We start from the raw sequence: 69883 nt of genomic DNA, 5'->3' as shown, positions 1-69883 counted from the left end.
CTCTCTCTCTCTCTCTCTCTCTCTCTCTCTCTCTCTCTCTCTCTCTCCATTATTGTTCTGGAAACTGACTATGTAGACCAGGTTGGCTTCAAACACACAGAAATTCATCTGCCTCTGCCTCCTGAATTCTGGGGTTCTGGGATTAAAGGTGGGCACCACTATGTCTGGCTACTGTGCACTTTTACTGGAGCACAAATGTGCTGGAGGAAATAGGAGACAAACAGGATTACAGAGCTGAGCAGGCATAGAACTCTAGCTAGCAGGGTTAGCAGGGTTCCTCCCTTAGCTGAGTCTGAGTAACCCATAGCTCATTACCACGTGCAAGTCCCAAGTACCTCTGCTGTACCAGACAGGGTGACTCTGCAAAGACTAGTCCAGCAGCAAAAACAAACTTTTCCACAGCAAATGCAGTTTTCTATGAATGTCTTCTAAAGATAAACTCTGGAGTTAGGTATGCCAGAAGGCATTTATAGAAGGAGCTGTCTGTGTACGTGTACTGTAGATGCTATCATGGAACATTTCCGATGATTTAATGCCTCCATCTGGAAGGCAAAGTAGTATCTGTCAGCTGCTGTTCTTTTGTGCCAACTTTTGAGCATTTCACTTTCTGCTTCCTCCATGCTCTGTCAGGATATATCTGGAAGATGACTAAAGCATGCTTCCCTATGTGTCTGTGAGGATTTACTAAGTGGGGAAGACCTGACCTGAATGTAGGCACCACTGTCTGATCGGCTGAAAGCTACAGAGGAAAAAAAAACCAAAAACCAAAAAACAGGAGAAAGAGAAAGAGAGAGAGGGAGAGAGAGAGAGAGAGAGAGAGCGCTTATGTGGGTACCCTGCACACCCGAGCTTCCTGGCTGTCACAATGTGAACAGCTATCCCATGTGCTCTCTACCATGATGATTGTTAAGCACTAACACTGTGAGCAACATAAATTCTTCTCTCCTTAAACTGTTTAACTTGTCATAGAAACACTGGGCACTGGTAGTACACACCTTTAATCTCAGCACTTCGGAAGTAGGGGCAGGCAGATCTCCGTGAGTTTGAGGCCAGCCTCTCTACAGAGTGAGTTCCAGAAAGCCAGGGAACAGGATACTACAGAAACAGACAGGCTTCACAGAAAAACCCTGTCTTTAAAAAAACAAACAAACACAATTATGGTAAATTGTCAAAGCCATGAAAAGTCTAACTTGTGCAAGATTTGGTGGCTTGAACGAGACTATCACCCATAGTTCAGATGTTTGAGTACTTGGTCCCCTGTGGGTGGTGCTGTTTGGGGGCCTTAGGAGATGTGGCCTTGTTGGGGGAAGTGTGTCACTGGGGAACAGCTTTGAGGATGTAAAGGCTCCTGCTATTTGAGTTTGCTCTCCCTGCTTTCCCCTTGCACAGTTCAAGGTGTGAGCGCTCATCTTGTTTTCTATTTCCTTGCATGAGGCTCACCTCTGGAACTATAAACCTAGATAAACCTTTGTTCTCTAAGCTGCCTTGGTCACAGTATTTATCACAACAACAGAATAGCCACTAACACCTATAAGTAAAATGACAAGCCAATTTAATTTATGGACATAATACAAAATACATAATATCAGTGGATAAAATGTACAATGTATTTTTTATTAAGACTCATCAACACCAAGTAAATTTTACTCCAGAAGTTTTAAGATAGTATATTAGAGTTCTCTCAATATAGCTTATTTCATTAGAAGGTTAAATAAGTAACCTCAACCCACCAACCTGACACCTCCTCTTCGACCCAGATTCTTCCTAGAATCCTGGGCCTTGGTGTCTAGGGGTTGCCTCTCAGCCATCTGTTTTTCTGACTTCTAGTTTCTCTGGATTACAATTAAGACATATATTTGCAGTAAAAGCTTTCCTCTTGCATGTTTGAGGTTTCTTCCTTCATGAAAGGTGCATGATTACTCTTGGCAAATGGACAAGGGAAGGAGACGGCTCTCTGCTTAGAGTGTAACATAACACAGCAAATCCTTCATCATCAGCGTCTACCCGTGACATGCCACAGCACTGGGCAGGTAGATGGGATTACAGAGGCATTCCCAAGAGACAGAGTCTTAAGACCATTCGAAGGAGAACCCAGACTTTATTTCCAGGAGTAGTCCCATTCAAACACTCTACAGATTCTGTTTTTTTCCTGGTCTACCAACTCTGCTGGATAGTCATGTATTACTTCATGACAAGGACAAATTCTGAGAAATGCATTATTCAACCATTTTGCCATTGTGTGGACATTGCAGGGTATATTATAGAAACATAGACTGAATAATCTCTGGCCCACCCAGACTATATTATAATCTTATGAGAGATTATTGGTGTTTACATGGTTGGGTGGCCAAAATGTGGACCCATCATCAGTGTGATTTCTGGGATGTGGCTGGTTCCTTTTGGCCAAAGCCGTGAGAGCAGCTGTGATATTTGCTCATGTTGGGCAAAGGCTTCACAAACTAGTGAGTGACTGTGGATAAAAGGAGTGTAGATGAAAGGTGAGTGTAGATGGCGTGTGCTGATCACAGATTTGGGGCTCCTCTTGTTCGCACTCTATTTGCCTTCTTAGAGGCTGGGCCCAGATAGGGTTTCAGCCCATGTCCCCATGGAATATTTGGAATGAAGACCACAATAGAATTTGAATGTGGAAGATGGGTGCAGTGACACATTGACCTGGGCCCTTATTTTCAGAATTGATAAATTAAAATGCAGTGTGTCTGTGTGTGCCCGTGTCCTTTTAGATTCAGGCTTGTGACCCAGATGTGAACTAGGCCTGACACAGTGATGCCAGGGCAATTTCTCCCATGAGAACAGCAGAGTGGGGCTATAACCATGGAGCCCTGGTTGCAGCCACCTTTTCTCTTCTCTGGCTGGGGTGTCCTCGGAGCCTTTTTAGTAGTGGACACAGTAGAGATGGACACTTCCACTGATCCTGAGCTCCCGAAGCTGCTCCAGGGCTTTCTGGTCCAGGCTGGTGGCCCCCAGCCCCTGCCCATTGAGTGCCAGCTTCAGCCCTCCCTCTTGGCACAGAAGCAGTACCTGGGAAGAATAGCTTGATTGGCTTCCAGACAGACCTTTCCTGGTGTACTACTGTAGGGTTCCTCCTTCACTGAGGGGACATGATTATCAGAAACAGACAGGTCTAGGAGTTAAAGTTCACCATCTGCAACATTGCTTTCCACCTGGAAATAGTCTCAACCATAGGTACATACTAGAGCCATAAAGAGAGCTTGAGACTGGGTCTCATGTAGCTCAGGCTGGCCTCAAGCTTCCTATATAGCTGAGACTAGCCTTGAACTCCTGATCCTTCTGCCTCTATTTTCCAAGGGCTAGATTATAGGTGTACATAGTAATGGTGTACATCACTCCCGGCCTTTAGAAACTTAGGAGAGCATATACAGACAATGCCTCACCTGCATTCATTATGCCTGTGTTTCTGGGCACAGGATCTCTGGCATGAGCATAGAGGACTGAAGGCCAGTATCAGAACATTATCTCTGCAGAGCTGGTTCTAATTTCCTAGCCCCAGAGTATTGGCCTGCTCACTCTTCCCAGAATCCAGCCCATAGTCTCCCAGATCATTACGGAAATGGGCTCAAGGAGAGCTGTGAGTACTCAGCTCAGACTTACCTCGAAGAATCGCTGGGGGTGAAAGAGGAAAGGGGCTGAGATCAGCTTCTTTCGGCCCCAGGAGGAGACCCAGGCCAGTGTTCTGTCTGTGAAGGAAGCCCTGAGTGTCACAGGAACATGGGTGGCCCCATCTCTCAGGCTCAGGGTGAAACTACAGGAAGCAGGCAGAGAGGTGGATCAGCCTCTGTCACTTTCAGGCCATTGTATCTCTGAAGCGAAAGGGTTGAGGCAGGAGAGCCACTGTTAAGACTGGCTAACTTCTAACAATTAAGGTTGTTTGTCAGGCTCTGGGCAGAACACTTAGACATATAACAGTGTAGAGGTATAGACAGCACCTGACTATCATACTTGGATCCATGACTATATGCAGGTGGAATAATTGCCTACCCTAAGCCTCAGTTTATTCCCCTGGAAATGGAAATGGCTGTGACCATGGCAGCAGTTAACATTTATTGGTATGTGTCAGATTGTGGCTTTTGCAAAGAGCTAGTGGTAAGGGTCAGGCTGCAGGGGCTTGTGCTCTGTGGCTTTCTAGTCCCATGGACTTGGGCAAGTCACTGAATCTCTGTGTGCTTCCTCAACTGTAAATTAGGGAGGATGAGTGCTGTTCTCATCTCATGGGGCTGCTAGAATGAAATGAAAGAACAGGTAAAGTGTGCAGTAAATGAATATGAAGACGGTACTCTGCTTAGACAGTATTATTACAGGACATAGCATCTATGTCTTTTTAATTACCTGTGTGGGTGTGATATTAGGGAACACTGGAGCATCTAGTCTAAACAGATTTAAGCTGCAGGTCTTTGTTTGAGTGACCACTGGAGGAGAAGCGAGATGCTGGTGCCCAAACACCTCTTTTCTAGATAGCTTGGCTGTTTACTGAACCTAGCACTGTGACAGAGTAGGAGGCCATGATTACCTTTTTGGGTCTTAGCTGTAAAAGCTCTTTTCTAGGACTTGTGATGTGAAGCTAATTTACCTGACAGGAAAGCAGCTCTGCCACAGGGGCTGCTGTGCCCGACCCCAACCCTATTCATAAGCTCTGCAACCTGGGCTAACTTACTTCTCTTTGCTCTGCTGCAAGAGTGGGTAAATGGTGGGACTGCCCCCCCTTTAATTAAATACTTACTCTTTTGGCTCTTTCAAGACCAGTCCTCGAACTACAATGACTTGCCCAGGCCAGAGACCCCGAGGAAGAGCTCGTGAGCAGGGCACCTCCTGACAGAAATAGGAGAGGACTGAGATGGTGACTATTAGGGTGTCAGGGTCCCTCATCAGCAGGATACCCCCAGGGACCTAGGTACACCAGGTGAGTTCTCTGTAGGCTTGCAGCCAGGAGACTCAGCCCTGCCCATGTATTAAGCACAAGCTATAGGCCTGCTGAGAGCATCTTCAGGCCCCTCCAGGCTGTTCACCGTTCCTTAGGCCTTATTCCACAAAAGTGGTCTAAACTGTATGTAGCAGGTATACATGGTTTGTCATCCTGACACCTATGAGCAATAGGTCTGGGGCTGCATGGTTTCCCTAGCCTGATGATTGGTACTGGGCAGTCATGGAGTGGCAAGTGAAGAGGGTGAGATGAAACTGTAGTTCAGCCAGGAGCGGCTTCTTCCTCCCACTGCTGCAGTTTTCCACAAAGGAAGGGAAATGGAAGTGAGATAGAACTTGACCTTCAGGAGAGACCTGGATCGAGGGTTACTTACCAGCCTGGGGCTATACAGCAGGAAGGGCTGCAGGAGAGAAAGAAGCAGGGGAGGGTGTTGGTGTTTGCCTGGGAAAAGGAAAGGTCTTGCTACTTTGCCTGCATCTGGGGAACATAAGGAGTTTGTGCCTCTCCCAGCAGTAGGTGAGCATTGGGCTCCCAGTGGGGGATTCTTTGAGTCCTAAGATATCCCTCATCTCAGAGTAGTAGGGAGGAGATGGAGGACAGTGGTGCTGTCATCCTATACCTCCAGCAAGGTCATGGGCCTCAGCTTCCCGTGTTGTCCTGTGGCATCAACCATAGCCATCCTGCAGGGTTGATCTGAGGACCTAAAGCTCAGCAGACATGATCTCCCAGTGGGAACCATGGGTCCTTCCGGGTAGTCAGTTACCTCCACCCGTCTTCCCAAGCATGCCTTGGAGATAGGAGGGGAAAGGCAAAGCCAGGCTCCTCATGTGGCTCAAGGGAGCCAAAGCATATTCCTGGCAACTGCGGCAGTGAGGGAGGGGTCAGCTGAGCCTTGTGCAAGCATATGCGGGAAGGAGAGAGGGCCAGCTGGCTTCTATGTGTCCAGCCTTGCTCCCAAGAGATTCAGATATCTGGGCTAAGGAGCCATCAAACTTGATGACTGAGTCCAACCCTAGACTCACACAGTGGAAGGAAACTCCTGCAGATTGTTCTCTGACCTCCAGACGTGCATGCTTCCCCCACTGTGCACACACAGACACACTATGCATTTACATACACAAAATAAATAAATAAATAAATAAATAAATGTAATAAAAAAAATCAAAGAAAGAAACTCACATATCCAACTGGATACTCTCGGCTACCCTCCACAAATGGCTGTTAAGAAAGAAAGAAAGAAAAAGATCTGGAGAGATGTTTCAGTGGTTGCTCCTCTAAAGGACCCAGGTTTGGTTCTCAGCACCCACAGTTTCAGTGAATTGGATGCCTTCCTCTGGCTTCCATGAACACCAGACACACACACATGGTGCACATATATACACACAGGCAAAACCACTCATACACATAACATAAAGATAAAGAAAAAAAGAAAGAAAGTGAGCTGCCAGCTTTGGAACCGCTGCAAGCCCCTGACTGCTTCCCACACAACCTTTTAAAGCTGCTGTGTTGAACATTCCTACTCTTGACCCCAGCTCAAGTTCACTGAGTCAATCCAGGACTGTACTTGCAGTACTGGGGATTGGACCGAGGCCCTGTGTTCGCCAGGGCATTGCGCTACCTCTGACCCTCGTATTTAGCTGTATTTTGAATAAGTTAATCAGATTGATAAGATTCATCTATCAAAGTGCAGCTTGCATAGGCAGTGATGTGCCAAGTCCTTTGCCCCCCAGTGCCCAGCAGACTCTGCCACCAGGAAAGATTCCTGTCCATGGCTCCTGGGCTCCTTACTGTGGTCACCTTCTCTTCTTCCTCATCCCACTCACTTCTGACATGCTTTTGCATTTCTTTCTCTTGTTTATTCCAGGTATACAGGACCTTCCTACATCTCTATCTAGGGTAAGTGACTGAGCCCCAGACCTGCGAAGACCAGGGGCTGTCAGAGGACACTGCTGACCCAGTTTTCCCTCCAAGGGAACTTACATTTACGTTCAGGAATCCAACAGCCTTTACCAAGATGTCACCAGATATAGCCAGTGTATCTACCCGTGACAGTGGGAGCCGGTAGCGGTAGTGAAGAAAGTGCTGTCCATTTACACTCACCTGAGGAAGCAAACACCACAGCTGAAGAGCAGTACGCTATACACTGTATGCACAATCCATCCCAGGCACTGGCAAGCATGCCTCCTAAGATCTTACTTATTCTTTTTCCAAGCTTTGTAAGGCAGGTGCATTGTACAGATAAACTTATATAATCTGCCCAGTGTGGTGGAGCTGATAGGTGGTAAAGCTGATCCTGGGACCAGAGCACTGTCCATGTCCACTTCACCTATGACAAAGCTTTTCTTAGCCAGTCTGAGTTGTTGCCATTGTCATTGCTACTACCACTGACAGCACCACCAATACCATCATCACTATCATTATCATCATTATCATTCCTATCATCATCATCACCATCATCATCATCATCATCACCAGCATCCTTCCCCTCCTCCTATCCATAGCAAGGAAATCAAGGCTCAGGAAGTTGGGGGATAATTTTTGTCCATTAGGGGGCTTCCTTCCACCAGCTGCCTTGTCCTGCAGAGCCATCTGAAGGTCTCATTATCTTTCTGTTAGGATCATATCAGGGGGCAAGACCTGAGCATTAAGTTCTCACTCCCTGTCTCCTGCTGCCCTGGCTGTAAGGGAATTGTGACAATATCTACCTCAGGCCTTGTGGGGAAGAAGATTTAATGGGCATTTCACAAATAGGGTTTAGCATAGCGCCTGCTACCAAGCATGGAACTTCTAAGTGCTTGTTCTGACCACACACTGGATCCCTCTCCCTACTAGATCGAGGGACTTTTGCATTTTCTTATTGCTACACAGGCCCAGAGCAGTCCTGTCCCCCTCTCCACAGGGCCGTTTATCACAGTGCCATGGAAAATTGGACAAGGAGGAGTGGAGTAGGGTGCCAGCTCCAGACTGCCTGACACACAACCTTTCCACTCACCTTCACCTCTTCATTATCGAAGAGAAAGAGGATGAGGAAGCTAGCCCCTCTCTGCAGGGCGATGCCTGGCCACCGGACCTCTTTTTGCCAGAGTCCACTTTGGAGGGTGTTGCAGATGACATGGGGCTTGACAGTGTAGAAGCGAGGGTTGAAGTGGAAGGCAATATCTGGCCGGGGATGCAGGCAGCACCCACACTGGAAGTCCACCTGAAACCTGGTAGGGGTGGTGTGAGGTTTTGAGTGCCCACGGAAATCCTAAAGGTAGAGAGGAACTCCAGATTGATGTCCCTAAATTTGGGCTCTACTGAGAGTCCTAGACAGTCCCGCCTTACCTCTGTGCACGTAGAGGGACCACACCCTGCAGCATGACCATCTTGCCTGCATACAGGCCACCGAAAATTGTTGTGCCATAAGGAATCACCTGAGCAAGGAAGAGGAGTCGGGTATGCCAACTGGACGTGGGACCGGGACTTATGGGTAGGAGTGGGTGTGGGTAGAGATGAAAGACCAGCAAAACAGCGTCCCCACAAGTTGATCTTGATGGTTGGCTTGGTGAAAATTACAAATATCATGGGAACATGTTTTGGAGAACATCTGTGAAGGATTTTTAGAAGTTAGTTGAAGCTGAACACCCATCCTAAACGTGGGCAGGCAGTACCTTTTTATAGGCTGGATCCCAGACTGAATAAAAAGACGATGTGTAAACATTCATGTCCCCTCCTCACCCCACCAAAGAGACAGGATGTCTCTTTGTAGCCAAGGCTATCCTGTAACTCACTCTGTAGACCAGGCTGGCCCCGAACTCAGAGACCTGACTGCCTCTGTCTGCTTCTGGGCCGTGATTAAGAGTGTGTGCCATCACCTCTGGCAGGTCTTTGATTCGTGACTGTGGAGTTGTGACAGTAGTCACCTCCTACCATCTTCCCTGCCATGGTGGACGACGGATTTTTTATAGCTGTGAGCCAAAATAAATGTTTCTTAAGTTGCTTTTGCTAAGTAATATATTTTTTTCTGCAGCAATAAGAAAAAGTAACTAATACACCCTCAAGAGAAAATGTCCTTGTAGGGAAGGACCAGTTTTCTCTCCAGTATTCCTGGATGAGTTACTTGTCTTATTGGTGTAACAAGATACTGAAGGAAGGAAGGAAGGGAGGGTTTGTTCTGCCTCATGGTTCCAGGGTCCAGTCCACCATGGCAGAAGGCATGGCAGCTGGCGCTTGAGGCAGCTGGTCACATCGTATCCAGCCAGGAAGCAGGCTGCAATGAGAGCTAATGCTTAGCCAGATGCACGCCTTTTATTCAGACCAGGATTCAGCCCATGGAGTGGGGCCACCCCACACTCAGGGTGACTCTCATTACCTTGATTAATGGGGTCTAGACAATATCTCACAGACTTGCCCAGAGACTTGTTTCCATGGCAATCCTACATCCCATCAAGTTGTTACTCCAGTGAGCTAGCACAATTCTTTCTAAAGCTCTCCTTTATTGGGCAGACATGCCAAAGCTATATGGCCCAGGAATCCTAATCCAGTTCCACTGCCCTGTCAGAGCACCAACGAGCTGAGGCACAACAGGTTGCTGTGTCCCCCACTGAGGTTTGTTGCCCCACAGGATGCCACCTGGGAAGGATGCTGCTGAGGACTGGTTTAGGACTTTAGGAGCTAAGAGGAAAAAGAATGGAGAAGTTGGGAGCCAGCTGACCCTGATGTGGACTCTCTTCAGAGATACCTAACGGTGACTAAGGACGCAGGACCGTCTCCTAGGGCCCATCTTTCCTCACACAGAGGAAAGAGTCTGGCCTTCCTAAAGTTTGCTCACACTTTCAACTCTACTTTTGCTGCCTCTGCTCCCTTCCACTTTTCCCAGTTCCTCCATCCTGACACCTTTGCTTTCCCTCTTCTGAGTTCTCAGAGCCTTAGCTCACAGTGCTGGCTTGGCCCTTGGCCCCGCGTGTAGAGGAGCTGGCTGGCTGGTTTTCTGTTAAGACTACTGTTGTAAGATAACTTATCTTTCCCATCAGCAGGCTCGGCACCTATCTGAGCACAGTAGGAGCTCCACAGAGGGCATGCCACAAGCTGGCAGGTGAAACTGGGGCACTGTCACAGGGTCAGCCTTTACATGTTGCTTGTCAACTCCCAGTGGCAATCAGAGAGCCCAGACCACTCCAAGGAACTCTCCAGGTGGTGGTTCTTAGCTCGTGAAGCAACAGGCTGTGGGGACCCAGGTTTCAGGTGCTTCAGCCCCATTACTCAGGCACCCGGGAGGTGCCAGAGGCCAGGATCTCTACATGCCATGGCAGCTTGGCAGGCAGCCCTATGGCTTCCAGTTCCCAGGCTCTTGGCAGAATGTGTTAATTAACTGAGCTGATGGAGGCCTCTAAGGAGGAGAGGATCAAGCAGGGGAAAATAGTAATTAGTGCTCATTAGTGGTAGTGCCTGCTGGGAGTTTGGCCTTCTGTAGAGCAGGGCGGGGCTTCAGAAAGTCTCCTGGGCTTTGGACAGGGGGAGGGAGAGAGGAATCCACACTATCCCTGACTGGGAGGGTTTCTCACCCTTCCCTCAGGCTTGGAGAAGGGCCTTTAGTCATTAGCGTCCCTCACAGCAATCCACCTCCGTTCTTCTAGCCATCTATCCCAGAAGAGGCGAATCGAATAGGCAAGAACCCTGGAAGCCCGACTTGCAAGTTGGAATTTTGCTGATTAGTCATTTTTTTTGGTAAGCTTACTTACTGGGTGGAAGACCGGTGGCTGCAGGATGAAGCTGTCAGGAATTGGGTCCAGGTGTTCGTCAATTGACATGGGGGAGGGGCAACTCCAACTGGGCCGCTGATCCTGATTCCAGCAGCGCGATTCCCTGCTGAATTGACTCACCTTTCCCAGTTAGGGTCTTCAGCGTCTGCAACAGCTGTCCAAGCTGTTAGTCTCACTTGTTCCCTATGGAGTCCTAATGCTTCCGGAAGCCGACCTGGGAAGGGCACTAGCCCGCCTCTAGGACCCACATCAATCCCCGCTCTGGCTGTACGCAGCAGTATGCTGGACTGGCCTGCTAGCAGAAACTCCCGCGTCCAGGGGCGGGCAGCTGGCACTCACTCACGGACCTGCTAACCAACCCATCTGTGTCTGAAGCACTTGGCCATTTCAAAGGGAAGAAGACTGGGGCCCGCTCGTTTCAGCGAGGGCTTTTGTTTCTTGGGGCTCACCTGGGCCTTCAGCCGATAGTAGGAAGGGAAGGTGCTGCTGCTGCGGGTGGTACACGGTACCCGCGTGCAGGTTCCTGGAGAGGCCCCGCCCCCAGGTTCCTGGCTCCTCCTGCCTCGGTTCCCTGGTCTCTTTCCCCTCATTTCCCCTTCCCCCACCCCCCCAAGCTGTACAGTCTCTTGAGACAACTTCATCATTAGCTGCAAATGCCAGGGACCAGCTGGAGTCACAAGAAAGTGGAGTGAGTAAAGGTCAGGGAGAAGAGGGTTCCCTTGTGCTCAGACAAAGCAGCACGGGGGACCGCAGCCTTTGCTCTTATGTGCTGTGTCCTTCCATAAATCACTTCTCCCTGAGCCTTCTTTTGTTCACCTGTGTGTCAAAAGCACAGGTGACTACAGCAGGACCTTGTGTTTGAGCCTGGGCCCATATTGCTGTGTTTTACGAGAGGCCTCTAGGCCTAGCTCAGACTTCAGTACAAAGTTCCCCTTTCAAAATGGCATAACTTCTCAACTTTAATCTAAGTTGGGAGGTTTCCTGATCTACCCATGGGGTCAGACTTGGCAGCAGGGAATTCCTGGCAGGACCAGGACTGTCAACTACACAGGGTGTTGGTACATGAGGGGCCTGGCTGAGGGATGTGGCAGGACTGCCTCACCTGATCTCCCCACCTACAAGTTTGCCAGAAAGGTGAACTGTGGGATCTCCACCCCGGGGCCTAGTGAAGAAAGCTCTTTGGGAGTGAAGTCCAGGAAATGACCTTGCAGTGAGCATAAATGTTTGAGAAAGCCTGAACTGGGTCATAACTGAAAGCACATTGGGTATGAAGCCAAGGAAGTTTGTTCAGCTGCTGCAGGGTAGGTGGAGCAGGGGAGCTGAAGGTGTTTCTGTGGGAAATCCAGTCCTGGGTGTGTTCAGAAGGAGAAATGTTACCCACAGTGGGGAGGAGATTGGGCAGGTGGAGAGACCAGTTGAGCCAGGATATAGTCAGATCTGGGTCCCCAAGGCCAGTGGCGCCCTTCCCCCGCTCCACACTCAGTCTTGCTGGGAAATCAGGAGGGAGGAGGGTGTACACATTTACTTGGGTTGCCACAACAGACTAGGTTGGGGGTGTAAACAACAGAACTCTATTTTGTCTCTGTTTTGGAAATTTAAGATCAAAGTGTTGTCTGGTTTGGTTTATCCTGGGGCCTCTGTTCTGGCTGGCAGCCAGCCTCGTCCTCATACAGTCGTCTCTGCTGGGAGGGTCTTGGATGATCTCAAACCATCCAAGAATCCATTACCCAGAACAAGAAGGGGCCCTTCTTCACCTGGGAGTCAGTTCATAACATCTGGAAACTTGATGAAATAATTAGTGGGTGTGAACATTAGGAGAAAAACTAGTCAGGGAAAATGGACAAAACTTGGCAGCTGGCAAACCACCACTGAGCTTAGCTGGAATTGTTTTTATGTATGTGGGAATTGGGTAGTCCAGTTTCAGTTTTCTCAATATGAATGGTAATTTCTCACATTATCATATAAGGACATTCTTTCCCTTTCCAGTGATGAACAAGGCCATCCATGTCTTGCGTTGGGTTTTCATGAGTGAACAAGAGCATTACCATCTACGTTCCACCCCACTGTTCTTGTGGTATCCTTTTACTTATTATTTTTGTTTATGTGTAGTGTATACTGTGTATGCTGCTTGAGTGCAGATACCTACAAAGGCCAGAGGAGATCATCAGATTCCCTGGAACTGGTATATTGGCAATTGTGAGATGCCAAGTGTGGGTGCTGGGAATCAGATCTGGGTCCCTTCTAAGAGCAGGAGGTACTCTTAATAGCTGAGCCACCTTTCCAGCCCCTTAGTAAAATACCTTAACAAAATATTTTATAGCCTATTATCTAGAAACATAAACTGTGAAAGTATTAACCGCCCATGAAAACATAAATCAATAAGATCTCTAACATTGTTGGTAGAAATGAAATTGATATTGTCAGTTAAAAAAGGTCCTAGTTTTTTATATTAAAGCTGAACATTATATGCACCCCTGGGTATTAAGCCTCATGGGCTCTCATGAATGAACATTCCAAGACACAGTTCAGGTTCCTTTCCCATTGCTTCAATCAAGGGAAGAAAAGCATACAACCAAACCTATCCGCAAAGTGTCTTTATCACTGGATCAATAAATTATGGAATGAAAATAGTTTACAGTCTCTACAGTAATATTAGGGTATATATGAGCCTTTGTAACCACCACAGCCAGCTGAATAATGATCCTTAGGAGGAAGGCAGTTTGGTTGAACACTACTAAGTAGTTGGTGTTGGTTCAAACTTTACTCAGAGTCTGACTCTGAGTAGTTTATTTTAGGCAAATTTAAATAAAAGGCAAATTTAAATTTAAAGTTTTGGCAAAAATTTTCCTGGTGATAATGAACTCAATCCTGCATGCATAATAAAATACAAAGTAAGCTAAATAAAGATTGGATATGACCACAACGAAAGTCTTTGTAGGGTACATGTGATACCATGATGCATTCTATAGCTTGATTGAGAAAAACAAGCTCATTGGATAAGGATCTGGGGGAAAGATCTGATGTGGTCCCAGCCACACATCGCAAAGGTCGCCAGGCTATTAACCATGGTGGATAACAGGTTATAAGTCTCTTCCTTTGAAGGAACAATCCTAATGTGTGTCTAACATTAAAGGTCCCCTAGTATTTATCTGATGGCACAAGGACCTCCTTGCTTCCTACATATGAGCATGTCACAGAAAATGCTGGAAGAAAATTATAGTGGCATTTGTCTCGGTGCATTTGCTAAGTGTATTAGTTGCTTTTATTTATTTTTTCTGTTGCTGTGACAAAAACCAATAGCATGGCAATTTATAGAGGTCACGCCTTCTTTGGCCTTATGTTATAGACAGATAAGAGTTCTTGATGCTGAGAAAGCATAGAGTCAGGCAGCAAGTGTGGAGGCAGGAGCTGGACACAGAGAGCTTGTACCCCACCTGTGAGACTGCGTAAGGGTATCCTGGGTCATGGTGGAGCAGGTGCCTAGAACCCCGAGACTCTGGGTGGGATTCTGCGTGAGAACCGGCAGGAGTTTGGCGCCCCCCAGAACCCAGGATCCTGAAAAGCAGTCACGGTCTCCATAGAGTCACATAGGCCAGGCTATAGGCCTCAGGCCCTAGGGATTTACATACTAATGAAGGCCAGAGAGCAGAGCAAATTAAACATGCCTCCCCCAGATCCTCCCCCAACCCTCCCCCTTTCTCCCTCCCTATATAGCTCAGGACTGCCCTGAGTTTGGGGGGGGTACGCCTAGATCCATCTATCATCCGCCATGACAATAAACCTTTTTGGAACCAAGGACTTCCTCGTGTTATGGGGGCCTGCCGCTGCCAAGGCCTCCAGGCCGCTGGAACCATAGGATTCCTCCTGAATGTGGGACCCGCCACAGTGGTGGAAACCCACCACCGCTGTGGCGGGCTCTAAATTTTCACCACACCCCACTCACGCTCACAAAGCAGAACACACACTGGAAGTGACACAAGGCTTTTCTCCCTCAAAGTTCACCACGACAAGGCCGCACATCCTAAATCTCCCTGTATTAGTCAAGGTTCTCTAAAGGAACAGAACTGAGTGAATGAATGGATAAATCCCGTGGGTAGTTCTATAATGGCTGTCTCATGATGGAAAGGCCAAAACTCGAGTAGTCGGTTAATTCTCCAGAGTAGATATTTCTGCAGTCCTGATCTGGTGCTGGAGTCTGGAAGGAGCCCCGAGGAGCTGCTGGTTTTTAGTCTATGTTGGAATCTTGAAGAATCAGGTTCTAATACTATCAAAGGAATGCTGCAGCAGTAGAATAGATGAACTTGCCAGCGAGAGTAAGGGCAAGTAGGCAAAAAGCAGAAGAAGCTCCCTTCTTCTACGTTTTGTAGTGTGTGTGTGTGTGTTACCAGAAAGTCTTCCAGAGTTAGGGTGAAACTTCAAAAATAAATCCCTCACAGATGAGCCAGCTGCCTGAGTTTTAGCTGATTTCAGATACAGTCAAGTTGGCAACCAAGATCAGCTATCACACTCCCCAAGCAGAGCCACGAACCAGGGGCTAAGTGTTCATATATCTGACCCCATGGAGCATTCATTCAAGCAATTATAGCATGCTATAACAAAGACCCGTGAAGATAACAAAAATGTCTTAAAGTTCTCCAGGCTGGGATGTTCAGGACCTGTGCCAACAGGTTCAGTGTCTGATGAGAGCTGTTTTCAGGGTCATAGATGGCAATGCCTAGATACCTACATGGTGGTGGTGTGGTTCTAGCTCTGTAGGGAAGAACTTTAGAAAGACACTGGTGCCATTCATGAGGAGTTTGCCCTTAGGCTCTAAGTTCTCAAAGCCTTTCACCTAGTTTATCTACTTAGGGTTAGGATTTCACTCTATGAATTTTGAAAGGACACAGATATCCAGGCCAGACATCGTTTTAGAAATAAAGCTTCAAGCATGAAAACAAAACAAGGTATTAGGTATCCAAAAGGGGTTTGGAAAAAATAGTTAAGAAGCAAGAAGAAATCAGTGGATAAGGAAACTATTTTATTCAACCTCAAAGAATGAGTTTGCAGAAACATGGAAGGAATGGAGGATCAAGTTAAACAAATTAAGCCAGACTCAGAAAGGTAAGAGACATGCATGTTCCCGTGCGTGGACTTTAGGAATAATAATAGTAAGGTCTTGAATGTCTGAGGGGGACTGTGAAAGATGTAGAGAGAAATTGAGGTGAGGTGATAGTGAGGGAAGGAGACTTGAATAATTAGTTTGACCAAAGCACATCAAACACATGTATGAAAATATCACATGACTGTGTAGAGGACAAGTCTGAGTGGGTTGAGTCACTCACTCTATGTATGTATTCCTGAGGCTGAAAAAGAGGATCGTTTGAGCTCAAGAATTCAGCAAAAGACAAAGGACACCTTAGACTTGGAATTCAAGGTAGAGGGCGAAGAGGGATGGAAAGCAGGGGATGTGGGTGGAGCTTGAGTACTGGGTGTGTTCTGAGGGTCCACCTTCGTATAAACATTATATATTTATTTAGCTTTAATTTTAAAAAGATTTATTTGATGTGTATATGTGTTGTGCACATATGTCTGTGAACCATGTGCATGCCTAATGCTAGTGGAGGCCGGAAGAGGGCATCCGATTCTCTGGAACTGGGGTTATTGACCGTTGAGTTGCCAGGTGAGCGCTGGAAGTCTCTGCAAGAGCAACAGGTGCTCCTAACCTTCGCCATCGCTCCAGCTCCCATATTTAGCTTTTGTATCTCATTGCTAGTGCAGACTTGCCTGGATTCCACTGAGTGGAGAAACTGAAGTGTGCTCCTCAACCTTTATAGTCCGGTCTCAAAGCCCTCAGTGTGTCTGGTTAGTAACTCTGGACTTCTCCAGCGGCCTCAGGTGCTGCCTCTGAGACTTTGGGACCACGTCTTTCTTTGCGTGACTCATGAATGCCCTAACTCTTGCGTGGAGCGCCTGCCTTTCCGCTGAGTTGCTGGGGCGCCTTCCTTCGCGACAGTGTCCACTCATTTGCTTACCGCACAGGAGCAGCGGCCCACACCCTACCTGCTTCCCCGAACCCACGCGCTCTCGCCGCCGTTTGACGCGCGCTCCCTGGAGGCGGTGCCCCACCTCGCTCACTTCCAGTTCTAGCCCTGCTGGCCCCTGCGCCTATGATCCCGGGGCTCCGCGGACCCCGGTCCGCGCCTCTCTGTAGGCACGTTGTCCCCGCTGGCCACAGCGGGATGGGCCTGAGCCCAGCAGCCAGCGGGGAGTACGGGATCCGCCTTTCTAGGGTCCCATGGCCACGGCCCAAGCAGATCTCGAGGACCACAAGTACCGAGTCAAGTGACACCGAATCTACAACTGGACAGTCAACTGTACCCCACTCAGGTCTGCCCCAGGAGTGGGGTGTCTCCCTCGAAGACTTTTGGGGTGGTTCCTAGCGATTGGCCCCTGCCAGAAATGGCTTAGCAGTTGCTTTCATCTAGATAGCCCTCATACAAATTTTATGGAGGGCAAAGCAGGAACCGACACAGTTCTAATTCTTATTTAACACACGCGCGCGCGCGCACACACACACACATTTATTTATTTATTTATTTATTTATTTATTTATTTATTTATTTATTTGAGGCAGGGTTTTGCTATGTTGCCCTCGCTGGCCTCAAACTCTAATATGTAGATCAGGTTGGCCTGGAACTCACAGAAATGCGTCTGCCTCTACGCCTTCAGAATGGTGGGATTAGAGTCATTCACCACCACACCTGGCTTTAGACACCATTCTAAATCAGAACATGCGGTTCACTTTTGGCTCGAGTTGGTCTTTCATGGAGCTCATTCCTTTCCTCATAGAAGGCAGTTGTGTATTAAATCACACCCCTTCCCTCTTGAATTAGACTCAGCAAGTTCTCAAGCGCTGTTGGTCCAGTTCTTGCCGAAGCAACTCCTGCAAGACCGCCGAGTAGAACAGGCCCGAAGCTTGCGGCAGGGGTAAGATCCTTACTATGAGGACTGGGGCTTTTGGTGCCAGAAGTCTTTTTGAAGATCTGACTTAGATACTAGTTCTGCAGAACACCGTCCCAGTGCCCCTAACCCGCCGCCTCCAGGTGGTTTCTGAGTGAGTAGCACCTCCTGGGTAAGATTGAAGTAGGCTGCAGACCTGATGGCCGTTGGCATATCTTGGTTTTACCCATAAGACCACTCTCCACACCCATGAAAGTTGAATGAGGTTTGTAGGAGTACAAACCAACGAAAAATTTAGGAGGCTTGTGCCTGGACATGAGGTTGGGGCAAGGAGAGGAGGAGGTTTGAGGCTTTTTGCATTTTATTATAATCTATTATGTACTGTCTTCTCTCCTTTTAAAATCAGTGTGTATCAAGAGATTTGAAAAGAATAATGTGCAAATTAGAAAATAATCAGAAAGCTCTGACCAGAGCGGGCAGGGAGAATGAACAATAGCATTTATTTGGGAATAAGTTCACAGTGCAGTGCAAAATGCACACACCTTGTGCTACACTCAGTTTTAAGCAATTGGGGAAAACCAGGGGGAAGCAGTTGTACTGGGTGAAGTCGAATGTCTTCATGGAATCAAGTTTGCATGCGTGAGAGTGATATCTCTTTCAATGACAAAACTGAAAAGTGTCTTACAAGCACAGATCTGATCGGTCACACAGACTTTCCAACAGCTGTGGAATGATGTTTATAATGTGATTGCAAAATCATTTTATAGAGAGAAGCCAGAAATTAATTTGGAGCTCACACTCAGCAAGAAGAGGACAGAGCTGGTTCCAACATCAAATTCAGAGATCGAAGGCACACAAAAAAGTCAAGCAGCTGAGGTGCGTCTCCCAGGAACTGATAGGATAAGTGTTGTAGTTTCCTGGTCATTGCTCACTGCATTGTATTCCACTCTGTGTGTAATAAATCTCTGCACCGACATGAGATATTGGTTCTGTGGTTTTCAAGTAGCTTTTCCTGAGGCACATTTAGCATACATTTAAGTTAGACACATTTTAAAATTGTTAGAACTGAAAAGAAAAGAGAAAAATGACACGAGATTACCCTGCCCCTCCTCAAGACCTTTATTAGGAGGAGGGAGAGCCTCTTCAACATGGGGAAGGGGTAGCATCAGGCCTTGGAGTGGGAGAGGCTTCAGATGCTGTCTGACAACAGTCTCAGCATTTGGATGGGTAGAAGCTAGTTCTGTGAAGAGTCCGCTGTAAGGTTTTGATAGCTACAAGGACCTTAGGTCAGACACTGGCTGGGTTTCCAAAGGGACTAAAAGCATCCCAAGATAATTTGGCTCTGGTTTGCATTTTAATTCCCTGTAACCATGAAATTTCCTCATTTGCCTTGAAGAATCTTTAGTACAGATGCCCCTCCCCTCCTCCCCCATCTCTGTTTCTCTTTTGGAAGCTTCTTCTCACATTCCTAAGTGATGATCTCTCGCTCCCAGCTCCCCATGACTATTCTGATGTCTGGTCACATACGAGCTAAAGAGTTAATGTGCTTTATTAATGGACCTAGCATCTTGGGTTTGTTCTCCTAGAGGAAAGTGACACTCTTGCTGTAGCCTTGTTCTCGCCACCTGCCACATGCCCAAGGCAAGAACAAAACTTTCTTCCCACTTCCTTGCTCTATGCCCACTTGTTTCTGGGAGAAGGCCCAGAGCTGAGTTACCAGCTTGTGCCAAGGAAATAAGCAGCAGAAGCCTGAAGGGGTTTGAAATAACAGTGTATTTCAGAGCGGGGTGGAATCAGACAGAGTCAGGGTAAACTACTCAGAAATCGAACACTGGAGTGTTGGTTGGGGTTGGAGGCCACTTGGGAGGGTAGATACAAGTTCCTGCTGTGCACAAAAATTTGGGGAATGAGAGAGCTTAAGGAAAGGGACCTTGAATTTACCGTGAATAATTCCACTTTACTAGACTTTACTTTCCACTCTACTAAACTGTCTTAGTGACAAAGTTGCAAATGAAAACACAAAACTCCCCCAAACACAATAAAACTATCTGTTTAATGAGCATAGGGGTTTTATCTGCATGTATATATGTGTACCACATGCTTGTAGTGCCCATAGAGGCCAGAAGAGGGCATTGTATACCCCAAACTGGAGTTACCATGTGAGCTGCCATGTGAATGCTGGGAACTGAACCTGGGTCCTCTGGGAGACTGGGGAATGCTCTTAGCCATTAACTTTTCTCTCCAACAATTCAAGACAATGCCTTAAAGTTCTCAGGTTTTTTTCTTCTCCTTCTTGACTTTGTTTCCTGGGACACAAGACTTGTTCAGCATCCTTGGTACTTGAAGTGGGATTCCGTTAGCTCGTCTTCTGGTGTAGACTTGGTCAGTGTGCACTGTGCTGGTCCCATCCAGGCATCTGTTCCAGGACAGGTCAACCAGGATCCTTATTGCTCATGGCCATGGTGTTTGTTGTGCCACCAGTGGGAATGAAACAGCTAGGTTGTCCCAGAAATCACGATGTTTTTGCTGGTAGGGAAGAAGGTTCCTAAAGAGAGCATTTCTTGACACTTAGTGGCTCAACAGTCTGGATGGAGGGGAGTATCACAGGGCAGGACTCTCAGGTCCTCAAGTTTGTGCTTGGGTTCAGTGACATAGTTAGTGGTTGGTTCAGAGGTGACATAGTAGCTTACCTGGAGAAGCCCTGCTGACAGACTCAGTAAAACTTGCCACATACCACTGTTGCCAGCCTTCCCACACCGGTCAGGGCCAGAAACAGCAGAGGTCAATTACATAGACTTTCTGTGTCTGTCTTCATACATGTGCTCATTCTTCATCCCCTGGCGACAACAGAGGCCTCTTTCCTCCCTGCTTTTATTGCTCCCTACTCTTCCCTGCCCTCCCCAACATCCTTCTATATGATCTCCTACCTCTTCCTTATCTTCTTCCTCCCTTCCTTCCTCTTCCTGCCCAGTGTCAAGACTTAGATTATTAATGGCTTTTAGGCTGCAGTGTCAATGACAGTAGGCCAAAATGCTTCTGTATGTCACATATATAGAACAACAGAAATGACCTCAGCTTGGTGTATATACATCCACTCAAGTACATTACATCCAATAAATTCTCTTATGTGTGTGCAAAGGGAAAAATAGAAAATCTACGATTCAACAGCCTATATAGAACTAAAAGCAATTCAAATCTTCACCTGCATCAGTATATGAAAGTTTTGAACTTGTGTTGATTTTTAAAAGACAAACATAAAAATATCAGAAATATAGACTTCCTTATAGATATTTAAAAATACTCTTGTGGGGGCTGGAAAAATGTCTCAGTGGTTAAGAGCACTTGTTACCCTTGCAGATGATCCAGGTTCAGTTCCTAGAATCCATACTATGTGTCTCATAACTGCCTGTTCCTATTCCAGGAGACTCAGCTCCCTCTTTGGCTGCTGCAGGCACTGCATGCACATGGTGCACATACAGTCCAGTAGGTACACATAAACTCACAAGTGTAAAGGAAATACTGCTGCCCAATCCCTTCACCATTTATCAGTATAAAGGCATTTGGCTGAAAATGATCCTGATAATGTTAACTCACAAAGAGAATCTCTCCTCTCTCCTCTCTCCTCTCTCCTCTCTCTCTCTCTCTCTCTCTCTCTCTCTCTCTCTCTCTCTCTCTCTCTCTGACTAGGTTTCTCTGTCTAAAAGTCCTGGTTATTCTGGACTTGCTTTGTAGACCAGGATGACCTTGAACTCACAGAGTTCTGCCTCCTGAGTGCTGAGATTAAAGGCCTGTACCATCATGCACAGCTCATAAAGGAAATCTTATTAATTTGCCACTTACTCTTTTTTCAAAGTGCCCCCTCTGCTCTTGGCTTGATCTTTCCAGCACTCTGAGCTTCCCCACACTCTGGACTGTGTCTTATACGGTGTTCTCACAGCCCTCAGCTCTCATTTCCCTCATATACTATTTCCTCTTGTGCTTTAGGGAAGGGCATATCTACCTGCCTTTCTGGTCCCACAACCAAGGAAAGTAAAATCCTTGTGTGTGTGTGTATATATACATTTTAATTTTTGAGATTATAATTACATCACTTCCCCTTCTCTTTCCTCCCTCTAAGATCCCCCATATTCCCCCTCCTTCACTCTTTCAAATTCATGGCCTCATTTTCTTTAGCTATTGTTATATAGATGCAAATATATTCATTCCTAAATATATAGTACAACTTGCCTAGTCTGTGTAATGTTACTTGTATGCATATGCTTTCAAGGCTGACTATTTGGGATTGGATGATGAATTATGATACTCTTCCTTGGGGAAGACTCTTTCCTCCTGTCTCAGTATTCCTTACTTGCATGTGGTTCTTTGCCTGGGTTGAAGTCTCCTGGGCTTTTCTTTTGCACATTAGTTTGCTATTGGGGCCCTCCTTGTTCAGGTCATGTTTCAGCAGCTATGTTGGTGAGATTATGATTCTGAGCATTAGGTGCAGGACTTGTACTGTAGATGTATCTGTTGTAGATGTATCTCTACAATGCTACATTCTGATCAGTTATAGTTTTCTGTGATGGTTTCCTTGTGTTGAAAAGAGACATTTCCTTGATGATGGATGAGAACACTTGTCTGTGGGTATAATTTAAAATGTGACCAGTGATTATGCTGGTTTAGGAAAGTGACCTTTGTAGCTTTTCACTCAAGATCTGATCTGAAAGCCTCCTCCTGAAAAGGATTACTTTTCATACCAGAAGGCACTGTGCAAGCTTTTAAATGAAGTAAACCACCAACAGCCCTTTCCAGCTTGATGCCTAAGAGCCACAGTGACCTGTATGGCATGTAATTCTAAGGGTGAGGTAAAGGCACACATAATTTGGAGGTAACCAACATCTCTGTAATTGTATTTAGGGGGAGGTCATGGATCATGAAATCCATATTTTTAAACATTTTCTTTTAAAAAGTTTTTTTCCTTTTATCAAAACTAGGTTATTTCCTCTTACACTATATCCTGAATACGGTTTCCCTTCCTTGACTTCCAGTTCCTTTTCACCTCCAGTCTCCTCCCATCTGAATCCACTCTTTTTTTTTTTGTATTTCATTAAATAAAAAAACAGGCTTCTAATAGATAACAATAAAACATAACAAAATAAAATATAATAAGATAAAACAAAACACCACCCTGTCAAATCTAATGTTGCACAAGACAAGCCAGCAGAGGGGAAGAGCCCAAAAGAAGGCACAGGAATCAGAGACCTACTCTTTCACACACTCAGTAGTCCCATGAACATGCTAAACTGGAAACCACGGTATGTATGCAGAGGGTCTGGTGCGGACCTGTGTTGTTCCTGTGCTTGCTGCTGTAGTCTCTGTGAGTTCATATGACCTTCGCTCAATTGTTCTCCTGTTGTGCTCTATACCTGCTGACTCTTACACTCTTTCCTCCTCCTCCTTCATAGGGTTTCCGTAGCTCTGAGGGAAGGGATTTAATGGAATCACTGAAACCCATTTTTAATTTTACAGTAGGAATCGGCTTTCTGGATGTGAAGCCTGGTTTTGGCTGCCCTCTAGTGGCCAGTTACTTGTCACTGCATTTCTTCTTCAGGTAGAAAAGGAGAACTGGTTTTGTTGGGAAATAACTAGTTCTGTCTGGGACTTGTTAGTAAGCAAGCTTGTAAAGCTCTTTGTATCCCTCAGCTCTGGTTCCTTCAGTGAAGCACTGTGGTGTAGACTGTATGCCTTGTGCCTAGAAAAAGACATTCCTCCAGGGAACAGCGTTTGCAGAACAGATGTGTAGGTCTTAAAATATTCTCTCCCGCCAAAATCAAGATAAAGCTCGGAGAGACTGCCTAGATAGCACGTTATACGGTCTGAAAATCTGACTGAAAACATGCGAGACACTGTGGAGTACTTCCTTTTAACTGAAAAAAAAAATGATTGACTTTATGTGTATGGTTATTTTGTCTGCTCACTTGTATGTGTACCGTGCATGTGCCTGATACTCACGGAGGCCAGAAAAGGCATTGGACGCTCTGGAGCTGAAGTTATGGATAGTTACAAGGCTCTGTGTAGATTCTGGGAATTGAACCTGGGTCTACTGTAAGTGCCGAGTACTCTTAACCTCTGACCCATCTCTCTAACCCTGTGAACAAAGTATTTCTTTAAATTTTATTTTTATTTATGGATATGATTGTTTGTCTGCATTTATGCCTGTTTCTTGTGTGTGCCTAGTGCCCTTGTAAGTGCTTTAGACTCAGGGATGCCAGAAATAGGTATTGGAGTTATAGACAGTTGTGGGCTACTATGTGGATACTGTGAACAGAACCTGGGTCCTTTGAAAGAGCAGTAAGTGCTCTTAACTGCCGAGCCGTCTCTCTAGCTCCTACACAGAGAAATATTAAAGTTCAAGATGGACTCTGGATTGCAGGCTCCCTGAAAGAACTGTGGACATCTGTTGTGCTTCAAAGTGCCCTAGGTGTATGGGACTCACTAGAGGGTCTGTGGACCATGGCATCAGAGGGACTTATTTGGAGCATGGTTCTATTCCCAGTGATGTTTCTGAAGGCAATGATTATTTCAGTGGCACAGAAGCATGGCCCAAAGTTGCAGTACTGACTGGGTTAGGCAATAGCCCAACTAGCCAGTCAGGAATGTATACTAAGAGATAGCTAAAGAGGACCTTGAGAAGGCCACACATCTCAGCTGCACTGGAAGATGTGTGCAAGGATGGCATACACATTTCAGAGGTTCCCAGGGACTCTGGTACATCTCTTACTGCTGGGTGAATGGTAGGGCTTTTGAGTACAGAGAATGTGTTGACACATTCAGAGCTGAGAGTCAGCATGCTGATCACTAGCACTGACACCCCAATATTGTGACAGGGTGGGAGACATCCTGTGGTATTCTGGTGAAGAGGGTTCAGATTGGATTTCTTTTTGTCAAGTGATGGGCCACAGAGAGGGGTTCTACATATCACGGACATGTGCAGTTTATCTGTCTCTTTCTTTCTTCCCATCACAGGGCAATCCAAAACCCAGACCTGGAGACCTGATTGAGATTTTTCGAATTGGCTATGAACACTGGGCCATCTATGTGGAAGATGACTGCGTGGTCCACCTGGCTCCCCCAAGTAAGAGTGGATGGATATGCTACTGAAATAGTGATTAGAAATGAGCAGAGTAAACAGAAGGATGGGCAACCACTGCTATCCTCAGTCACCATCCTTTAGCAAGAAGACATTCCTGGACCTTTATTTGTTTATTAGAAAGTACCAGGTGTCCAGCATTTTAAGAATGACAGGAATTTAGGGTGTTCCTAAAATCCCTTTCAATCTCTGTGTTTGATGCCAATCATTTAGCATCCTTCATCACCCGGAGACACCAGGACCATTGCTCACTCCACCTGGTTCATGTTGTTCCCACATTATACTCTCCACTTCTTTATGATCTTTGTCATCTTCCTGCCCAAACTGAAAGCCGTTGTCTTCCAGGTATCCCAATGTGCTCTAGGCTGCCTTATCCTACGTCAGTGGTTCTCAGCCTTCCTAATGCTGCAACCCTTTCATACAGTTCCTCATGTTGTAGTGACCTCGACTATAAAATTATTTTTGTTGCTACTTCATAATTTTGCTACTGTTGTGATGCTCTTAGGTAACCCCCGTGAAAAGGACGTTTGAACCCCCAAAGGGATCATGACCCAGAGTTTAAGAACAGTTGCCCTAAGTGTTTTCCTGGTCTTTATTTCATTCCTTATAGTTTCAGCTGGTCTTGGGACTTATTAAAGTGAAGCGGAGATTTGCTGAGGGACCAGATGGTGAAAGTAGAGGGAGCTTATAGAGAGTTGTGAAACAATTTAAAATTGAATGTGGTCTAGAATCACTGCTCATAGTGGCCATCTCAAGAGACTGGACCCAAGAGTAGGGTGGGTAGATGGGGAAGAGGTGATCTGGTGCCTTTTGAAATTTGTGTCCTGGGCAGTTCTTGCTGGTTCAAAATGGAATCACAGAAAGGCACTGCTGAGGCCTTTGGTTTGCATCTGTGAGTCCTGCAGGCTTTCTCTTGGGCTCCATCTCCGACCTTGCTAAGACCTTTCTGCAGAGAAGGGATCCTTTCCTCTTTTCTTCTCAGCCCCATATACTTCCTGTCGCCATTTTCCCATTTAGGACCCTAATCAAAATGGTGACAGGAGGATCTGGAAGGATCTGAGGGAGGAAAAGGATATATGACCGATACATATATATATATATATATATATATATATATATATATATATATATATCTCCTCTGTCTGTCATCTATCTATCTATCTATCTATCTATCTATCTATCTATCTATCTATCTTACCTAATCCATCCATCCATCCATCCATCCATCCATCCATCCATCCATCCATCTATCCATCCCAGCCTCTTTCCTGCAGCCTGTGTCCAGAATTGCCCCTGTAGCTGTCTTTTGCTACTTTGTGGGTTCTTCTTTCTTTCAACATTCTCACACCCCCTTTCTACCATTTCAATCCCCTAACACTAGATAAGGGGGAAGGAAGGAGAGAGGAAAGAGATCCTTGAATAAAGTCAGAGATCAAAAGTGGGGAGACTTATCACTAGACTACTTCCTGCTGATTAGGGACATTGAGTTCCTTGGGGCAAGTTTCATCTTCACTATCAGGATATCTAATTTCTTCTTCCAATATCTAATATTGATATCTAATATCTTCTTTGGGAATGGTTACTTAACAAACCACAACCAACAATGATTAATAATGATCATCAACAACCAACAACAACCCACCACTCCTCTTGGGGCCCTAGAATTTATATACACTCTAAAAAGTTCCCAGAATTCCAAACATCACACAATTGCAGAAACTATCCGCAGCTGGCAAAATCACGGCCCTGCTAGAGCACAAGGCAAATCATAGCCAGCTGCTGTGGACAATCAGAAGCAGCCCTGTATCTCACGCTTGAAATTAAAATAAAAACAAATTCTTATAATAGTTATGTGGTTTTTTTAAAAAAGAAACCCAAACTCCAAAATTGTCACTACATTTCCCCCCTTCTGTTTTAAGCTTTTAACTATACTGGTTGTAGTGGGAAATTATAAACACAGAGATCTTCAATGAAGTAAGTGCTTTCAGGCCAGTGGCCAAGGTTTTCAGGAGACCTCTCCTGCTCTATTCTACTCTTTGTAGGTTTTTATGGTAGTTATAGCTTTTCATTTCCTATAAATATATAAACAAATCCATGTCCCCAATTCAAAACTTTTGCGGGTTTCCATTCTGATGTGAACACATCCTTATAGTACATAGCGTGATTTAATTCCACAGTTTTTTGTTTGTTTTTAATAACCCAGTGTCTCTCTGTTGCTGTTGCTCTGCTCTCATTAATGTTCAGAAAATTTAGTTAACAGAGTACTATTTAGTCTATTTCTGGGGTCTTTATTCTTCATTTTTGTTTAATAGGCATTTATTTTAATGTGCGATTTGATCAACTTTTGTCCTGTAGAATTTTGTGGTGTACCCATAATTTTGCTGTATATTATAATATGCAAAGAACTGCTTTATTTTACTGGAGACATATGCAGAGACAATGCCAGTCTTCATTTTACAGGTATCTGCATAATAGCTGTTACTTACAATGAATGTGAAATTACAGAGTCGGCTTTTTCAGAACTCAAAGCAATTGCCCATCAAAACTCTGAATATGTGTCAATTGTATGGTATACAAACTGTAGGTTTCCAAACTCTGCAAAACAAAACACATCCATCTGCCAGACTTCATTTCTTTTGGTGGCCCTATGGTTACTTCTGGCCGGTAATAGAGTTTGGTTATTCACAAAGAACAAGTAGGACATTTTCTTATAACTTCCTTGACTTGTTGCCAGGTGATAGAAACATTTTTTAAAAAACCTTTACTTTAAACATGATGCTTTTTATGAAAATTGGAGGATTCTAATACATTTCTTGTTACTACTTGATCAGTTTCTTTATTTCCTTGTGCTGATGGACCTGGCAAGCCTGGATGAGATGGAATATGGGTGTACATCATGGATAGTTTCTATTTCTGATTGCCTGTTGCAGATGCATGAATAACAAGGCTAATTTTGAATTATAAGGAATAAATTCAGCAGTTTCTATATGTAAAGCAACTCTTTCTGGATATTGAGAGTAATTATACTAAGAGATTAAGGAAAATCTAATAATACCATAGTGATTGTATACATCTCTGATTTTGGAACTGAAGTGTATGGGGTTATTTTAAATTAAATTTTAATGATAATATTTTTTTGTATATTTTATATTTTTATATAAATATTTTACAAATATGTACATAAAATATAAATATAAATAATATAATAAATATATCAAGCAACATAAAAGACAAAAATATAATTTTGTATATGTAATATATAAAAGATATGATATACAATGTATCTGTTAAATATAATATAAATATATTACTATGCATTAATATATCTCAGATATATTAATACATAATATTATAATATCAATACTATATATGTAATAATATATATTATATTATCATATGTATTATACTACATATATTATATACTATACCATTATATAGTATATAATATATTAAACTATAATATAGAATAGTACATATTATATATAAATATATGTGTATCATATATACACATATATACACATATGATATACATATATGTATATAATGTATATTATATAACTCTATATATGTGATAATATAATATGTAATACAGTTAATACTAGTATATACAGTTAATAATAGTGTATTTTGTATTACTTTTTAATAATATACATTAAAAAAATAACTTTGCTTATTTTTAAATTAATTACTCTCATAGGCTATCCCTTAGGTAATAAAGAAGGAAAAGAAGTTTCAGGCTATAATGGACTTGTAGCTGGACTTTTGGCTACTTTAAAGATTCCTTTTGTTACACCCTTCTCCATCCCTATTTTACCCTTCCTAACTCCAACACTAGGTTGGAGAAAAAGAAGGCTAGAGGGGGTGTCGATATTGTTAGACTACTTCCTGCTGATTAGGGCATTGAGTTCCTTGGGGCAAGTTTGATCTTCACCATCGAATTTATTCTCATCTTTTGTGCATGATCACTTGACAAAATGTGTGGGGTAATGGACTATGAGCCTGGTCCTTGGTTGCGATAAAGGCTTTGAAGCCCTGGAGACCCTGAAGGGATGGTAGGAGCTTCACCTGCTCCTAGGTACCAACCAGGCCCCTGTCACTAGCCACAGCCTCCCATAGATTTGTGGCCATCAGTCACATAAGGGCAACGCCCCAAGCCCTCCACATGTAGATGAGGCATCCCTAGCATCTCAGACCAAGATAATAGGAAAGAGATGTCACCTCTGGTCAAGGTAGGCTCAAGACAGAGATCTCCGTGCTAATGAGGCCTGGAAGGCATAGCCAATAAGCTTCCCTTTCCAGACACTCTTCCCAGCAAAAAGGTATTTAATTTCAGGTCCATCCTACACAACTGCAACAAACCAGAACAACCACAATAACAGCAGCAGCAGTAGCCCCTCTTGGGGTTCTAGCTTTTATATGCCCTTTCAAGAGTCCCCAGAATTGCCAACATCATACACTTGGAGAAACTCTCTTCATCTGAACTGCTAGTGTATCCATGAGTGTTTGTAAGTGGATCAAGCTGCCACTTCCTGCTAACCTGTGAACTGAACTGCTATTTTTCAGACAACACAGACAAGAGTTGCTCCAAAGAAACTTTCTAAACAGCTCTACTTCCCCCGTATCCATGCCCCTGCTAGAGCACGAGGCAAGTCATAACTTCTGTGGACAATCTAAAGCAGCCCCATATCCCACACCTGGGATTAAAATAAAAAACCTATTCCTATAACATTTCTGTGTTGTTTAAAGAAACCAAAATTTTCACTACACAAACCTATTAGTTGAATTACTTTCTCCATTTTCTTGATTTCTTTTCTTCCTCCTCCTCTTCCTCTTCCTCCTCTTCTTTCTTTCCTCCTCCTCCCCCCCCTCCTCCTCTTCCTCTTTCTCCTCTTCCTCTTCCTCTTCCACTTCCTCCTCCTCTTCCTTCCCAAATACAGGAGAATTCCATGGGCTGGTAGACTTTTCTGTAAGTGGAGCCTCCAGCTGCTCTTGTACCAGCTGCTCAAGTACTTGTAATTTTTCCTTAGTTAAGCGCTTTCTAAATCAACCATTTTAAGGGTAGTATCATTGGTATTTCAGTAGTGCCCCCCCTTTTAAATTTGGAAACTCAAACCCTGTGATGTCCTATTGAAGTGGACAGTTCTTTGGAAAGTTGGTTAGATGGTGTTTTGCTGGAGCAAACATGTGAAGGAACATTTCACTGAGGCAGACACAGGAGAGAGGATGTTTTGCTAAAGCACGTGAAAGGACACGTGAAAGATTCTTTGCTAATGACACGCACGTGTTGGTCTGCCTCACATTGTGTAGTTGAGCTGTATTTGTCCAGGCTCCATAGAGAGAAACCAAAAAGCTTCTGGTGGTGTGCTGCAGTTTGTTGCTGCTTCTGTGGAGGCTCTCATGCTGAGGCACAGCACGTGGAGAACACGTGATGTTCGGAGGGCATAAATAGGACTCCGTGGAGTAATGGAGACAGAGCTTGGCTGGTACAGCTAACTGTGCAATGCCTGTGGGTCGCGCTTCTTCGCTGATCTCCGTTTCCCTAAGAGAGGCACAGCTAAGAACTTCTGGTGTTCCTGTTGGTCCCTCCTGCTGACTCAGCTGAGGCCTGGCTGTCTCTGCTAGGTCACTGCTGTTGCTAGCCTGACTGTACCAAACTGGACTGATGGTGTATCTAGGAGTGTTTGCAAGTGGATCAAGCTGCCACTACCTGCTAACCTGTGAACTGAACTGCTGTTTTCCAGACAACACAGACAAGAGTTGCTCCAAAGAACCTTTCTAAATATCCCCACTTAACCTATATCCTTTCTTTTCCACTACTTCTGATGGGTGGCGGGCTACATGAGAGGTTAAAGTGTTTAAGAACTATCATTAAAAATGGAATTTGAAAAAAATTAAAGTTATATCCCTATGTTGTTTTAAAAACAAAATCCCAAATGTTCTCTTTTACCAAATGAAGTCTCAGGAGCCATACACTGTGGTGACAGACTGCTAGCTCAGAGAGGCAGAGAAAGTGTCCAGATGACCTTCCTTCTCAACCAATATTTCAGAAGGAAAAAAAAAGTTCTCTTTCTCCACTCTGTCTTAAAAGCCCTTCAGATGGAATGTCTTTTTTTTCTACTTCCTGTGCATCTTTCTACCCATCCTCCTGACTTCCTCTCACTCTCCATGAAGTTTTCCTATGTTCACTCCCTGTCAATTGATTTCTTGATCCATCTGCCTTTTGACCTATGATTGACTTTATTCAATCTTGTTTACAATAAACAGAAGCTCTTGCATTAAAGGTGTGTGCTAGGCCTGAGCTGCACCACAGAAACAGATTTTTCCAGTATACAGTCTCAGAGTTCACAGTGTAGTCGAATATTCTGTAACATTTCCCCTTTTTGTCTAAATAAAAGACTCTTTCTCCAACATCAACAGACTATATACTATCTAGTATAAGAATTGCATTCATAATGTTCAGTCCATTTGTATTTGGCAACTTTGGAGAAGGTATTCTACTGTCCTATCTTGGTGAGTCCAAAAGTTCTGTACCTAACTTTCTATTATAACTTGCATTTATCAACCTAAGAAGATATTTCTAGACCTAAAAACACTTTCTTAAATCCTAAACAATGTAAGCTTAATTGTGAGACTATAACTATCTAACCTTCAATCCCTTCAAAAACCTGAGAAGCATAAATATTACCTAAGCAAACAGGAAGTAGAGAGCAAGGTTCCAAAACTATAGAAATGAGAGAGATTGTTGCTTCCCAACAGCCACTCAAGAGTCCTCTGCAATGTTGGACAGACATCTCTTCAACCTACTGACATGGAATAGCTGACAGATTTTTCTGTGAAGCAGAAATTATAAAGGACTTGCCTATCTTATCCTGGCAGAGTTCAGCAGTTGACTTTCTTTGTGTCCTGCTTGTCTATAGCTTGGAGAGCATACTGTCAGCAGTTGAGCCAAGGGCAGTCTCCCCACACCCCACAATGGCTAGCTTTGCCACATTTGAAGAAAACTCCATATGGAGGTTCTTCAATATACGTCATCATCTTTAAAGTGGTATGGGGGTGCTGCTAGGAGTTGACATGTCTCAAAAACCTTAAATTAATACAATGTCTTTAAATGCCATATTTTGTAGATCTCTGAGGTTTTTGGAAACTGTCTATCTATAGAATATTTGAATAGGCAAACATTGTTTGTTTCAAGCTATTTACTATCGGTTCAATCTTGGTAACATATTTCTGTAATAAACTAGATTAGTATCTAACATGACCATGTTTTTTTATTGACTATTAGCTTTCATTTCTTATTTATCCTGAACAATTTGTAATAGTAGCTTTCAATAGTAAATGAGTGTGTGGGGGTCTCTGATGGAGGAGTGACAGTGGTGAGAAGGGACTGAGGGAGCTGGGGCGGTTTGCAGCCCCATGGGAGGAGCAACAGTGTCAACTGGCCAGACTCCCTGGAGCTCCTGGGGACTGGACCACCAGCCAAAGAATACACATGGAGGGACCTGTGACTCTAGCTGCATATGTGTCAGAGGATGGCCTTGTTGGACATAAGTGGGAGGAGTGGCCCTTGGGCCTGAGGGGGTTTGATGCCCCAGTGTAGGGGAATGCCAGGGTGGAAAGGCAGGAGTGGGTGGGTGGGTGGTGGAGAGGCAGGGGGAGGGAGAATGAGATAGGGGGTTCTGGAGGGGAGACCTGGAAAGGGGATAACATAATAAAAAATACTCAATGAAAGAAAAAAAAGAAAAAAATTTCATTTTTAAGAATTACATAGGTATAATACCTAAAAAAGAGTTGATACATAGTATGTTATAACTAAATATAACTTTAAATTTGTATCAATATATAAAAATCTATATCAGTATAACCAAATATAACTTCAATTTTGCATCATTCTATACCAATGTAATCAAACACAACCCCAATTCTGCATCAGTATACAAAGATCCATACCAATTTTAGATTTTTTGGCTAGTAGTAGTTTTATGACCACCCTTTATTCCTATATTATTCCTGTATTCCTTCTTTTTTTGTCTAAATAAAAAGGAAAAATTTTAACACTTAACACAGTAAACTGTTTACATCAATGAATCAATTTCTGCCAAGCGTTCCATAATATCCAGCTTGGTTGTATCTGGCAGCCCCGGAATTAAGTACTTTTGAGTTCAGAGTTCTGTAGCTTTCTATTGCTGCAACAAATCAAGCCCCCATAAATTCATGGTTGTGTTAGCCACGTATGGCTTTAATTTTCCTCTTTGTCCTCCTGGCCCTGTACACTTCACCCATCTTGCACGTTGTTTTGTTTGAGACAAAGTTCTAATCTCTAGAAGCTGAATATTTATTTCCTGAAGAGGCTAATTTGGGTGCCAATATTTTGGTGAAATTCCTGTTACATCTGCTCCTGTGTCTACTAACCTTCAATTTCAATGTCATTTATTTGTATAAATGTGACTATTTATAGCAGTTTGACAAAATATTTGTTTTTGGTCTCTCCTGAATTTTTTTTATTTTATCTACTGAAGCTGTTATTTCTTTGATTACAACTACGGCACTGTTGTTTTTGACAACAGACATTAAATCTTTTAATTGTTCTATGGTTGAGTTTCTCTGACAGGGAATGATTGGATTGGATTTGATATCCAGGCCTGTGGGAGCCCCCAGGACATTTCCTGATGGCAAAGGTTACCTTGCCGATCCTTTGTTGATCCGCAAATGTTCATCTCACGTCAATCTCCTATGAACTCAGCAATTTGATTGCCCTGAGCTGTTTGTAGTTGGAAGCTCATCTTTAGGTGGCATTTTTCAGTTTAGTGGCAATCCTGGCTAGGTAGAACACTTTCTTTTATATTTTGTTTTTCTCCTTTCTTCTTTTTAATTTTTTTTTATACAGAAAACATTTAATTGAGGCTGGCTTAGAGTTCCAAGGTTTAGTCCACTATCATGGCAAGGAAGCATGGCAGCATGCAGGCAGACACAGTGTTGGAGGAACCAAGAGTTCTACATCTTGATCAAAGGCAGTCAGGAGGAGTCAGTCTTTCCAACTGGGCAGAGCTTGAGCATAGAGCTTTGAGGAAAGCCCATCCCCACAGTGACACACTTCTTCCAATAAGGCCACACCTACTCCAACAATGGCCTAATGCGCCATTCCCTGTGTGTCAAGCATTCAGACATCTGAGTCTATGAGGGTCAAACCTACTTAAACCACCACATTGCACTCCCTGGCCCGCAAAGGCTTGTAGATATAACATAATGCAAAACGCATTAGTCTAACTTCAAAAATTCCGTAGTCTATCATAGTCTCAACAATGTTTAAAAGTCAAAAGTTCAAAGTCTCTTCTGATATTCATGTAATCTCTTAACTATAATTCCCCATTAAAACCAAAATCAAAAAACAGATCACATACTTCCAACATCACCGGATGTATATTATCATTCTAAAATATCATAGTAAGGAAATACTGGACCAAAGCAAGACCAAAACCCAGGTAAGAAAACTTCAAAATCTGTGTCTCCATGTCTGATGTCCAATTCCTTTGATCTTTGTAAACTGCAACACAATTCTTTCTCTTGGGCTTGTTCCACTCCCTGTTAGCAGCTTTCCTCGGCAGGTATGCCCTGGCTCTGAAATCTCTAACATCTTAGGGTCCCTAAGGCAACCTCAACTTCACAGCTTCTTGTTCCAATGTCTGGGATTCACACAAGATATTCTGTGCTCCTCCAAATGGCTTGGGTCATTTTTGCAGTGCTTTTCTCTGCAGTACTCTAGCCTCTGGTTGACTCCACTGCTGTTGCTGGTAGTCATCCCATGATACTGACATCTTCAGTACACTGGGGTCTTCCTCTACAAGTAGGCTTCACTTTCACCAATAGCCTCTTATAGACTCTCTTCATGGTACCAAGGCTCAATTTCTTTGTATGATCACTTCTGTTCTGGGTCTTCAACTGCCACTGAAGCTGTACCTTTACCAATGGCTTTTCCTGATCTCTCACAATGCTAAGTCTCAGCTGTTTTCCATGGGTTCTTCATGACTTCAAATCCAGTATGGCCTGGGTGATTCTCACACACGACCAAGTCAGGCTGTCAGCATGATGTCTCTCTCTGGAACACAGCTTCTTTGTTCTGTCTGAATACACTTTCCAGAAGATTTGATCTCAGTGATGCTGGTCTCTGCTTAATCACCACTAATTTCTTAGTTCCAGCTAACCAGTGTCATCAATTATCCTGTAATCCTTTCTATTCTGGACTCTAAAGCCAGAGCTGCCAAGTTCTGCTGCCTGCTGGGGCTGGAACCTGGTCCCTTTGTTCTATTACATCTTGACCAGCTTTCTGTTTTCAATGATTTAATTCTGTCTAAGCTTGGTTATCTTGGAACTTGCTATGCAGACTGACTTTGAACTCAAGAGATATGCATGCCTCTGTCTTGTGAGTCCTGGGATTAAAGGCATGTACCACTATGCCTGGACCTAAGCTTTTCTTTAATTCCTTTTCATTACAGATCTTTATAAGCATGACCACTATACATCAAGCCCTGGATTAAAGGTCTGTGTTGATCTGGATCAAAGTGTGTGTCCACCTCAAGGTCCAGATCAAAAGCCTATGTCTCAGCCTCAAGATCTGGATCAAAGGCAGTCTTGTATTTGGACAACTGTCCCAGTCTAGGGTTGTTTTTGGTGACATATATCAACACCTTCCTTAGGAGCATCTACCATTTTACTCCTCCTTTCATCATGGGCTATGTCTGGGATTGCAGGAATATTAATCTGAGTACCTTACTGTTGTATAAGATCCCTTTCCTATAAATTTATGGTTATGTCAGCCACATAAGGCCTTAACTTTCCCATTTGACCTTCTGATCCCACACATTTAACCCACCACACACTTTGTTTTATCTGAGATAACTTTCAAAGTCCTAGAAACTATGCATAAACCCTTTGACGTGGCTATTCTGAATTCCAAGATCTTTGTGAAATGATAGTTACATCACTCCCGGATCCACCAAACCTTCTTTGTCAATACCATTTGCTTGCAATTTTAATTTTGGCCTTTGATTACTAACTACTGTTTTCCAGAACACATGTTTTCCAGTATTCCTAAACCCTCCTGTTCTTGCTACTGGAGTGGTCTTGCCTTTGATGTAGGGGGACAGTAGCAGGCGAATAATCCTATCACCTGCATTAAACTGCATCTCTCTTTTTATATAGGCCATAATTTTTAATTTCTTATTTGAAATTCTCATCTATAATTCTTGGATATACAGTAAATTCTTGGAAAGTCAAACTAATTCTTCCCAAGATCATTTCTACCTCCCCAGAAGGGAAAAGGGCATAAACTCCAGTAGTTATTTTATAACATTGAGTTGTTGGGGATAGTGTTTATCTATAGCCAAGTCTACAGCGGCATCAAATCTTCAATGCTGAGTGGAGAGTTTTTGGTCTGCATGTTAGTCCTTGGCCCACAAGAGGCCTCGAGCTAGGCCCCCATTTCATTTCCCAATGGCAAGAAATTGCCTTGGATATCTTTTTTTGGACCGACACTCATTGGTCCAATGACAAACCTTGCCATATTGTCTGCATACAGTTGGAAGCCTAGGCATTCTTTATGGTTTAGATTTAGAAACAGCACTGCCCCTAGAGAATGCCTTGTTCACAATTTTATTGCAGTGACCATATTTCCCACAATTAAAAGAAGGGACATTTTGAGATCTGAGATCTTTGGTGGCTTTGTCACAATCTCCTTGCAAATGACCGTATTTCCTGTAATTGAAGCACTAGACATTTTGATATCAGAGATCTGTAGATATAGCTTGACCTATGATATTACATGGTACATGTTATACTGGTTGTATCCCTTATCCACTCATCCATTGGCACTGCTCATGCCTTTGATGGTCTAATAACACTTTTACATTCAATATTAATACTTTTATACTCTGAGGTCTCTATCAATATCTGTCTCTCATCAGGATTTGATATAGTTTTGTTTATAGCTAAGACTAATCTTTGTAAAAAAAAAATCAGTGATGGTTTCTCAGGAGCCTTGCATAATCTTTGTAAATGAGGTGGACCTTTTCCCAGCCTCCTCAACTTTTTCCTGAGCTCTTAAAGCCACTAAGGGACATTGTTCTATAGTAGCATCATCAGATTGAATCTGTTCTTGTATATCAGAGTACCACCCTTTGCCTAGCAACTAACTGGTCTTTGACTAAGTTCATTCCCCTCACTCTATTTCACTGTTCAATATTCACAGTTTCTTCCCTCCAACATGTTAATCATTGTGGATGGGCCTGTAGTACAGTTGTCAACAATCCCTTCCAATCATGGGGAATAATTCTATGTTGAGGAGCCCAGTTATCTAGAGTTTATTTCATATAAAGTGGGTACATCCCATATAAAATCATATAAAAGGCCTCTTTAAAATGCTCTAAATCTGTCATTTCTATAGGATGCCATCCTTTCTCTTCATAACTTTGTTCCACACTGTTAGCAGGCATGTCCTGTATGATGACTGGGAAAGCTGATAGTGATTCAGTAACCCAGGGCCACCCCTCCTCCCACTCTGGCAACATGGTTGGTTTGATATTAACTCTTTGTTTTGAAACATCCTCCCACTGTTTCAGCTTTTTTCTGACCTGACTGCCCTTAGTTACAGTTTCTTTCCCTCTACCCTCCTGTGGGGAACTCCTGTTCTCTTACTCAGTCTTGTTCTCCCTCTTCAGACACTCCTGCTTCCCCAGTGCTTCCACTTTCACCTGAATTTCTCCAGTTGCACAGTCAACTCTGTAACCTTTTTGGAAATGAGAGAGCAGAGTGAACTCTTTTGTTTTCCCATTTCAACCATTTCTTTTTTTGCTTCTCAGGCCCCTACATTTCCACCTGTGATTTTTCCAATTGCACAGCCATTCTCTGTACCTTTTTTTTGAAACAGAATATAGGAAGAAGAAAAAGAAAAACCAGAAAATCCCAACTGGCAAGAAACCAGGGGATATTCCAGCAATAGTAGCTACAATAAAATTTTGCTGGCCTCTTGAAAAGAAGTATCCACTCCTTCATCCCCTGAAATTTCCTCTATGGTATTTTAAATCAAATTTTTCATTCTGCGTGACCACATGTCTGGGCACCACTTATAGCTGTCTTTTGCTACTTTGTGGGTTCTTCTTTCTTCTACCCTTCTCCACCACTTTTATATCCTTTCAGTCCTCTAACATTAGATAAGAGAGAAAAAAGGATAAAGAAGAGAGGGAAGGAAAGAGATCTTTGAATAAAGTCAGGGATCAGAAAGGGGTGACATTACTGTTAGACTATTTCCTGCTGATTAGGGGCGTCAAGTTCCTTCGGGCAAGTTTGATCTTTGCTGTCAGGATATTCAATTTCTTCTTCTTCTTGTTTCTTCTTTGTGCACAACTACTATACAAACCACTACCCAAAACAACCAACAACAACTAACAACAACTAACCAACAACCCATCCTGCCTCTTGGGTATATCATGTAGTTTTTGCTACCCTGCTTTAAGCTTCTGTCGAACCATGCTAATAGTCCTGCTCAGGTTCCCTCAGATCTGAAGATGAAAGACACACACACACACATACACACACACACATACACACACACACGTTTATTTTTGATATGCTTTAGCTGAATGGCTGTGCTCTTCTAAGCCTCTCTTGGCTAGCCTGCCCTTCTCTTCACTCCCAGCTCAACAGCTCTAACTTTTCCCTCAGTTCAATTGCTCAGTTGCCTTTAGTTCTAGCTCAACACCCTAAATCTGCCTTCAGTTTAGTTATGTTTATACTATCCTGCCTGCTACCCCAGGCCCAGTTAGGGAAGCGGCCAATGACCCTCCACTCTAGATCTCACATGTCTGGTGGCTCCTTCTTTCTCTGAAGCATAGCAAAACTTTTTCTCTTCTCCTGTGTCTGCTAGCCTGGAAGTCCCACCTATTCTGCCCAGATCATTGGCCATTAGCATCTTTATTGATCGATCAAGTACCAATTGGGGAACAGGACCTTAAGTGTTCACATGGAGATTCTTGATCAAAACATCAGAATCACCCCCTACACTCAGGGGCTCAGCATTTATGTGCCCTCTAAAAAGTCCCCAGAATTCCAAACATCACATAATCACAGAAACTATCTGCAGCTGGCAAAATCATGGCTCTGCTAGAGAACAATGCAAATCATAGTCCGCTGCTGTGGACAATCTAAAGAGGTCCCATATCTCACATGAAAACATATTCTTATAATATTTCTGTTTTTTTTTTTAAAAAAAGAAACCAAAACTCCAAAGTTGCCTCTATAAACACCACTTGTATAACTAAAGAGATGGTTAGCAGTGATCCCCTCCCTATCATCTTGTCTCTAAATTTCAAGTGTGCTATCTCTGTGTCCATTCATGATGGGCACATTCATGATCCATAATCACACTCTTCGTGTGGCTACTGCGAAGTGGGGTTGCTAGTGCAGCTAGTTAGATTTTGTGAAACAAGTAGATTTTCTTGGAACACATAGGAATAGACTAAGAAGAATAAGAGACTTTTTTTTTTTCGCTCTTGAGCAGCTTAGAAACATATGTACTGTGTGCAACCATTTAGTTGGCTCCTGATGAAAAAGAAATAATAAAAAGTTCTGTCCTTAATTGATATAATGGTAGATATTTGTGGGATACAGTGTGACAGCTTTGTAGTATATAATGACCACATACAAATTATTAGCACATCCATGTCCTCTAATCTTTTTCTTTTCATGTTTAAGTACACGCAACGGTCTTGGTGTGTATGCATGTTTTCATGCACTCACAGATGTGGAGGCTTGAAGTTGACATCTATCTTTCTTGATCACTCTCTCTGAACCTTACAGCTCACCAATTCTGTCTAATCTAGCTGGTCAAAATCTAGTCCTGGGGTCTCCATCTCTGTCTCCCAAGTATTGGGATTATGAGTGGCTACCTTTCTTGCCTGACTTTTGTTTTGTTTTTAGATAGGTTTTCTCTGTGTATCTCAGGCTGTCCTGGAACTCTAAAACTCACTCTGTAGATCAAACTGGCCTTGAACTCCGAGATCCACCTGCCTCTGCTTCCTAAGCGCTGAGAACTTTTATCTTTATGCTTGTTGGGCAAATGCTCTATCCACTGAGATTCCCCCAGCCCTATCATTTCTTTTTGATGAGAATATTGGAAATCATCCCTCATAGCTGGTTTTTAGTGACCACCCATGTGGCCTCAGACAGGTTCTCAACACTCTTAGAGCTTCTACGTTTTCTAAATACTGAGTGTGAGACAATATGGTAGCTTTCAAATGTTTCTTTTTCCTGAAGCTGCAGAACTCCTCCTTGGTGGCAAGCCTTAATGAACACCCCCCCCCATATATGATCAGCCACAAACATCAAGAGTCTCTTGAGTGGATGGTGGTAGAAGTTAGCGCCAGAGTTCCAGGACTAGTTCCACCGTTCCCTTTCAGTGGCCAAGAGGGAGGCATGTTTTGGAACTATTTTTAATGTTCAAGACCGAGCCTTACAAGGGGGATGACCCACAGAGGTTGGAGATTAGCAACACCTGCTTAGAAAACAAGACTCAGCTTCTAAGACAGGATCAGGTCAATGTGGTCTAGTCCAGAGCCATGTGATAAAATATTTCTACAGTTAGTAACAGATATTTCTGGAAGTGAACAGAGCATGTAACTCAGGGCAAAAGGTATCTTGGCACAGGGTAGAGTGGGCACAATGGTGCTGTAGTTGGTAATGTGCTTCCTGCACAAACATGAGGTTCTGAATTCAGATCCCCAGCACTCATGTAAAAAAAATCTGTGTATGCCAGAGATAAGTGATCCCCAGAGCTCACTGGCCAGCCTATCTAGCCAATAAATAGGCGACCTGTTGATTCAGTGAGAGACCAGGTCTCAAAAAACACAATGGAGAAAGTGATTAAGGAATATTATTTTGACATTGACTTCTGGCCTCCATGCGTGCATGTACACCTACACGTGCATTCTCTATTTCCACTCCTAAGGAAAGTATCTCTCTGGAAAGTTGGTTCTCCATGGTACATTTAACATACCACCCTCTCCTCTAACATACTCTAAATTGATGTGTGAACAAGACTCTCTCAGAAAGTGGCTTTTCAAAGGTCTTAGGCAGAGTCAGCATATCCTGTCCTTATCCTCCTTGAACATTTCCAATTTTTGTTCTTATTCCCCAGGTGAGTTTGAGGCGGGCAGCATCACTTCTATCTTCAGCAACCGAGCTGTGGTGAAGTACAGCCGGCTGGAGGATGTGCTGCATGGCTGCTCCTGGAAGATCAACAACAAGCTGGATGGGACATACCTGCCTCTGCCTGTGGACAAGATCATCCAGCGCACAAAAAACATGATAAACAAGATAGTTCAGTACAGCCTGATTGAGGGGAACTGTGAGCACTTTGTCAATGACCTCAGATACGGTGTGCCCAGGAGCCAGCAGGTATGTCCCCGACTGCCCTCAGTGGCTCCTCACTGTCTGCCAAGCTTATCAAAGATGTCTAGACAAAGCTTGGCAGACACTAGGTTCATGATTCTGTTTGTTGTACTATGCGAATAATGTTAAGAAACATTACACCATCAAGAATATCACCCATTGGCATCTTAGCTCACAACCAGGGATGGCCTCCTTCAGTTGCTTTCTTTTGAAGCACCTCCTCGCTTTACAAAATGGGTATAGATCAGGGTAGATACTTGGTTGTCAGAGCTGAGAAGCTGTAACCTGAGGGCCATGATGGGTTTAAAAACGGAGTTTCTTGTCCCAGGCCCCATGCTCCCAGTATAATGACTCTGAGACTCAAATGTATTTACAGATACCTAGGCCATAAGCTTCGGTTGTTCCCTCATTAGATCGCAACTCTATATCTCGTTTATTCTAATCTACCTTCTGCCACATGGCTGGTTGCCTCTGTTCACCTCCCATGCTCCTGACCTCCTCCATGTTCCCCCCGGATGAATCCTCCCATCTTGGCTCTGTCCCAGAATTCAATCTCCCTACCAATGGTCCTATCTTCTATTTTCTGTCTAAGATTATAGGCCAATCAACATTTTATTGACAGGTGCTGTATCCATACAGTACACAGGAGATTATTCTCTATAATTGGTGGTATGTATTATTATTTAAAAATATGAATTAGTATCTGACTTTGCTAAATTTGAAGACCATAGAAAGTTTACATAGAAGTATCTAGGTGTTCAGTCTTTCTTTAAGCCATTATTAATCAAGTCACTGAGCTGGTATTCCTGTCCACCAATCCTCTGTTGGGCCAACTGGTGGCTGTGCGCTATGTGTTGAGCTTAGATGTACCAAGAGGGACCCACCAGGAGTGCACAGGGCACAGGAACAGTGGAGCAGCTGGGGACAGGATCCTTCCATTATCCATCTGTGCCCTGGAGCTAAGGTGTCCCACAGCCCTCCATACCCAAATCCTGCTCAAGAGAGAGCTGGGCTCCCCAGGAGTGCTGACACACCTAAGATCACAGGCTCACAGGCCTACAGGAGGGACAAGCTCCAGTCAGAGACAGCAAGACCAACTAACAGCAGAGATAATCAGATGGCGAGAGGCAAGCACAAGATCCTAAGCAACAGAAACCAAGGTTACTTGGCATCATCAGAACCCAGTTCTCCCACCACTGCAAGTCCCGGATACTCCAACACACTGGAAAAGCAAGATTCAGATTCAAAATCACATCTCGTGATGATGATAGAGGACTTTAGGAAGGACATAAGTAACTCCCTTAAAGAAATACAGAACAGGTAAACAAGTAGAATCCCTTAAAGAGGAAACACAAAGATCCCTTAAAGAAATTATAAGAAAACACAACAAAACAGGTGAAGGAGCTGAACAAAATCATCCAGGACCTAAAAATGGAAATAAAACAATAAAGAAATCACAAAGGGAGGCAGACAGCCCTGGAGATAGAAAACCTAGAAGAGAGATCAGGAGTCATTGCCAATAGAGGAAAAGAGATAGAAGAGAATCTCAGGTGCAGAAGATACCATAGAAAACATTGACACAACAGTCAAAGAAAATGCAAAATGCAAAGAACTCCTAACCCAAAACATTTAGGAAACCCAAACAATGAGAAGACCAAACCTAAGGATAATAAGTATAGAAGAGAGTGAAGATTCCCAACTTAAAGGGCCAGTAATTATTTTCAACAAAATTATAGAAGAAAATTCCCTAACCTAAAGAAAGAGATGTCTATGAATATATAAGAAGCCTACAGAACTCCAAATAGACTGGACCAGAAAAGAAATTCCTCCCATCACATAATACTCAAAACATCAAATGCACAAAACAAAGAAACAATGTTAAAAGCAGTAAGGGAAAAAGTTCAAGTAACGTATAAAGACAGACCTATAAGAATCACACCAGACTTCTCACCAGAGATTCTAAAAGCCTGAAGATCCTGGACAGATATCATACAGACACTAAGAGAACACAAATGCCAGCCCAGGCTACTATACCCAGCAAAACTCTCAATTACCATAGAAGGATACCAAGATACTCCATGACAAAACCAAATTACACAGTATCTTTCTACAAATTCAGCCCTACAAAAGATAATAGATGGAAAACTCCAGCAGAAGTAGGGAAACTACAACCTAGAAAAAGCAAGAAAGTAATAATCTTTCAACAAACCCAAAAGAAGATAGCCACAGAAACATAATTCTACCTCTAACAACAAAAATAACAGGAAGCAGCAATCACTTTTCCTTAATATCTCTTGACATCAATGGACTCAATTCCCCAATAAAAAGACATAGACTAACAGACTGGATATGTAAACAGGATCCAGAATTTTGCTGCATACAGGAAACGAACCTCAGTGACAAAGACATACACTACCTCAGAGTAAAGGCCTGGAAAACAATTTTCCAAGCAAATGGTCCAATGAAGCAAGCTGGAGAAACCATTCTAATATCAAATCAAATTGACTTTCAACCAAAAGTTATCAAAAAAAAAAAAAGGAAGGACACTTCATACTCATCAAAGGAAAAATTTACCAAGATGAACTCTCAATTCTGAACATCTATGCTCCAAATGCAAGGGGACTCACATTCATTTTTTTCAGAGAATATTATCTTTTTGTCTAAAAATAGTGGTTCCTTGAAGCATGGATTGTCTTAATGGGAAAGCGTCTATTCTGTTATCTGAGGAGGCTTCAGTGAAGACTCTGGCCAGTCATACACATCTGGCAGCAGGGAGACATAATTACTCTGCCATATCCTTTCTTTCACATATTTGGCCTTGTCCTTGGGTTCTGGGTATTGGAAAGCCATTTTATTAGCATACAGGCACTCTGTAAGTTTAATAGCTGTGTTAGCAGAAACTTCCTGAACATTAGCAAGTGATGGGTAAAGCCTCCCTTGAGCTAACTCTTCATCTGTCAATTGAGTTGTCAGCACCGTTGCAGCTTCTAAGAAATCAGTGTCACTGATGTGTCGGGCTTGACAGAGAATGACAGCTAAAGCCACACCTGGGAAAATATATGCATTGTTTCCTTGTCCTGGGGTGAAGACTCGTCCATCCTGGAGTTTCACTGGCTCAAATGGGCTGCCACTGGCAAACAAACACCTGTCCTCTGTAAGTGTGTATGCATCTTCAGCTGTGCACTCGGCCTGTGCTATAGGATTACTTAAAGCAAATATCACAGGCCTCTCATTGATAGAGGCCATGGCTTTGATTGTGCCAGGAGTAAAAAGCAGGCCAGCACCTGCCACTCCAATTATAACTGAAGGCTTAAGTTTATTCACTGCATCTTCAAAAGTTGCAGGTATGTTCTCTGGGGCCACATGGGCATATGGTTCCTGGGGGACCCACAGTCATAAAGGAAACTTTACCAAAGCTCACAGCACACATTGCACCTCGCACAATAATAGTGGGAGACTTCAACACTCCACTCTCATCAATGGACAGATCATTGAAACAGAATACCAATGTCTTATGCTCTAAGATTAATATTCAACAAATGGGACCTCATAACATTGCAAATCTTCTGTATGGCAAACCACACTGTCAATAGTACAAAATGACAAACAACAGTTTGGGTAAATATCTTTACTAACCCTACATCCAATAGAGGGCTAATATCCACCACTCCTGGGCATATATCCAAAAGATGCTCCAACCTATAACAAAGACACATGCTTTACTATGTTTATAGCAGCCTTATTTATAATAGCCAGAGCTTGAAACAACCCAGATGTCCTTCAACAGAGGAATGGATACTGAAAATGTGGTACATTTACACAATGGAATATTACTCAGCTATTAAAAACAATGAATTCATGAAGTTCTTAGGCAAATGGATGGAACTAGAAGATATCATCCTGAGTGAGGTAACCCAATCACAAAAGAACACACATGGTATGCACTCACTGATAAGTGGATATTAGCCCAAAAGCTCAGAGTACCCAAGATATAACTCACATGAAGCTCATACAAACCACATGAAGCTCAAAAAGAAGGAAGACCAAAGTCTGAATGCTTAGTCCTTCTTAGAAGGGAGAACAAGATACTCAGGGGAGAAAATATGGAGACAAAATGTGGAGCAGAGACTGAAGGAAAGACTATCCAGAGACTGCCCTACCTGGGGATCCATCCCATATTCAGTCACCAAAGGCAGACACTATTGTGAATACCAAGAATTGCATGCTGACATGAGCCTGATACAGCTGTCTCTTTAGAGGCTCTGCCAGAATACAAATACAGAGGCGGATGCTTGCAGCCAACCACTGGACTGAGTATGGGGTCCCCAATGGAGGAGTTAGAGAAAGGATTGAAGGAACTGAAGGTGTTTGCAACCCCATAGGAAGAACAATAATATTAACCAACCAGACCCTCAGACCTCCCAGAGACTAAACCACCATCCAAAGAGTAAACGTGTATGGACCCATGGCTCCAGCCAAATATGTAGCATTAATGGGAAGAGAGGCCCTTGGTCTTGGGAAGGCTCGATACCTCATTGTAGGGGAATGCCAGGGCAGGGAGGCAGGAATGGGTGGGTGGGGAGCACCCTCATGCAAGCAGGGGGAGTGAGGATGGGATAGGAGATTTCTGGAGGAAATCCCCAGGAAAGAGGGGATAACATTTGAAATGTAAATAAATAAAATATCCAATAACACACACACACACACACACACACACACACACACACACACACACACACCAGCTTTTAAAAGGGGTTTTGTATTTTTGCATTTTCTGCCCTCTTGTGATTTTTACCTTATCTGCAGAGAGTGGGCCCCAGTTTCCCTATTGTTCACCTCTCAGTAGCAAGCCCTGCCCCCTCAGTCCCTTTATCCACCTTGTTTTCCACATCCTCCTCCTCTCTACTTTGTACTGCCTGCTTGCCTGCACTCTGTTCTTGTGAGGGTTTGTGTTAGAGGCTTGGTGGGCTGCAGTATGAAAGATCTCCCAATCTCCATGAGAACTTGCTGAGGAGTCCCGAAACGTGAGCTAAGTGTGAGTATTGATTTATGTGCAGTTGTGCCCGAGTGAGTTCCACTCCTTGGTTCTCAGAATCCCTTTTTGTTAAATGGCTGCAGCCTATCCCAGGGAGAAATCCTTTGCCTCATATATAGTACTTGGAAGGCAGACCTTATGGTGAACGGCTTCCAGGAAAGAAAAAGGCCAGAGGCTTCACGGCCTGGGGAAAGGGAGACTGTCCTGCTTTGGATGCCTGTCTTCAGATGCCCTGTTTTTGTGGGGGCTTTAGAGATTTAGGAGATGTAGGATATAGTACATGTGGTCTCCTTCCTTAGAACATACTTCAGTCAGGTTGGATCCTGAAAGGGAAGAGAGGGGTAGGAGCAAGGCAGAGTGCCAGCTTGCAGTTGGCACCCGCTATATCATGAACCACTGTGCTTTGCAGGTGGAGCACGCCCTGGTGGAGGGAGCGAAGGCTGCAGGAGCTGTCCTCTCAGCAGTAGTAGATAGCATAAGACCCAAACCCATAACTGCTTGAAGGTGCTGCAAATTCCAAGCGGAGACAGAGCTACTGGCAGCTGCGGAGCAAAGACCGCCTTTCTTCCTCCTTGCCTTTCTCACTCAGTGGCCCTGTTAAAAAATATTGTGAGTTTCTGGAAAAGCGGAATGTGTTTTGTTACTTCCTCTGGCATCCGTGAACTGTAGTGGACGTGGACCCCTCAGCATGGACCTGGTATCTGCTGTGAATCTTGTATGTGTCAGGCACTGCTAGAACCATTTCATGTATTTATTTAATCTTAATCCTTTGCTTGTCCCTTAGGCCAGCTTTACTTGGTGGAACTGGGAAACCCATCAGAAACATTCTGGAAACCTCCTTAGAACATTTCCAGTAATGAAGAACTCTCTCCAGGAACTCTTCCTATTGTTCTCAGCTATCTCTACCTTCTTCCATTTATCTCAGTCCTGCCTTTTCAGACCCACTTTGTGGTCAGGGGGAGGAGGAGTGGAGAGGACATCAAGGAAAGCTGCTGCTCGCTATTTTTTTTTAAACAAATCTTTTTTTTTTTTTTTTGAGACAGGGTTTCTCTGTGTAGTCCTGGCTGTCTTGGAACTCACTCTGTAGATCAAGCTGGCCTCGAACTCAGAAATCTGCCTGTCTCTGCCTCCCAAGTGCTGGAATTAAAGGCGTGCACCACCACTGCCCGGTGCTGCTCACTATTTAGGGACAGCTGTACCTTGATCTGGCTGGAGAGGTGGCTCAGTGGTTACATGCATTTGCTACTCTTTAGAGGACCTAAGTTTGATTCCCAGGACCCATGTTTGTAACTCACAACAGCCTGTAACTCTAATGTTATCCTTTGGCCTCTGTGGGCATAGCACTCATGTACACATACCCACACACAGACACACATACATATACATGCTTAAATATGAAAAAAATTGGCAGGTGGTGGTGGCAGCAGTGGCACACATCTTTAATCTCAGCACTCAGGAGGCAGAGGCAGGTGGATCTCTGAATCGGAGGGCAGCTTTGTCTACAAAGTGAGTTCCAGGACAGCTAGGTCAACATAGAAAACCCCTGTTTAGACAAAAACAAAAAAATTAAAGAAATTGAACAATTTTATATTATACATGATCTCTTTAACAACCACAGGTGGAGTCAGCAGCATCCTGGATACGCTCCCGGACACGTCCCTCACATGCTCTCTGCCAAACAAGCCACTCCATAATCTTTCAGCTCAGCTTCACTCAGATCCTCAGGACATGGTCAGAATGAAGCCAGATCCTTGTTCCAAATAACACACAAATGGTCCCCAGCTCAGTTCCTGATGGAGTCCTTGTTTCCCTCTGAAACCCCAGGACCTGAGCATTTCTCTCAGCACTCTTTTCTGTGATCCCACCAGAATTGCCCACTATGCTCCACTTTCTAACCCCAGGTTCCAAACTCTTCCACATTCCAGCCACAGAACAATCCTGAAGGAGGAAGGACCCCATGGTGAGAGGTTCATCATAGTAGTGACTCCACTTCTTGGCACCGATTTCTGTTTTAGGGTCTGTTCTTGTTGCTGTGATAAAATACTCAGATGAAACCAACTCAAAGGAGAAAGGATTTATTTATTTAATTCTGTTCAGGGTTATTATGGTCCATTGGGTGAGGGAGCCATGAGGCAGGAACTGGAGTGGGGTGGGCACATTGTGTCTGCAGCCAAAAGAAGGAGCAGCGGGTGAGTGCACACTTGCTGCTCAGTTCCCCTTTCTTCATTTAGCCCAGGGCCAGACCATGAAATAGTGCTGCCAGAATGAAGCTATCGGGGTGGGTCTTCCCACCTCAGTGAGTCCAGCTAAGAACATGCAGCCACGCTCAGAGACCCGTCTCCTAGGTGATTCTAGATCATCTCCTAGGTGATTCTAGATTTTAAGTTGACAATCGACCTTGAGCATCACAGGCATCAACTTCCTTCTTGACTGTTTAACACTTTTGGATGTAGGCTGGGTGGTGGTGGTGGTATGCTCCCCTAATCCCAGCCCTTGGGAGGCAGAGGCAGGCAGATCTCTGAGTTTGAGGCCAGCCTGAACTATAGAGCAAGTTCCAGGAAAGCCAAGGCTACATATAAAGAGAAACCCTATCCCCTGAAAATACCCCCAAAAAACAAATAAAAAAAAACCCCAAACCAACCCCAACCCAACCCAAAACATTTTGTTTAATTTAAAACATAACCAATGAGACTATTAAAAAATAACTTATACTTTAAAATTGCCAGAAAAATTTGAAATTTCCATTCTGACTGATTTCAGATGGATATTTAAGCCATATAAGTCAACTGTGTGAATAAAAGGAATTATTTTGATGGAAGATCTTAAATTGTTCCCATGGATTTTACTCCATGGAGAGCTGAAGTCACCCAGAATAGAGACGGTTTCTCCCACAGCTCTGGAAATGCTGGAAAATATGGAGGAAGTGGAAGGCATGCAGGAGCACGATGGACCCTCAAGGTGTTTCGGAGCTCTTTTAGGCTGCTTGCTCGGGGACTTTCTTCCTGTTGGGAGGAAGCAGACACAGTGGACCACCTTGGTGTTTGTCCTCCAACCCTTTCTCAGCAACCCAAACTTGATGCCTCATTTAACTTCTTGGATGCCCAGGCCTGGTGTATTTCTTTGTTGGAATGTCCTATGCCCTTCCCTAACATCCTGTGCATTCTGTGTGTAGCCATCCTGGATGCTTGCAGTCAGGCAAACCTGCACTTCTGCTCATCACGACTGCCGTGAAGCCAGTACACCTCGTTCCCTTTCCCTGTCTCCCTGACATCTGGAAGATCATCTGGGCTCCCAATAATTCTTTTAGTCCCTTAGCTCAAAATATTGTCTGTGTCAAGGCTTCCTTTGAGGCAGAGTCTAAACACAAGGCTTCTACGAGCACACTTACTTTAGCTTTAAACAAACACTGTCATGTTTTAGTGGACTCCTTAATGATTCTGAACTCTTGGGCCATTTGATGTTTAACAAGCAAACAGGGATTTCTTTGATTAGCAAACGGTTCCCCCCCCAGTACTTTAGTGACTCTAACAGTGAATTCACTCACCTCTTGCTCACTGCTCTGGCTTTCTGGTATGAACTACATGGGCAAAGTATATCAGCAACTATGCTCTCTCATCCATTAAAAAACACATTTTTGAGAGTGTGTCACATTCCATGTGCTGGCTAATTGCATATTTGTCAGCCTATAAACAGTGGTTTAGGGGGCCCAGGGGCCAGGCCATTGACATTCTGAGTCAGGAGGATGAAGACACATGGGCCATAGACCACTTTCTGGACAGCGGTCCCTTCTATTTCCAAGCTGCCTGTAAGGCCACGAGCTCTGGAATTCATAACTCACAACTTCAAGATGAGGAGGTAAGACTTTTTCAAGCCTCCCCCCTTATGAAACAAAAAACTTGTAGCAGTTTCTACATCATAGACTAGAAGCTGCAATGTCTGCTTTGAGTGAGTCCTGTCATGACACCACTCTGAGTGGGCATGTGTCCTTTGTTGACAGCAGGAGGGTAGGGAAGTGTGTGTGTGTGTGTGTGTGTGTGTGTGTGTGTGTGTGTGTATACCTCTGTAAACACTGAGCCAGAGGAGGACTTTGAGTGTCCTACTTTATCACTTTGTCTTGAGAATCTTTGCTGGACTTGGAGCTAGGTTGGCAGTCAGCTAGCCTCAGCAAGTCTCCTGTCTCCACCCCTGACATCCAAGGATGGAATTACACATGTGTAAGGCCATACCCAACTTTTTATATGGATGCTGGGGATTTGAACTCAGGTCCTCATGCTGGCACCAAAGCGTCTCACCTCAGCATAGATGACTGCTTCCCCACAACTGCATAGATGGAGCCCCTCCTGCAGTTGACTTTTCACACTTTATATTTTCCAGTGTCTCTTGAGAGGCTATACCATATTGCAAGGAGCTGGGACCAAATTATATATAGCTGGCAGGATGTTCGTGCTTGAGCTGTACTTGCAGGAGGAAGCAGTTGAGATTTCTGGTGAGGTCTGATGACCTTCCTCCCCCACATCAACCAGCTGGATCTTAAGGTTGCCTAGAGGTGTAGTCAAGGCTATTTTGATTATGCTGATAAAGGCTGCTATGCTCACAGGAGAGAGTTCTAGAACAAACAGCTTATAGGAAGCAGGAAGAGCACAGAGGTTCCATGTTAGTCTAAAAGTGGTCTCTTGGTGTCCTCTGTATATATGTGTATGGACTTATATGTACCACAGTACACATGGAAGTCAGAGGATACCTTGTGGGAGTCAACACTCCTTCTGCCATGTGGTTTCTAGGGATTAAACTTAGGACATTGGGCTTGGCAGTGGAAGTGTGGGTGCTTTTTAACCTGCCCCTGCCCCGAGACATCTCACTGCAATTCTTTTTTGAGAGTGAAGTGGCCAAAAAGCAAGTCTTTTTTTTTCTTAACTTTTTAAGGGAAAGATGCTTCTGGAATCTTGTCCACCCATGGACAAGAGTCAGAGGAGCAAGGACTGAACTCAGGGCATCTTAGTGGCCAGAGACCGTCTCAGCCCTCATACCATTCCCATGAAAACACTTTGTTATTTTAGCAGAACAAGCTTCCATCATTTGGACTCTAGGGGAATCGAAGCCACTGAAGTTTCTGTTTTAGAGGGTCTCTTTAAAGGCTTCCAGCTGGGAAAGATCTTCAACGTGAACAAACTGCCTAGATGGTTTTGTTTGTTTATGGTAGGTTTTGTATTGTGTTTCAAAAATAGTTTTATTTTCTCAAATGACTCATTTAGGAGAAATATAAAAAGATGAATTCCTGTTAAATTTTTTTGTGTATGTATGTGTTTGTGTGTAATGTCTATGTGTGAGTGTGAATACACCCTCATTATGTGAATACACACGTGGAGGCCAGGAGTCAACACTGAATGTCTTCCTCAGCCATTTTCCATGTTATCTTTAAGGCAAGGTCTCTTACTGAACCTGGTCCTTGACTGACTGGCTAGACTTGCTGGTCAGCTAGCTCCTGGGATTCACTTGTCTCTGTCCCATGCGCTAAGGTCACAGCTGTGTGTGACCCTGCCTGGCATTTTTACATAGGTGCTAGGAGATTCAAACTCAGAGTTTCATGCTTGTCCAGTAGGCACTTTACCACCTGAGCCAAACTTTTCAGCCCCTAATTCATGTTTTTAAAGCAGGTGATTGTTCTACAGGTAGGCTGGCCTCCAACAAGTCTGAACCTTCCTATTACTGGGGTTACAGATGTGTGTCACCATGTTTTACAAATGATTCATTTTCTACTTACTTTTGGAATGATGGCTTAAAGTTCATCTTCAAAGTTAAAAGCATCTCTGAGTTTATAGTGATGCGGGAAGTGTGTTATAGGTGGTTAATTTTTGCTATTTCCAGTTCTGTTTCATAAGAGGAACCTTTGGAAGAAAAGTCAGAGGTTTCTTCTTGTCTTTTGCCTTGATGAAAATCAGCTACCCTGTCTTTTTCTAAATCCACCAGCAAAAGGTCAGAGAAACTCTGTTACAAAGGTGAGAGACCCTGGCCTTGAACAATGGCTGCTATGCTTTTCTTTAGTAGCAGGCACAGTATCATTGAGTTGCTCAATGAAAAAGAGGAGCTAGCCACTGATTCATGAAGGAAGCTACAGGCATCTGCCAGGCCAGAAGCCTTTGATGACACTATCTTCCAACAGTCTATGGGAATAAAACAACAATGAGAGTGACATTAGCCAAGTGTTCCTGGTGCTCCATGTACTGCAGCGTGTGCTCCCTGGGTCCCATGGTTGTGCGTTTACCTCTATTAGTTCCACATAGACATAGTGGCCCCCTTAGGCATACTGGCCCACTCCACCAGGTTTATCCAATGCTTTCCATGGGAAAACTGGTTGTGGTTATTGTCTCTACTTGATGAAATAAGGAAATTAAAGCAAAGATCTAATTTATAATAAACTCAGAGATAAATAGGCAAAGGTATTAAAGATCAAAGATGCATCAGTTGGGAGGACATTTAGTACTGGCAAATGGCTGTGCTATCTGTGACAGTTTCAGGGGCAGAGTCAACTCACATGTTCCTAATATCTGAGACTGACTATTAGCTGAGTAGTAGGAAACAGTGAGTAGGATATATTCATAAACATATTCACTCCCCCTTTGGGATGGTCTTTGTGCTCTCTGTAAGGTGTAGTTGTTGCTGTGGTTTGGGAAAATGCCTTGTCTAAAGGTCCATGGTTGCCAGTCTCTGGCTGGAGATGGTGGTACCTCATTAAAGAAGTCTAGAAATGAATGAGCTGTTGGGACTTGGTACCTCTCTGTCCTTTTGTTCTCTGGCTGCTATGAGGTGAGCAGGTACCCCTGCTAGGTGTTCCCATTTTTGATGTTCTGCCTCCCCACAGGCCCTAAAATAATGGAGTTAAGCAACCAACAACTGAATCCTCTGAAATGATGATCTCCCAAATTTCCTTCTTATAAGTGGATTCTGCTGGGTATTTCATCTCAGACACTGAGGAGAAGTGATGCCCACTCAGTATCAGTTCACAAGAGCCAGAGCAACAAGGTACATATTCTTTATGAAAATGAAATCTTAGTGCAGTGGGGAGCCAGAGGGCACTGGGAGGGATGGTTAGCCTCAGGAATGATGCAGTAGAGAGAACACTAACCCCTTAGCTATGGCAGAGTCAACATACTAGCAGGACAGCTTTGGTATTTCAGGGAACCCAGTTTGGCCTACTGTAGTATGCCTAGGACCTGGTATAATTTTAGTTCAGGGGAATACAAGAAGTGTCTCTATGCCTCTCTCAAATATCAACACTCAGGTTCTACTCTACACTTCTATCTATGGGTGAGTGTCCAGGGCAGCTGAGAAACAGCCCTCCTCCTGCCCCAGAGCCCTGGCAGAAATAAGAAAAAGGTAAGTTAGAAAGTGCTCATAGGTAATTGATGGAGCAGCCATCTGAGTAGTACAGAACTACTAGTTACAGGGCTGAGTTTAGGAGGTGTGGGCTGAGAAGCTCATTAAGGCTTGTACATGAAGACTGTATACCTAAACTCTACATAATGGGAGCCCAGCAGATGCATGCTATTAAGAAGTGTATAGAAAGATGGACTGGAGGATTGCTCAGTCTACAAAGTATTTGCCTTGTGAGTATGAGGACTTGTGTGGGGCTGGGTGTTCGGCCACGCCCCCCAAACCCAGAGACCTAGCATAAAGCCCTTGCTAGGTCACGTAAGACACGAGACTAACAGGTCTCTGCCTCAAAATTTACGTATTACCCTGAAGCCCCGCCCACTTCCAATATGTAAACAAACCCCTTGCGACATGTCTTGGGAGAGCTCTTTACCATCCAAACCCACCGCCGTGTCAATAAGTCTGGACATGTTTAACTCCACATGTCTCTTGAAATCCTGGATTCATTGTGTAAGTCAAGACTCACGCCCGCCGCGTGGGGCGGGGGAGGGAGAGAAGTCTTTTGCCTGCCCTGGCGCTCTCTGCACTCTATCGAGCTGTGGATCCCGAGATGGCCTCAGAACCGGCACCCAGGACATGCCTGCCCGCTCTTGCTCGCGTGGCCGCCAACACCGGCTCCTGTCCTGCGCCCCCACTGCTGTGCGCCAGCTCATGGGACAAGGGGATGAGAAGCCTTTCTCTCCATGGTCGGCTCCGTCCAGTGCGACTGAACAGCGTGCCTCGGGATTGCTGCCATCTGCTGCCTGCCGCCCTTCACCCCCCGCCTGTGACCAGCGTGTGGGCGACGCCTGACAGACTTGAATTTAACCCCAGGAACCTAGGTAAAAAATTCCGAGTGGTGGTAGTGTGTGTGTAATCCCAGTGCTGGTGAGTGGCCACAGAGGTATCCCTGAAGCTCACTGGCCAGCTCATCTAGACAGATTAGTAAGCTCTCAGTCAGTGAGAGATCCTGCTTCAAGGGAGGGTGATGATCTCTGAGGATAACATCTGAGGTTGTCCTGTGGCCCTCATATACACATGCATGCACATGTGTGCACAATCCTCCCATATATGGAACACATACATATGTATATTCATGTGTTAAAAATGAGAATTATGTGGTAAAAAAAACATACATGGCATTGTTGACCTGTCAATCTTTAGATATGGGAAGAAATCAAAAGTGGACTTGTATTAGGACTCTGAGTTGCTCAGAACTCAACAAGCTAGATTAATCAACATGAGTAATTTACTGGCTTGCATGACTGTCAAATCCTATGTGACAATGTATCTGGAATTAGGGCATCTTTAAAAGGGACATGCCATGTTAGTGGTTATTGTAGAGCAGGAGGGGGCCTAGGTGTGTGGTGAGAGCATGGCCCCAGCACCTTGAGTTGAGATCTCGGCCTTAAGCTCATCTGGTGGGCTGAAAACAGGTTGTCATGTACCAAGCTGTTATTCTGTTCAGATTAGCACCAGGTAAGCTTCATGGTTAATGAGACCCATGGATAGTACTCAGAAACAGATGTCACCTCTCTGGTTATTCCATAAGAAGTATGTATATTGGGATTTGTGGGTTCTGTAGTTCTGCTCCATTCCAGCATTATGGAGCACCTACCATTGTAGGCCAAGCTCCTTGAGAAACAGGCACTGAAACTAAAGTTTGTGGCAGAAAGTTTACTGGGGGTTGGGGGAGGAAGCAGGATTGGCGGAGGGAGAAGCTGAATGGTAAAGGCAGTCACAGAAAAGGCATGAGCTATCCCATTGGGAGCTCTTGAGCTGAGTGTTGCCAGGAAGTGGTAAGAAGACCAGTCCCTCATACCCTCCATGTTTAGTTTGTTGGTGTGAATACTAAGGAAGATGAAGCCACTCTCCCAGAGAAGACTCAGTTGAGAACTCTCAATCATCGGACTTTAGTAGATGAAAGAATTAACCTCTCAGTGTTGTAGGTGTGAGGGGTACGGATAGGCAGCATATAACACAGCCCACTATGCTTACCATTCTTTAGGTGGTGTTAGTTTTGGGGAATTCATTTATTAAAAAGACTTCCAGTTTAAGGAAGGACACTGTATTGCCTGTCTTCCATTGATGTTATCAATGCTACCCTACAGGCAAATCTGAAAACAATTTCCCTTTTCAAATGTTATGTGTAAATATAATGGGTAGAATTATGTTTAAAACCAAGTAACTGGGATGTGGAAAAGATAACTTAGAAAAAAAGAAAACTCATAATTTAATTTTCATTCAGAGTCCCAGTTCTGCCTGATGTAAGGCAGGCAAATTCAGTCATTTCAGATTTCAAGCAAATGTACCTATTTCAGAGAATTTTCTTTTCCTTAACATTGGTGCTGAGTGGTGATGAGAAAAGCCGCTTTGGCCTATTACTTTTCTTGGTCTTTGTCCATGTCTACTCCAGGATAGCCAGCTCATCTCCTCATGTCTGTAACTGTGCCACCTCACACAAGTGCATTTGCTTCAACATCCCCCTAGGATCTGGAGACTTTGAAAACTGTGTAATCAGCTGTCAACTTTGGTGGTTCTCCAGGCTGTAGAAGTTTGCTCAGGCATGACCATGTGCAGAGACTATGTAAGCCAATTGCTTCAAACTGGCAGAATTCCTGTTGGGAATAGTGTATAGTTCCCCAGTTAATCAGTTTACAGAAGTAATACCTAAGTATATCTGTCATGTATGGGTCATATTTTAATTCTGTACACGACACCATTATTTTCAGTAATAGTCATGCCATGAGCTTGAATCAGCAGTAGACAGTGAACAGTTTCTTTTATTGAATCTCACAGACATGATGACAGCAAAATATTGTATAAAATAATTTACAAAACACAGTGGTTTAATTCTACTTAGGTTTTGATTTATTCCTTAAATAAGGCTTCAAATGATGATAAATAAAGCATGAGTCCTAGTAAGTCTTTAAAAGTGGCATCAAGGGCCCAGAGATAGCTCAGTGGTTAAGAGTACTTGCTGCCTTTTCAGAGGATCACACTACGGTCCCTAGCAACTCTGTTGGGTGACTCACTAATACTGCCTTTAACTCTAAGGGAATCCAATCAATGCCCTCTTCTTGCCCACTTGGGCAGGGATGTATGTGCTTGCACATGCTTGTGTGTTTGTATGTGTGTGTTCATGTCCACATTTTGGTTTCAAATTCACTGTATAAATGAGCATCTTCATGTCCTTAGTGGCATGAATGGGTGGATCTGTTCTGGATGGCCAGGTACTTCCTTTACCAATGTTCTTTGTTACTCAAACTTTCGTCGTTAGCATGGATGACTAGATAAATGAGAAATTTTTGTAATACCTGAACATTTTTTTTTTTTTTTGAGCCCAGAGTCAAACATTGTCTTTTTTCACTTGGATAATTTCCTTCTCATGGCCTGTTGACTCTGGATGAGGAGGTGTAAGCACTCACTCCTAAATGTGTTGTGGGGGTGGGGTGGGGTGGGGGAAGCCTTGGAAGGGTAATCCTTACAATCTGAAGGCAAGCACTTTCAAAAGTAAGAGAGGAAATTGGTATAATTAAGCTCAGGCTACAGGCACAAATCTGATCTACTTGTGGCAAACCAGGATGAATGACAGCAGGGCAGAAATCAAGAGGCTGGCTGTGTGTGTGTGTGTGTGTGTGTGTATGTGTGTGCATATGTGTGTGTGTACACACATACGCATATGCAAGTGTGTGTGTGTATTTGGAGATGGATATGACATCACATGTGTCAGTAAATATTAAACAATTATCTTACTCTAAGTAAAAATTAACATATAACATTACTTAATTCCCCAGATGTTTTTCTTGTTAATGGCATGTTTTTTAAATGTAGTTTTAAAAATATTGTTTTAACACTCTGGGTATCATTTTAAATTATGCTCTTTATTTAAAAAATTCTCTCTTTTTTGAGTATATTAGCTTTATTTTTTTCATTGTGTGGCCGAGCACCAGATAAGAACATACCTGAAGGATTTGTTCTGACTTATGGTTAAACATGGCAGGAAGCTGTCACAATCAAAGGGATGAATCTATAGGGGATATTTCTACACAAACAACAACAGAGAGAATATACAATGTATTAATTGCCAAATTAGTAGACTGATTTTTTTTTTTACTTCTACCTTAAAACTCACTGTGAATTTAAAGTCTCTAGACTTTAAAAAAATTGCAAAGATGAAGAGAAAAAGATTTAAAAGGAAGGGAAAAAAGAGGAATAGAGAAAGAATAGAATTAGGCATAGCACTTGGTAGGCTGAGGAAGGAAAATTCCAGTCCTGCCTGGGTTGCATAGAGAGACTGATTTTACCCCCACTGAGGGGCAAAAGGGAAGAAAGAAAGAAAGGTATGCATAAGGAAGGGAACAAACAAGGGGAATGTGAGACCCGCAGGTTTGTCTAACAGGATATGATTTATGGAAGGATGGGAGAGAAGCAAGGCCAACAAACGTGAAGTAACCAAGTAAGCACCATTCTGAAGACTGAACAGATGGCCAGACAGAACCTGCAACATTGTAGAGCGATCCCTCTGGTCATTGATAGAATATTAAATGATTTACAAAAGCTTTTTGTTGATTCTCTGAGTTTCACATCATGTACCCCTGTCCTCTTGTCTTGTATCTGCTCTCTGCCCTTACAACCTCCCCCACCCCCAAATAAAAACACAGAAACAAACAAACCCATAGAAAACATCTCATCATGGAAACTGGTGTGTCATAGTGTGTCCCACAGTATACCACACGTCTTCACTTGAAATTGATTGCAATGAGTCATTAGTCTGGTTTAAGGTCTCTGGCTTCTGTGGTACCAACATTATTGGATTCTCACCTGGACACCTCCTAGTAATCCTGTTGTTGCCCTGTGTCATGGAGATCCTGCAGCTTTGCATCTCTAGGACCAGCTCTTTCATGCACCCCAGAAGTTCACAGATGATGTAGATTTTAGGGTGGGCCAACTCAAAACTGTGGATCTGGGCATGGGTGGCAGCTGAGCTGGTCATCCTGCTGGCTCTCTCTTATCTGAACTACCTAGGCAAGTTCTCCAGCATTGCTCCAGCTAGGGCACCCAATGCCACCATCAGCAGGTGACAGTGTCAGCTCTCCTGCTCTCATGCCCCCAGTGCTGGCTCACTTTCACCCACACCTCCAGAGCCAGCTCCACTGTTGTCCAGGTGAGGCATGGGGTTCAAGTGCTGCAGCTTACAAGGGGCTGAGGCAGCTCTCCTGCTCTCACACCCTTGGGGCTGACTCACCATCAGGACCAGCTCCACTGTATTGCCCAGGAGAGGTGCAGGGCCTGCTCTTCCAAGAGCTACAGCCAGTGAGGGGTATTGATAACTTTTGACTCCAGGGTCTGCTGCCCCAACTACCTCAGGTAGCAAGGGGTGAGGGGTGGAGGCCATCATTCCTGTGCCAGGTCAAATTCATGGCAGTCAAGTGGTAGGGTCAAGCTCTCCAATGCTCATGCCCTCAGGGATGGCCCACCTGAGTCCCTCCCATCAAGATCAGCTCCACAATGCTGCCTGGTAGAGGAGCAGGGTCTGCTCTCCTGAATGTTGCCACAGGTAAGAGGTGGGGCTACCTCTCTAGAGCACCAGAGCCTGTTCTGCACAGCCATGCAGATCTACATGGTCTCTTCCCAGCATCCCCCTACCAACTCCCCTCTGTCCCTTCCCCCTATCCACTCTTCCATTGTTACTCTTTAGAAAAGAGTAGGCCTCTGGGTATCAACCAAACATAGCATATCAAACTATAGTAAGACTAGGCACCACCCCTAGTATTAGGGCTAGATGAGGCAACCCAGTAGAAGGACAAGGGCTCCCAAAGCAGTCCAAGGTCTCAGAACAGCACCTGCTCCCTCTGTTAGGAGTCCCACAAAAACACCAAGTTACACAACTATAACATATGTACAGAGGGCCTAGGTTGGGCCCATGCAGGCTCCCTGATTGTCAGTCCAGTCTCAGCGAGCCCACATGAGTCAGGGTTTGTTGATTCTGTGTATGTGTTTTTTCTTTTTGGTGTCCTTGACCCCCTTGGCTCTTATAATTCTGTCTCTCAGTCTTTAGCAGGGTTCCCTGAGTTCTGCCTAATGTTGGCTGTGGGTCTCTGCATCTGTTTCCATCAGTTTCTGGGTGAAGCCTCTCTGATGACAATTAGGCTAGGCACCAATCTATGAGTATAACAGAATATCAGGCATAATTTTATTGATTTTTTTTGCCAGTTGTATTAGATTCTATCCTAAGTCTCTGGGCCATCCCACTTCTGGTTTCTGGTCCTCTAAGCAGTGTCAGGGGTAGATTCTATCCTATGGCATGGGTCTCAAGCTGGACCAGTTATTGATTGGCCACTCCCACAGTTGTTATGCCACCTTTACCTCAGCTTGAGACAAGAGATTGTAGGTTGAAGGTTTTGTGCCTGGGTAGGTATCCTAAACTCTCCACTGGAAGACTTGTCTGATTATAGGAGATGGCCAGTTCTGGCTCTGTATCCCCCATTACTAGGAGTCTTAGTTGGGGCCATCTTAATAGATTTCTGGGAGTTTTCCATCTGCACCAGGTTTCTATCTTACCCTTGAAATGTTCCCCAAAGTCCCAGTCTGTTCCAGTACTCCTACCCTCTATGCTCTCCCCACCTAATCATATTTGTTCCTATACTCATCCACCCCCAGTCCACACGCAACGACTGTTCTATTTCTTCTCAGAGAGATCCATGCATTTCCCCGCTTGAGCCTTACTTGTGACTTAGCCTCTCGGGGTCTGTGAATTATAACATGATTATTCTTTACTTTACATACTATATGTCTTCTGGGTCTGGATTAATTCACTCATGATGATTTTTTCCTAGTTCTACCAATTTGCTTGCAAATTTCATAACATAACTGTTTTTAACAGCTGAGTAATATTCCGTTGTGTAAATGTACCAAAGTTTCTTTATCTGTTGTTCAGTTGAGGGATATCTAGGTTGTTTCTAGATTATGGCTACTAGAAATAAAGCTGCTGTGAACAGAGTTGTGCAAGTTTCTTCATGGTAGGATGGAGCTTCCTTTGAGTATATGCCCAGGAGTCAGATAGCTGGGTCTTGAGGTAGATCAAATCCCAATTTTCTGAGAAACTGTCATATTGATCTTCATAGTAGTTGAGCAAGTTTGCACTCCCACCAGCAATTAAGGAGTGTTCCTCTTCATTGTCAGCATGAGGGGTCACTAGTGTTTTGATCTTAGACATTATGACAGGTGTGAGATGGAATCTCAGAGTCATTTTTATTTGCATTTCCCTGATGGGTAGAGATGTTGAGCATTTCTTCAAGTGCTTCTTGGCCATTAGAGATTCCTCTGTTGAGAATTCTGTTTAGATCTGTACCCAATTTTAAAATTGGATTATTTGGTTTATGTCTAGTTTTTTGAGTACTTTATATATTTTGGAAATTAGCCCTTTGCCAGATGTAGAGTTGGTGAAAATCTTTTCCCATTCTAAAGGCTGCTGTTTTGTCATATTGGTGTTGTCTTTTGCCTTACAGAAGCTTTTTAGATTGATGAGGTCCCATTTATCAACTGTTGATCTTAGTGCCTGTGCTATTAGTGTTCTGTTAATGGCGTTGTCTCCTGTGCCAATGCATTCAAGGCTATTTTCTATCTTCTCTTCTTTCAGTTTCAGTATACCTGGTTTTATGTTGAAATCTTTGATCCACTTGGATTTGAGTTTTGTGTAGGGTGATAGATATGGATCTCTTTGCAGTCTTCTACATGCTGACATCGAGCTAGTTCCGCACCATTGGCTGAAGATGCTTTCTCTTTCCCATCCTATATTTCTGGCTTCTTTATATATAAAAAAGTGTTCGTAGGTGTGTGGATTTATGTTTAGGTATTTAATTCAATTCCATTAATCAACTTGTCTGTTTTTTATTCCAATACCATGCAGTTTTTATTACTATATAGCTATGTAGTAGAACTTGAAATCAAGAAGTTCTTTGATTAAAGGACAGGATTGCTTTTAACTATCTTTTTTTTTTCTATGTGAAGTTGAGTTTTGTTCTTTCAAGGTCTATAAAGAATTGTATTGGAGATTTTGTGGGGATTGTGTTGAATCTGTAGATTGCTTTTGGTAATCTATGAGCATGGGAGATCTTTCTATTTTTGATATCTTCTTCATTTTTTTTTGTTTAAACACTTGAAGTTCTTGTCACACAAGTCTGACTTGCTTGGTTAGAGTTATACGAAGATATTTAATATTATTTGTGGCTATTGGGAAGAGTGCTATTTTCCTGATTTCTTTCTCAGCCTGTTTATCCTTTTTTTCTTTTTTTTAGTTAATCTTACATTCAGCCACTTTGCTGAAGGTGTTTATCAGCTGTAGGAATTCCTTAGTAGAAGTTTTGGTGTTGCATATATATATATATTATCATACTATCTGCAAATAATAACACTTTGCTTTCTTCCTTTTCAGTTTGTATCCCCTTGATCTCCTTTAGTTGTCTTTTGCTCTAGATCCAACTTCAAGTACTATATTGGATAGATAAGTCTTTTTTTTTTTTGGATTTTAGTGGAATTGCTTTAAGTTTCTCTTCATTTAATTTGATGTTGGCTATTGGCTTGCTGTTAATTGCCCTTGTTATGTTTAGGTACACCCCTTGTCTCTTGTATTCCTGATCTCTTCAAGAACTTTATTATTATGAAGTAGTATTGGGATTTTGTCAAAGACTTTTTTTTTTTTAGCATCTAATGAGATAATAATGTAGTTTTCTTCCTTCAGCTTGTTTATATGATGGATCCCTACATATCTGGGATAAAGACTACATGATCATGGTAGATGATCTTTATGGTGTGTTCTTAAATTCAGTTTGTGAGTATTTTTATTATTTTTGCAATTCTCTTTCTTTGTTGAATCTTTGTGTGGTTTGGGTATCAGAGTTTATAAAATAAATTTGGCAATGTTCCTTCTGTTTCTATTTTGTGGAATAATTTGAGAGGTATTGGCACTTAGAAAGTCTGGTAGGATTCTTGGTAAAACAATCTGACCCTGGGCTTTTTGGTTGGGAGAATTTTAATGACTGCTTATATTTCCTTAGGGGTTACAGGTCTATTTAAATGGTTTATTTGATCTTGACTTAACTTTGGTAAGGGAAATATCTGTCAAGAATGTTTTCTATTTCTTTTAGGTTTTCCAGTTTTGTAGAGTACATGTTTTTGAAGTATGACCTAATGATTCTTTGGATTTCCTCAGTATCTGTTTTATGTCCCCCTTTTCCTTTCTGATTTTGTAATTTTGATATTTTATCTCTGCCTTTTAGTTAGTTGGATAAGTGTTTGTCTCTCTTGTTGATTTTCTTAAAGAACCAATTCTTTGCTTCATTGATTCTTTGTATTATTCTCTTTGTTTCTATTTTGTTGTTTTCAGCCTTGACTTTGATTATTTTCTGTTGTCTACTCCTCTTGGCTGCATTTCCTTCTTTTTATTCTAGAGCTTTCAGTTGTGCTATTAGATTGCTAGTATAAGATCTCTTTAATTTTTTTGTGAAGGTACTTAGTGCTATGAATTTTCATTTTAGTACCACTTTCATTATGCCCCATAAGTTTGGATATGTTGGTTGTACATTGATAGTCATTGAATTCTAGGAAGTTTTAAATTTCTTTATTTCTCTTGACCCAGTGGTCATCCAGTAGAGAGTTGTTCAGTTTCCATGAGTCTGTAGGTTTTCTGCTATTTCTGTTGTTGAAATCCAGCTTTAATCCTTGGTAGTCTGATAAAGTACAGGGTATTATGTCAATCTTCTTGTATCCCTTGAGATTTGCTTTGTGACCAAGTATGTGTTCAATTTTGGGGAAAGTTCTATGAGGTGCTGAGAAGAAGGTATATTGCTTTGTGTTTCCATAAAATGTTCTGTAAATATTTGATAAATCCATTTGAGTTATAATGTCTGTTAGCTCCAGTATAGTTCTCTGTTTAGTTTTTATTTGAATGACCTGTCTATTGGTGAGATTGGGGTATTGAAGTTTCCCACTCTTATTGTGTGGGATTATATGTGTGATTTTAAGCTTTAAAAATATAGGTGATCTTGTCTTTGGGGCATAGATATTAGGAATTAAGATGACATCTTGGTGGATTTTTCTTTTGATGAGTATGAAGTGTCATACCCCATCTCTTTTGATTAATTGTGGTTGAAAGTCTATTTTGTTGGGAATTAGAATGGCTATACTAGCTTGCTTCTTGGGTCCATTTGCTTGAAAAATCTTTTTCCAATCCTTTACTCTGAGGTAATATCTGTTTTTGAGTTGAAGTGTGTTTCTTATATGCAGCAAAAGAATGGGAACTATTTTTGTACCCATTCTGTTAGCATGTGCTAACAGGGCCATTGATAGTAAGAGATATAAATGAACATCAGTTATTAATTCTTATTATTTTGCTTTTGTTGGTGCTAGTGGTGGTGGTAGTGGTGATGTGGGTATATGTATGTACGTACACTTCTTTTCTTTTTTTGGTTTTGCTGATGTGGAATTATTTGTTTTCCATGTTTTCAAGGGTGTAGTTAACCACCTTGGACTGGATTTTTTCTTCTAGCTCTTTGTGTAGAAATGCATTTATAGATGGATATATTTTAGATTTGAGTTTATCACAGAATATCTTGTTCTCTCCATCTATGGTAATTGAAAGTTTTTCTAGGCATGATACTCTGGGTTGGCATCTGTGTTCCTTCTGGCTTTTAGTGTCTTTATTGATAAGTCAAGTGTAATTCTAACAGGTCTGCCTTTTTCTGCTACTTGGCTCTTTGCCCTTGCAGCTTTTAAGATTCTTTCTTCTGTTTGTTAAGTGTTTTGATTATGTGGTAAAGGAATTTTCTTCTCGTGTCCAATCTACTTGGTGGTCTTTATGATTCTTGTGCCTTTTTATGCACCTCCTTCTTTTATTTTCTTTTTTTCCAATTGGCTTTTATACCATTTTAATTACATGCAAGTATTTAGATCAGTTCTAGGTTAAGGAACTAGCAAAACAATAGATGCAAATAGTCAAGGAACAAGCAAGACAATAAACACAAATGGTCAAAGAACAAGCAAGGCAATAAACAAAGCTTTGTGATCACTCCCATGATCACTGTTTCTAAGGGCTTATCAAGATGACCAAAATATCTGAGACTACTTCCCTGTCCTAGTCCTAAGTCATTGCATGTCTGAAGCCTACATCTTTGTTCTAGCCTAAGATTTAGATTCTTGTCTGAAATTATTTCTTTGTTCTAGCCTAAGATTTAGATTCCTGCCTGAAATTACTTTTTTGTTCTAGTAAGGATCCACTTATTGGCCTATGGCATGAACCTGATCAGATATTTAATACAGGGAAGAGTGCATGTTTGTGCTTTTTATGCAAGATGCTGAAGGAGCATGGTGGCTGCCAGAGTGATTGGTAAGACATGCTGATGCTGGGACAAAGAATGATGCTGACCTGTGAGCTTGCTGAGTACCCTGACAACGGTGACTGGGAAGCTGTATCGGACGTATGTTCCTGACATATGCTTGCCTATATCCTAGATGGAACAAGCTGCCTTGCCTCAAGGTTTTAGACCTTGTGGGACAGAGAATCCAAAAGAGAAGTTATAATGACTCTGGTATTTTTCTTAAATGTGACCAGTTATTCAAACTCAATCATGTGATGGTCTAGAAATCAGTCCAATATTGAGAATAACATTTTCAGAGACACATTTGGAAGTTAGCTGCAGTTTCCTATGATGTTATGTTACCAAGAGGTAAAGATGGAACAGGATCTGGATTTCAAACAAGTGTTAGTGCATGTGTTAAGGCTCTTTTAATTGTCATGTTAAAATTACTTTTGTTTCTTCTACAGTACTTAATGTAAGTTGTATTGATTGTATACTTTTTAATTGTGTTTGTGTGTTGAAACCTAGCAAGTATGTTTTTGAGGTTTATCAACCAGCTTTTGTTTTATTGCCCTGAGTATTACAGGAGCTTGGAACTCTGAAAAAAGCTTGCAAGTACTGGAAGAAGTGAGTCAGGCTTTAAGCAAAAGCAAGAAAGTAGTGGGCTTGATTATTGCTGGTTTAACAGCTTTAATTACATTAAGTGCTAGAACCACTGCTTCTGCAATAGTTTTGACCCAAGAAGTTAAAACAGCTACTTTTGTTAATCATCTAGCAAAAAAAAGTTACTAATGTGTTGAGAATACAAGAGGATACTTACATATACAAATACTACACATTTATATAGGTGTTTGGAACAGCAGATTAATGCTCTTTATCCTAATCAAATTATTGGAAGGAGGTTCAGAGTTTAAGAGTAAGGAGCCATCTCAAGTGTCATGCCAAATACCAGTAGATTTGTGTTACTACTAAAATTTACAATGATAGTCATTATAATTAGGAAAAAGTTTAAAGACCTCTCTGGATGTTTTAACTTTGAATAGTGAGATTATGAATTTAAAGAATGCTGCTCTTCTGAGCTTTGCTGCTGCAGATACTGCTGATAAAATTATCCATGGCCTGCGGTCAGTACTTCTATTTTGGTCATGCTTCAACAATGGAATATATAGCTTGATCATGCTAGCCCTTTTTGTCCTGGGAATACTTTTATTCCACACATTATGTTAAAGCTTGTCTTTAACAACATCAACATGTAGCAGCCAAAGTACATGGCTTGAAACTGAAAATGGATCCCCAGACAGAGTTATTAATTTAAGAGTCTGGCAAGCCAAGGATGGGTAAGATTCTGCACAGAGCCTTACCAACCTAAGACATAAGTGCATTGCTTTTGATAATGCATATTCCACAATGAGTAAGGAAGGCATTCTTGTCAGAACGACCTAAGGCAGGCTCAGTCTTGTTTATGAAATAAAAAGCGGGGAGATTTGGAGAATGTTTGTGGCTGCTTGTCAGGAATCTGACATTGGCCAAGGACAAGGAAATGGGCTGCTTGTTAGGAATCTGACATTGGCCAAGGACAAGGAAATGGGCTTCAGACAGGATTCTGACATTAGGCTAGAACAAAGAAGTAATTTCAAGCATCTTCTTCTTTAGCTTAGAAAAATTTTCTTGTATAATTTTGTCGAAAATATTTTTTGGCCTTTGAGCTGGGTTTCTTCTCCTTCTTCTCTTTTTATTAGTCATAGATTTGGGCTTTTGATAGTATCCTAGATTTCTTGGATGTTTTGTGTGAGGAATTTTTTTTTTTCAATTTTTTTTTTATTGGATGATTTATTTACATTTCCTATGTTGTCCCCTTACCCCATCCCCCACAACCCCCTCGGAACCCCCAATCCCCTCGCCCCTCCTCCTTCTTCTCTGTGGATGTAACCTCTATCTACACCCCCCCACTCCCACCTCCCCACCCTCAAAATTCCCACCCCCTGGGGCATCCAGCCTTCATGAGGTCAAGGTTCTCTTCTTCCACCTATGCCCAGCAGGGCCCTCCACTTTTACATATTCAGCTGAAGCCCTGGATTCCCCCCTAAGTGCTCCCAGGCTGGTGGTTTAGACCCTGGGAGCTGTGGTTGGTTGGTATTGTTGCTCTCCTCATGGTGCCACAAACCCTTTCAGCTCCTTCAGTCTTCACTCTAACTCCTCCATTGAGAACCCCATGATCAGTTCAATGGCTAGTTGTGAGCATCTGCCTCTGAATATGTCTGACTCTTGAAGGCCTCTGAGGAGATATCCATATCAGGCTCTTATCAGCATGCACTTCCTGTCTTCCACATCAGCATCTACCTTTGGTGATTGCACATGGGATAGATACTCAGGTGGGGTTGTCTTGAGACGGCCCCTCCTTCAGTTTCTGTCCCTCACTTTGTCTCCATATTTGCTCCCTTGAGTATTTTGTTGCTCCTTCTAAGAAGGACCGAATCACCCTCACTTGGTCTTCCTTCTTTATGGGCTTCATGTGGCCTGTGAGTTGCATCTTGGGCATTTCAAGGTTCTAGGCTAATATCCAATAATCAGTGAGTGAATACCATGTGTCTTCTTTTGTGATTGGCTTACCTCACTCAGGATGATAATTTCTAGTTCCATCCATTTACCAAGGAACCTCTCGAATTCATTGTTTTTAATAGCTGAGTAATACTCCATTGTGTAAATATACCACATTTTTTGAATCCATTCCTCAGTTGAAGGACATCTGGGTTCTTTCCAGCTCCTGGCTATTATAAATAAGGCTGCTATGAACATAGTTGAGCATATGTCCTTGTTATATGTTCGAGCATCTTCTGGGTATATGCCTAGGAGTGGTATAGCTGGATCCTCGGGTAATGCTATGTCCAATTTTCTGAGGAACCGCCAGACTGATTTCCAAAGTGGTTGCACCATCTTGCAGTCCCACCAACAATGGAGGAGTGTTCCTCTTTCTCCACACCCTCGCCAGCATCTACTATCACCTGAGTTTTTAATCTTAGCCATTCTGACTGGTGTGAGATGGAATCTCAGGGTTGTTTTGATTTGCATTTCCCTGACGACTAAGGATGCTGAACATTTCTTTAGATGCTTCTCGGCCATTCGAGTTTCTTCCGTTGAAAATTCTTTGTTAAGCTCTATACCCCATTTTTTAATAGGGTAATTTGGTTGTCTGGAGTCTAATTTCTTGAGTTCTTTGTATATATTGGATATTAGCCCTCTATCAGATGAAGGATTGGTAAAGATCTTTTCCCAATTTGTTGGTTGTCGTTTTGTCCTATTGACAGTGTCCTTTGCCTTACAGAAACTTTGCAATTTTATGAAGTCCCATTTGTCAATTCTCGATCTTAGAGCATATGCCATTGGAGTTCTGTTCAGGAACTTTTCCCCTGTGCCCAAGTATTCGAGGCTTTTCCCCACCTTCTCTTCTATTAGTTTCAGTGTATCTGGTTTTATGTGGAGGTCCTTTATCCACTTAGATTTGAGCTTTGTACAAGGGGATAAGAATGGATCAATTTTCATTCTTCTACATGTTGTCCTCCAGTTGAACCAGCACCATTTGTTGAAAATGCTGTCCTTTTTCCACTGGACAGTTTTAGCTCCTTTGTCAAAGATCAAGTGACCATAGGAGTGTGGGTTCATTTCTGGGTCTTCAATTCTATTCCATTGATCTTCCTGCCTGTCTCTGTACCAATACCAGGTAGTTTTTATCACTATTGCTCTGTAGTACAGCTTGAGGTCAGGGATGGTGATTCCTCCCGAAGTTCTTTTATTGTTGAGAATAGTTTTCGCTATCCTAGGTTTTTTGTTATTCCATATGAATTTGAGAATTTCCTTTTCTAACTCTGTGAAGAATTGAGTTGGGATTTTAATGGGGATTGCATTGAATCTGTAGATTGCTTTTGGCAAGATGGCCATTTTTATTATATTAATCCTGCCAATCCATGAGCATGGGAGATCTTTCCATCTTCTGAGATCTTCTTCAATTTCTTTCTTCAGAGACTTGAAGTTCTTGTCATACAGGTCTTTCACTTGCTTGGTTAGATTCACACCAAGGTATTTTATATTATTTGCAACTATTGTGAAGGGTGTCATTTCCCTAATTTCTTTTTCAGTCTGTTTATCTTTCATGTAGAGGAAGGCTACTGATTTGTTTGAGTTGATTTTATAACCAGCCACTTTGCTGAAGTTGTTTATCAGGTTTAGGAGTTCTCTGGTTGAAGTTTGGGGGTCACTTAAGTATACTATCATATCATCTGCAAATAGCGATATTTTGACTTCTTCCTTTCCTATTTGTATCCCTTTGACTTCTTTTTGCTGTCTAATTGCTCTGGCTAAGACTTCCAGTACTATATTGAATAGGTAGGGGGAGAGTGGGCAACCTTGTCTAGTCCCTGATCTTAGTGGGATTGCTTCAAGTTTCTCTCCATTTAGCTTGATGTCGGCTACTGGTTTGCTGTAAATTGCTTTTACTATGTTTAGGTAGGGGCCTTGAATTCCTGATCTTTCCAAGACTTTTATCATGAAGGGATGTTGAATTTTGTCAAATGCTTTCTCAGCATCTAGTGAGATAATCATATGGTTTTTTTCTTTAAGTTTGTTTATATAGTGGATTACATTGATGGATTTCCGAATATTGAACCATCCCTGCATTCCTGGGGTAAAACCTACTTGATCATGATGGATGATTGTTTTGATGTGGTCTTGGATTCAGTTTGCTAGAATTTTATTGAGTATTTTTGCATCGATGTTCATAAGGGAGATTGGTCTGAAGTTCTCTTTCTTTGTCGGGTCCTTGTGGGGTTTGGGTATGAGTGTAATTGTAGCTTCATAGAACGAATTGGGTAGTGTTCCTTCTGT

At 43.0% G+C, this 69883-nt stretch overlaps 2 protein-coding genes across 4 annotated transcripts; one reads left to right on the top strand and one right to left on the bottom strand.

The window, feature by feature from the left end:
- Positions 1-2163: 2163 nt before the first annotated feature.
- Positions 2164-10783, bottom strand: Lgals12 (galectin 12). 3 transcript variants are annotated; one of them, XM_028771248.1, is made up of 9 exons: positions 10678-10783; positions 8282-8370; positions 7950-8163; positions 6938-7057; positions 6137-6175; positions 5331-5357; positions 4757-4845; positions 3631-3781; positions 2164-3039 (listed from the first exon to the last, which is right to left on the bottom strand). In XM_028771248.1, the coding sequence occupies exons 1-9, from the start codon at positions 10744-10746 to the stop codon at positions 2893-2895; spliced, it is 945 nt and encodes a 314-aa protein (XP_028627081.1). In that variant the 5' UTR covers positions 10747-10783; the 3' UTR covers positions 2164-2892. The 3 variants fall into 3 exon arrangements, with proteins under 3 accessions (XP_028627081.1, XP_028627083.1, XP_028627082.1); XM_028771250.1 differs by having other exon boundaries at positions 7950-8169; positions 8285-8370; XM_028771249.1 differs by lacking the exon at positions 5331-5357.
- A 5992-nt stretch (positions 10784-16775) lies between these two features.
- Plaat5 (phospholipase A and acyltransferase 5) lies at positions 16776-46869 on the top strand. The gene is made up of 6 exons (XM_028771272.1): positions 16776-17064; positions 17571-17664; positions 18405-18513; positions 24643-24751; positions 40950-41209; positions 46648-46869. The coding sequence occupies exons 1-6, from the start codon at positions 16845-16847 to the stop codon at positions 46738-46740; spliced, it is 885 nt and encodes a 294-aa protein (XP_028627105.1). The 5' UTR covers positions 16776-16844; the 3' UTR covers positions 46741-46869.
- The last annotated feature ends 23014 nt before the right edge of the window (positions 46870-69883 follow it).

The sequence above is a fragment of the Grammomys surdaster genome, unplaced genomic scaffold, assembly GCF_004785775.1.
Source record: "Grammomys surdaster isolate TR1022 unplaced genomic scaffold, NIH_TR_1.0 205, whole genome shotgun sequence".
Taxonomy (NCBI): domain Eukaryota; kingdom Metazoa; phylum Chordata; class Mammalia; order Rodentia; family Muridae; genus Grammomys; species Grammomys surdaster.
The sequence above is the reverse complement of the archived record's forward strand: the minus strand, read 5'-3'. Positions and strand labels throughout refer to the sequence as shown.

Coding starts and splice junctions, on each gene's coding strand:
- Lgals12 (XM_028771250.1), bottom strand. CDS start 10,746: ATGTCAATTGACGAACACCTGGACCCAATTCCTGACAGCTTCATCCTG. Junction 5,358..6,136: donor GAGAGTATCCAGTTGGATAT/GTGAGTTTCTTT, acceptor TCTCTCCTGCAG/CCCTTCCTGCTGTATAGCCC. Junction 4,846..5,330: donor TGCTGTATAGCCCCAGGCTG/GTAAGTAACCCT, acceptor TATTTCTGTCAG/GAGGTGCCCTGCTCACGAGC.
- Plaat5 (XM_028771272.1), top strand. CDS start 16,845: ATGATCCCGGGGCTCCGCGGACCCCGGTCCGCGCCTCTCTGTAGGCAC. Junction 17,065..17,570: donor GTCAACTGTACCCCACTCAG/GTCTGCCCCAGG, acceptor CTCTTGAATTAG/ACTCAGCAAGTTCTCAAGCG. Junction 24,752..40,949: donor GGTCCACCTGGCTCCCCCAA/GTAAGAGTGGAT, acceptor CTTATTCCCCAG/GTGAGTTTGAGGCGGGCAGC.